The following is a 72,089-nucleotide window of genomic DNA, read 5'->3' as shown; positions in this document are numbered from 1 at the left end:
TTTATACAGCTTTTCCTTCTCGTTCTATTGCATAAGCTAAGCAAAATGTCCCTTATAATTGTTATAAAATATTTACATTTTCAATCATAGTATACATTTTGAGAAAAGGTCAGTCAGAGAAATGCAGAAATGGCAGTAGGAAGATACATATGAAGTTGAACCAGACCTTGGCCATCTATTTTAGGAGAAACCAGGAATAATATCACCAGTCTCTGAACTTTTCCCTTCAGAGTTCTCTCTTAAAAAAAATATATTATAACACGATATGACAAATACATAACATACAACATATAAATATATCCTCTTTTTTAAACAATGTTTCCTGGTGGTCTTCTTTCCATTTTGTATCTTTCCCCTCGCATCTCTCTTATTATTTCTTTTTCTTCATTGTCCCTTTTTCTTTGGTTAGATTGCATTTTCTAACACTAATAGCCTTATTTTTATACATTTCTATATATTTATTATATACATGTTTTACATTTTTAGATGTTCCCTGGTATTTATTATTCTCTATTTCTAGTCCCAAGCCATTCATACCATTTATTCCAAATTATATAATAGTCTTCAGAGTTCTCATACTTCAAGTTTTATAATACCTACACCACATGACCAAAAGATTAGGCCAAAAGCCATGATGGCAAGGGTAAAACGATCAGAAGCCCAAGGAGTTTGGCTGCCTTTTAGTTACAGAGGATTAGAAAAGGACTCTTCCTATCTAAGGATGCCAAGAATGGAAGCTGAGATCCCTACATACAAAGCAAAAATTCTGTCTCTGAGTTAATGCCTCTCATTCCCTTTCTTGCTCTTAATAAAAACGTAGGAGAATCATATCTGGCTTACTCCCTGCATGTGTACTTCCAGCTGAAATAGGAAACCTACAGAGTTCAGGGACCTCAATTCTTTCCCCTGATTAGCCTAAGAGCTACAAGAAGCTTTCTAGTAAAATGGTAATCACACCAGAAGAGCAAAACCCAAAGGAGAAAGAGAGATATATTTTTCCCCCTGATTTTTAAGGGTGGGAGACGAAACTAAGATTTTGGACCTTAGGAGGTCAACTACCTCTAATTTCTTGCTTTTTTTTTTTTCAATTGCCACAGCTCAGAATGCTTCAATTGAGTGCTTTGAGCTATTTCGGGTGTAGAGCAGTAGTGGGTTCCTCTTAGCTTCGCTACCGGTTTGGAACCGGGAGTGTGTGTGTGTGTGCGTTTGCTTTGCTTGCATGTGGCACTTCTGCACATGCACAGAGCATCCGTGATGATGTCCGGGCAGAGCCTCCCGCCGCTGCCACTACTGGTTCGCCCAAACTAGGGCGAACTGGTAGAAACCCACCACTGGTGTAGAGGTAGGGATTTCAAGGGTGCAAGTCAGGGGTGAAATGCTCCCGGTTCGGACCGGATCGCCCGATCCGGTAGCGATGGCGGTGGGTGGCTCAGAGAACCGGTAGCAAAAATCCCTGCGGCCCCCCCCGCCATGCCCAGCTGAGCCGCGCGATCATCAGAGGCTGTTTTTTTAACTTTTAAAAGCATTTTTTCTACAACCTCTTCGGCGGAAAAAATGCTTTTAAAAGTTTTTTTTTAAAAAGCCTCTGATGATCGCGCGGCTCAGCTGGGATCGTCAGAGGCTTTTCAAAGCATGTTTTTCTGCAACCCTTTTGGCCGAAGAGGTTGTAGGGAAACAAATGCCTTTAAAAGCCTCTGGCGATCCCAGCCGACTTGCCTGATCGTCAGAGGCTTCTAAAAGCATTTTTTTCTGCAACCTCTTAAGGTTGTAGAAAAAATGCTTTTAAAAGTAAAAAAAAAAAGTTGGCCACGCCCACGCAGTCACATTACCACCACCTCCCACCAAGCCACGCCCACAGAACTGGTAGTAACAAATTTTAGATTTCACCCCTGGTGCAAGTGGTGTTGTATAGCGAAGCAGGTTTAACGTTAATCCTCTTCCCAACCTTATTTTTCAGGGGGGGGGGAATCTTGCCTCCAAATGGACATTTTACCATCAAATTTCTTGTCAAATTGGAGGAACATTTGAATCTTGGAGCATTGGGGGAGCAGAAATAAAGCACTGGGGCTTGCATGAAGCTCACCCATTCCTTACTTAGAGCAAAATAATTACTTTGCCATTTTTAAATTCATTGGTCAAACTCATATGCCACTCAATCATAATCAGTTCACACTGGTGTACTAAATAAAATATACAGTAGTATACAATGCATACATCACCTAATAAAATCCAGCTTTAGAACAGGCCGTCTATTAAAGGAAGGTTGTTCCAAAGTAGGGAAATGAAAGGTGGGCTTTGAAGAAGCAGGCTAAAAAGAGTATTGACACTTCTGAACTTGGGTAATGGAGAAGACATCTGAGGATACCATGGACAGCCAAGAAAACAAACATATGGTTCATCAAAACAAATCAACCAAGCATTCTCATTCAAGACATAAATGACCAGGGTCCAATTTTCCTGTTTTAGATACATTGTATAAAGATTCAGCTCTCTGGAAAAGACTCTAATGCTGGGGAAAGTGGAAAAAATAAAGAGAAGAAGATGACCAGCAGCAAAACAGTTGGACTCAGTTACAGTGACAATGGATACACCACCAGAAAAGAGCAAGTTAGAGACAGAGCATCATAGATTTATATGGTCACTAAGAGTTGGGACCCATTTCAATCAGTTATACAGAATTGGAAAAAGAGTATAACTTGGCTTCAGAATATGCATGCACCCTTGCCCCATCCCCTTATGAAATGGCAACTTCTCCTGATAGGATCTTCTTAGCAGGTTGACTCTAGTGGAGTAAGTGGTCCTGAAAATAAACAGGCATCAAGAGTTTGTTGTTGTTGTTTTTTAAAGTCAAAACCAGAATTACATTTGGAAATCAATTGGTAGCCAATGCATAGCTTCAAGATAGGTGTAATATAATCATAGAAACTAGTGCCAGTCAGAAGAAAGGCTGCTGTGTTTTGGACTATTTGCAATTTCAAATGGTTTTCTTCGATGTGCATGCAAGCTAAATACAAAGGATCCTTCCAAGTGTAAGTGCTAAGTTGTTTCAATTAGCTGCAATTATTCCCTCTCACAAGAGATTCCATTACCTCCACAGAACAATTCCAAGAAGTGCAAGATCGGAAGATGGGGAGAGACCTGGCCCATAGAATCGCCAAGAATCAGACACAACTAAATAAATATCATCATAATCATCATCCTTATCAGGGGTGAAATACAGCAGGTTCTGACAGGTTCTGGAGAACTGGTAGCGGAAATTTTGAGCAGTTCAGAGAACTGGCAAATACCACCTCCGGCTGGCCCCAGGAGTGGGGAGGGAATGGGGATTTTGCAGTACCCTTCCCCTGGAGTGGGGTGGCCACGCCCACCAAGCCACACCACGCCCACCAAGCCATGCCCACAGAACCAGTAGTAAAAAAATTTGGATTTCACCACTGATCCTTATCATCAAAGTTGGTTGGTTAAGTACATCACAATAAATATATGTTTGTTTCAGTCCTAACTCCAGAAGCAATGGTCCAGGAAAAATGAGCCAGGTCTACTCTGCAGAATGGAAGCCATAAAAATATTTCAGGAACAGATGTCTGTTCTGCCTAATATATTTTTAGCATCTGAGCTATAATAAGTGTATACTTGGAGTGCAACATGGTTCCAGGGTTAGTCCTCTTAAAAACAAGACATGGATGTGGGACGAGGAAGAATCTTCTGTTACATTGCTTGGGCAATGTTTTACCCAGCAACCGGGGAGTTTTCTGGGAAGCATTAACAGTGATGGTGGACCTTTTGGGTTCAATGTGTCAAAAATTCAGAAAATGCCAAACTTGATACTTCTGGAGCATCACAGCCCCCCCCCATCCCCACCCTGGACAAGTATAAGTAACACTATAAGAAACTGAGGTAAAGTGAGGCTGAAAGGAAAGATATAGCTGAAAGTGGCTTGAGTGTCTTTCATGTCACTACCTGGTTTAAAGTAGTGCCAGGTCAAGTGATGTGGATATCACTTTCAATTAAACATTTCAAAGGGCAATGGTTTGTTGAGAGTTTGGAAAAGGCAGCAAAGGGAATATATTTCTAATGCATTCATTATTATTTGAAATAATCACTTCCAAAGTATTCATTACCGTTTGCAATGGTACAGTACTATACTTTGTGAAATAAACATTCTGCCCTCTCAGAAAAACAATGTCTACTCAAGGCACCTCCAGGTCACACGAGGCCTTCACTCTGGAAACTTCAGAGAGTGTTCTTGTGTAGCCTTGCAGCGTCCAAAAAGAGCGGGAAAACATGTCCTGGTTCCCGTGCATTTTTTGGAGGGCCCAGAGGTCATGCAAAAGCAAAGCCTTCCCTCATGATTTCCAGAGGATCTGGCCATATGAGAGAACCCCACATTCTCATGTGACCTCTGAAGACTGCATGAGAACTTTCCATGCTTTTTGGAGGCTGCAAAGGCCACATAAGAATGTGGTGTTCTCTCACGAGGCCTCTAGAAGTTGTGTGAGAAGGCCCTGTTCTTGTGTAGCCTCTGAAAAATCACACAAGAACATTCTTGTGCAACTTCTAGAGAGTCTGGAGGCCTGGCTTGTCATTACAAACGACATGGCCTATCACCTCTAATATGCATATCATAGATTCTCCATCACCACATTTAGACTAACAATCAAATTCATATGATGGGGGCAGGCAAGATTTGTAGCTTTAGAGCAGAGTATGGCATTATATAGTCGTTGTTTTTAAACAATGCTAAGTGCAATTTGCAATTTGCACTGGAGTCACCCTGGGTTCCATGCTAACAAAGTTTAGCAACAGAGGCAGAACATGGAGCTCAGGTGACCCATTTGTAGTTTTATGCCGACATTCCACAGCTCAACCCACACAAACCACAATCACACCTTTCCTCCACCTTCTGCCCCTCTTCCACTACCATCCCAGCCTCTGTTGGTGTAACACAAATCTGACTTCAGACAAACACGGTTGGGGAGAAGGAGACTTCAGTGGGAATTAATAGGCAAGCTTGCTTCAATGCCAGGCCACAAGCTTAGAAAGCGGGAGGAGGCCTCCCTTCTGTAAGAGGTAGTCGGGGGCGGGGGAGGCTGAGAGAAAGCATGCTTAACACTAGCCATTGGTTATTGGGCCTATGCCCCAGACTTTGCCCTGTGTGATCCTGGCAGCAGGAGACTGAAATAGACACTCTCGCTGTGCACCTTGGCTCCAGTCACACCATAAGCTCAGCAGAGGCTGCCTTGGCAACGGCTCCAGCCTCCACCCACTTGGCAAAGCACCCATTGGGTATTTGCATTCTCTGCATTACGAAACAGTGGGCACCCTCCTCTTAACCTCTCCTCCTGTGTGCTCATGTTCACCGGCGAAAGCTCAAGTTAAAGATAATTGTCTACTGCACATGCCAGTGTATTTTTCTCCCCAGTAAGGAAAGTGGGAAGTGGAAGAATCTGACAAATCTCACCTATCTACTGTTGGTTCTGCCTTAGGTGAGCTTGTCTGGTGCCCAGGTTAAATCAATACATTTTACCAAACTTCTCGTTTTGGCAGAGAAGTTTGACATTTCACATCTCTCTCCCTCTCTCCTCCCCCTCCCCACTTATCTATTTTTTTTTCTTTGTAAAAGATGTAAAATGGATAGAAACATTCACACACATATTTTGCAACATGTGTGAAAAGTATCCTGAGATGCGTACATTTAACAACTTTAGCACCATTTCAGAATAACAGAACAGAATAACAGGGTTGGAAGGGACCATGGAGGTCTTCTAGTCCAACCCCCTGCTCAGGCAGGAATCCTGATACCATTTGAGACAAGTGGTTGTTCAATCTCTTCTTAAAAGCTTCCAGTGTTGGAGCATCTACAACCTCTGGAGGCAAGTTGTCCAACTGATTAATTGTTCTAACTATCAGGAAATTTCTCCTCAGTTCTTGGTTGCTTCTCTCCTTGATTAGTTTCCACTCATTGCTTCTTGTCCTGCCCTCGGGTACTTTGGAGCATAGCTTGACTCCCTCTTCTTTGTGGCAACCCCTGAGATATTGGAACACTACTATCATGTTGCCCATTTCAGCTTCCTTCTGGATGTATCAGCTGCACAGTGCTGAATTTTCAATCTCCCAAAGTTTTCTGACCTGCAGCATACCAAGTTCCCTCTCTGTTTTACACATGGGCGCACAGAGAGAGATAACCAGCATTCACTTCTTAAAGAAACCAATTGCATTAGGCAGCCATCATCTCCCATCCTAATAGCTTCCACTAAAGAAGCTCTATGTAAGAGATGTTGAAGTCTCCAGCTGCCTTTTAGATTAGGAAAGACAGGACAGAAACTGAAAGGATATGGTGCCACCAATCACTTAGAAGAATATCAGGATTGTCAAGTTCCACTAGAAGTAGCCTTGGTTTAGTGACTGCCTCATTTACAGCAGTGATGAAAAAGTAACTTTACAACCAATCCTTAAATGTATGACCTTTGCAAAAGAAAATAAGGTCATAAGCACAGCTTTGGTTTCAGTTAGTGACTGCTTTGCTAATTTGCCGGACTCAACTGTGGTTGTTAAATGAGGACTTAGCATATGAAAGTCTTGAGACTCCAGAAAACAGCTGTTGAAATGGTAAAATTGAATTGTATGAATAAGCCACGCTTTCAACAGGAAGGAAGGCAGGTCAAAGTTTAGAGCTATGAGCTGAGTGGAGTCCTCCTCTCTTTAGTTTATCATTGCCTGTAAAAAAACCTTATATTTAATTTCATTAACTGGCTTATCAAATCAATAAAATCCAGTCTCAGTACCTTTTAAAAGTACCTTAAAACCTAATACAAAAACTACAATTGCCAACTCATGGCTAATCAGGAGAACAAAATAATCAACATTATAACAGGACCAGAAAATTACAATTAGTACGGCAATAGTATGAATCAGTAACAAACTACATCTATGAGCCTGCTCCATAAATAGCACAATGATATGAGTTACATTTTCATTCAATTCATTCAATTCCTAGCCCATATCTCTTCTAATGGAAGAGCTCCAGATGGCGTCTATAGGATTCTCTTTCTCCATTTTTTTCTCCATAACAACATTATAAGGTAGGCTGGGTTGGACTCGGAGATAATAATCAAATCAAAGTCTCCCAGTAACTTTCTGAGTGAAGATGGACTTGATTTTTAACTGCTACACCCTTGATATGCAAAACTAAGAAAATCTCCATGTCGAACTTGATTTTCAAAAAGACAGGCGTCCCTGTCTCTCTCTTTGCTTCTAGTTATTTATATGGGTAAATATATATTGAATGTCCCAAAAGTGCTTTTTTCAAGAGGCAACTGGACTTTCTGGTTTTTCTTTGAAGATGTTTCGCTTTTCATCCAAGAAGCTTCTTCAGCTCTGACTGGATGGTGGGGAATGGAAGGATTTATACTCCTTGCAGACAGCTGGTCATTTGCATTCTTTTAGAGAGTGTTTGAGACCACCAAACAGCCCTCTCTCAGCAGAGGGGGAGGGATACAATATCATCTATCTCCAGTCTGCAACAGTCCTTTCAACAGAAGGCTCCACACCCATTTGCACTACTCAGGTGAACCTGATGACACAGATGAACCTCCAGGTGGCCTCAACGACTCTCTAAAAGAATGCAAATGACCAGCTGTCTGCAAGGAATATAAATCCTTCCATTCCCCACCATCCAGTCAGAGCTGAAGAAGCTTCTTGGATGAGAAGCAAAATGTCTTCAAAAAAAATCAGAAAGTCCAGTTGCCTCTTGAAAAAGCACCTTTGGGACAACCAGGACCTGGATGACTGAGAATCTCCATAGACATTTATATTGAATGTATTCTTTTGGCAAAACAGGAATGAACTTTTCCACTCGTCTTTTTCTTTCATTATTTTAGCTCAACACTTTTGCAAAACCTGAAGTTGAACCAGTGGGATGGTTGACCAAAAATGACTTCCATCTGTTGGCCAAAAAAGGCTTCAGAATTCCAAAGACATGGTCTTCCATAATCTTCATTTAATAATAATCCACAGATACATCACGCAGTCCTAAACGCTTGGGAAGTTTTCAACTAGTGATTTGGGCTACGAAATCCAGCATGGTCATCTCGTTTGTTGTGTATACTGTCATATAAAATAATAATAATAATAATAATAATAATAATAATGAATTTTACTAAAATGTATTCATGAAATGATGGACCTTCGTGTTAATCCATGGGAAAACATTTAGATAGTTTGAATTATTTTTAAGCCACCCAGGAAAATTGATTGCCAACAAACATTTTGGAGGTGTGGTAAAAATAACCTGAATCATATGGAGAATTCCTTCAAAGCCACATGACTTGTGTCCCAACAACATGCTTAATTGGGTCGGTGGGGGTAATTAGTGCATTGTGGGAACATGTAAGGAGGGCCAATTAACACCATCAACTAATCCCAAGGGAATTAGATTTAGCCCAATTCAGACAACATGATTAAATTAATTCCACCCATCAGCCATGCTGTGAGAACACCAAGACTGTCTATCATCCTGATTTATTTCCCAGTCCTCCAAGAAAAAGAACTGGAGAGAAAGAAGGATTGGAAAATGCCAGTTTCTCCTTTTTGGCCGTCATTGGTAAAAGTGGAGCAGAGCAGCACAGAATACAACTCTGAAACCCTGCCTGATCTACAAAGCCTCACTTACTGTCAGTCACGGCCTACGATGAAATTGCTAATGATGCAGTACTTGCTAATACTCTTCTGTGGCAAAGGCTCATGGGATATCAAGCACTTCCTGGGAAAAAGGCTCAGGAAATCCCCCAAATTAGGATTTTTACACTGCTAGTATGATCGATAACGAAGACGGCGTTACAGACGGAGTGCAAACAGGGCCACATTTTCTAGTGTCATTCTCATAAACATCTGCCGGGAGAAGTGGAACTGAAGTGGGGAGCATATGATTGATTGTGTCATCACACAAACACTGTCAAACTATTTACTAAGTCTGCACTATTATTAATCTTCTCATCTTCTCATTGTTCCCATCACCCATCTCCTCCCACTTATGACTATATGACTGTAACCTTGTTGCTGGTATCCTTACGATTTATTGATATTGTTTTCTGATTGCTTATTTGTAACCTATGACTATCATTAAGTGTTGTACCTTATGATTCTTGATGAACGTATCTTTTATTTTATGTACACTGAGAGCATACGCACCAAAGACAAATTCCTTGTGTATCCAATCACACTTGGCCAATAAAGAATTCTATTCTATTCTATTCTGTTGGAATTTATGCACTTGTGTCTACACACAAATATGTCCAGGCAGCATTTGCAGAAGGAGCTATCCCACGATTGTGATTCTGGCATCACTGTGGTTCACTGCAGAGGCTCCTGATCCTTCTTTCAATCATACCCAATACAGAGATTTCTAAAAGGTAATGCCAAACATTGGCTATGCTACATTGAGATGGGAGTAAGCCAGTGGTGGGTTGCACCCGGTTCAGACTGGTTCTATAGAATCAGTAGTAAAACTGGTAGGAGGTTTTGCTCACTGAGCCTGATGTCATTAGAAGTGATTTGCGTATGCACAGAAGCTTCTGAGCATACGCATAAGTAAGGCATGTGTGTGAGCAAAGCGAGCGCGTGCAGGCAATCCCATTGCGAACCAGTAGTAAAGGTAAGTAGAACCCATCCCTGGAGTAAGCCCTTTCTCTCCGTCTTCCCCAAATGTGTAGTATGGACTAAAATGTTTTTATATTGCCTTTGAAAAAGAGTAACCACTGCCTTTTTAAAAAATCAGGAACAGAAGTGTTTACCTCCTTGCTAAATAGGTATCCTGTGCTTTTTTCCTCTCCATTACTCTTGGGAGACTTTTTAAGAATATCCCTTGGCTCAGGGTAGAAAAACAATGGAAGGTGATAATCGGGATTTGAGGGGGAATGGATGCCCTCAACAAACTCACACCTGGATTAGAGGCATTAACACAACCTGTGATTTCCAGGACTTCTTCCTCATGGCCTGTAGCATGGGCAGATGCTAGGCTGATCTTAGGAAGACAACATCCTGAAGCCAGCAAAGAAATCCCTCTCCAGACTGCAACTCAAACCAGTTTTTTTTTTAAAAATGGAAGAAACAAGAAGGATTATTCAGAAAGCATGCATGCCGAAGTTGAACTCTATGATCTCTGAGAGCATGCTGCCCTTCCTGTTTCTATGCCACACTCATGCCAGCTTGACCCTAGTTTAAGAACCTGAGGGCTTATTTGCTCTACCCAATTGCCTTGTTGCCAAAACAAACTAATTTTTTTTTCTGGAAGGCAGAAACAAATGATTCTGCCCTCTATTAATCCCCCATTCTCCTTCAAAGCAACCTTTGGGTGCATTTTTTTCCCCCTTCCTTCAGTTCCCCAAAACACTTTTCCTCAAATGCTTCTGTCAGCTTGGGAGAAAGCATTTCAATCTCTTGCAGGCTAATCTGAGCAAAGTATTTGCTACTTTTGCAGAGGCACAAATGCCCCTTTGACTGGGTCAGCACTCACCCAATTTTCTCATACCTGTTAAAGATGTCTTTTTATTTTAAGTGCCATTGTAGCTCCAAGGTTGAATTTTTGTCTCACAAAAAAAAGTGTTGGTGAATCAAAATCCTGCAGAATTTGTAATCATTGTTTCTTTCTGTGAGCTCCCCAGTTTTCCAGGTGCTTTAAACAACAACAATACATCTCCAGTCCATCTCATATGTTTTCCAGATAGGTTATTATTAGGGTTGTAGGAAGTTAGCACCCACCCATCTCCTAGAAGGATGAAATATTCTAGGAAATATTAAAAAGGCAGAATATTATATTTCCCTGGATGAGAAATGGAGAACGGAAATGGTTGTTTTTTTTTCGGCAGGAAGCAGATTCACTCTTAATAGCCTCCTCAATAGCCCACAGCAGATGTCAGCACTTAAGAGATAAAGAGATAGCTAGGTCTATTCATAAGCAAATACCCTCACCCAAGATCCAGCAAAGATAGGATTAGCCCTCAGTCATAATAGGAATTGCCCAAAGCCCTTTCCTTACATCACCCAGCACAATTCAACCAAGCTTGATTCAGAAAACCTACAAGGTTAGCTATGATCCCTAAGCACAGTGGTGGGTTTCAAAATTTCATACTACCGGTTCTGTGGGTGTGGCTGGGTGGGTGTGGCATGGCTGGGTGGGTGTGGCAGGGGAAGGATACTATAAAATCTTCATTCCCACCCCACTCCAGGGGAAGGATACTGTAAAATCTCCCTTCCCACCCCACTCCAGGGGAAGGTTACTGCAAAATTCCCATTTCCTCCCAATCAGCTGGGACTTGGGAGGCAGAGAATAGATGGGGGCGGGGCCAGTCAGAATTTTTACTACCAGTTCTCTGAACTACTCAAAATTTCTGCTACCAGTTCTCCAGAAGTGTCAGAGCCTGCTGACACCCACCTCTGCTACAGCAGCCAATAGCTTGCCACAGGAACAGGAAGCTAAAATTCAACGCCCAAGAGAGTGTATAAATCTCTCTCACACACACACACATCCATGTGCTCTTTTTGCCCAGGACCTCAAACCATGTGATCCTGTCCACCATTAAACCATCTTTCCAAGCAGTCTCCATGTTTCTAGTGTATTTCTTCCCACTTGGAACTGAACACAGATGGGCATTTCATCCAACAGGGTTATTTGAGAGCTAAGGGTAAACCCATCCAGTTAGGAAAAAAAACAACGAAATGGTACAACACTAGAGTTAAGAAAAAGAAGCACAGGGAAAAGTAGAAAAGCCAGAGAAAGAAAAATAGTAATTTAAAACCTCTTAAATTTCTGCTGGATTTTGAACAAGCGCACATTTATTTATAAGGAAAAAGTTACAATAATTGTACTATTGTACAGAACAGTAACTAGGCAGTGTGGATAAATGCTAAGACAGAATCACTAAAAGAAGCATCTTCAGCGGACTCGCAAATTAGCAAGAGGTCATCATCTCTGAACATTTTAAAACACATTCAAAGGAAAAAGTTTTGTGATTACCTATATTGTCTGAATAGGAAGAAGAGCAACAAACCATGGGAATGTCGGCTCCTCACGGCATTTCTTAGATTCATCCCAGTCACAGAGTTAAGGTGTGAATGGGAGGCATCAATTTAGGCTGGTTCAAAACCATCCAGTATGAGCTACAATGGAAGAGCAATAGGCCTTGTCCTATAGGGAAAGTGTTGCTGAGGCTGTGTTTATTTTTCATTTTACACTTAAGAATTCTCTTATATGAAGATGTTATTTCATCATCACTTGGGAGTATGAATTTCTATTTTCAGCAGGAAGAATTCACAGCATTATTTTGACACTCCCATGAAAACCAAATAAATGCCTTGTCAGGCTACTCCCTATGAAAACACGATTTGGGAAGAAGTTGTTTTTGATGGAGAAGATTCTAAAATAACTTTAGCATGACATCGTACATTTTAACTCACCATTTACTACATGTGGGTTTTTTGGAGATTGACTACAGTCGTTAAGCATGTTTCCAGAATAGGCCTGGGAAGAGCCTAGCTTTGTTTTCTCACTTTTGCTGGGGCACTTACATTAAGCTTTTGTAAATAGATGATCTACTTCAAGGAGGCATATTGTTCAGACTGAAGAAGCATGGGGAGTGGAGGACCTGACCTCTTGAGCATAGACAAAAGCCACTTTGGCTGAGCAAAGGGCCTGCCATTGCTATGCTCAGAATCAAGGGAATATGATGCTTCTCAAAGATGTTTCAAAAGGGTGTTTCCTTTGAAAGTTTGTCAAAGCACAGCATCCCTTTGAAGATGTGTGTAACCCAGATATGTATGAAGTCATCCCCAGCCACTATGCTAGAATTGAACACCCCTCCCTCAACAGAGAGGGAGGAATAAGACACCACCTATCTCCAGTTTACAACACAACCCTTGCAGTTCTAAGAAGATTCCACAACCAATTGCACCCCGAGGGCAAAGATAAACCCCTAAGTGGCCTCAAGAACTCTCAGGAAAAGTGCCAATGACCAGATGACTGCAAAGAAGTGCAATCCTTCCATCCCTTCCCTTCCACCATATCAGAGTCTATTCTTCCATCCCCCCCACCATCCGTCTCAATTGTCCGTACCTATCTTTCGATCCTCCCGCCATCAGAACTGATGAAGCTTCTTGGATGAGAAGCGAAACATTTTCTTCTTATTCCACAAGGAAGAAAAAGAAAGCACCTTTGAGATCCCTCTTTGAAATGATTTTGGGAAGCCCAAGATCTCTGCCTCTTAAAAAAAAAAAAAAAAAACCATCCAGGGCCTTCTGTTACTTCTTCCAGATAGCTGTGGTGTTCACAGGAGGCCTCTGAAGCAGCACAAAGTATCTTGTGATATAAGGCAACCATCAAAGGATGGTTGCCTTGTACAAGCCTACTTGATTTCTTTAGTGGCTAGGTGCCATCTCTGCTCTATGCCTTGCTTTCTTGACCATGTTTTGTTAAATAAGCCACAAGGGCAAGGGCCCAACTTAATGATGAGCCATAAACCCTAGTTTTCGGTCCACAGTGATTAGATTATAAAGGCAAAGGTAAAGGTTCCCCTCGCACATATGTGCTAGTCGTTCCCGACTCTAGGGGGTGTTGCTCATCTCCTGCTTCAAAGCCGAAGAGCCAGTGCTGTCCAAAGACGTCTCCGTGGTCATGTGGCCGGCATGACTAAACACCAAAGGCGCACGGAACGCTGTTACCTTCCCACCAAAGGTGGTCCCTATTTTTCTACTTGCATTTTTTACATGCTTTCAAACTGCTAGGTTGGCAGAAGCTGGGAGAAGTAATGGGAGCTCACCCCGTTAACGCAGCACTAGGGATTCGAACTGCTGAACTGCCGATCTTTCGATTGACAAGCTCAGCGTCTTAGCCACTGAGCGACCGCATCCCTTAGATTATGCAGCATGCTAAATTGAAACAAGGCAGACCACACTATGAGACGTGCCATACTAGCTAGTGTCTTCTGAACTCTGAAGATGGAATTTCCAAATTAACAGCAATTGCTAGGAAGGAGGGAAAATAGTGACAGACCAACTTGGAATATATGCCTTCTCAAATACAGTTTCTTTTCGCTGAGTTGAAAGAACCTTTTTAAAGTGCATGGTTTCTTATGGTAGCTTGCCTGCATCATCATTCTGTTCAGCACAGAAGGCCCACCTGTACAAACTGCAAAGGTAAGAGATCGCTCTTGCATTCCAGACTACCCCGTATAATGGAATGCAGTGAGTGGTTTCCATGGTAGCCAAACATCTAAAGCTTTGCAGATGACTCCAAGGTACTTAACACAGGGGGGGAAAGATTGTTGACTCACAATTGATTTGTTCACTCCCAAATTTGCATCCAGTTAACAAGCCCTATTATTTATTAATGCATTAATCAGCACTTGAGGATATGTCTGTATTTTCCACTCCTATTCACGTCTGGCAGTTTGCACATATTCTTTATTTCATATTTAACACAAGTAGTTTCCCTCTCAAAGCAGTTTGCCTTAGTTCCAGGATAGAGTTCTACTGTGGGAAATCCAGGGTTTAAGAATGTATCTCTGCATTGTATAATTATGTCAAATTCAAAATTGGTTTAATGGTTGAAATTGGCTTAATGAACACTATAATTTTCTGAAGAGGCTGGAGTTCTACTAAAAACCTGGAGCCTGTTGCTTCGAAAATTACAGCATGATCCTCTGCGTATTTAGTCAGAAGTAAATAATAGTAAGTACAATGGGATTTAGTCAAAGGAGAGCTCATTTTGGGTTGCAGTTTCCCAGATCAGCTTCCCAGGTTGTAAGTCAGACAACCAGAGTTTGTACATGGTGCTAAACCAGCTATGAGTAACCCATAGCTCACATATCAAATGGAACTTCCCAGATCCATGTTTTCGATCACCAGCATCCCCCATCCCCATTCAGCTGACATTTAATGGCAAATCATCCATTCCTATTATTTTTCTTGCTGAGCAAGAAATTCTAATAGAGATGTGTTATCCATTCCTATTTGTTGAAACAGTACCTTAGATTTGTTGTCATCATTGTCATAGATTTGTTACAGATCAGGGGTGAAATCCAGCAGGTTCTTACAGGTTCTGGAGAACCGGTAGCGGAAATTTTGAGCAGTTCCGAAAACTGGCAAATACCACCTCTGGCTGGCCCCAGAGTGGGGTGGGAATGGAGATTTTGCAATATCCTTCCCCCAGAAGTGGGGAGGGAATGGGGGTTTTGCAGTATCCTTCCCCTGGAGTGGGGTGGGAATGGAGATTTTGCAGTATCCTTCCCCTGGAGTGGGGTGGAAATGGAGATTTTGCAGTATCCTTACCTGCCACGCCCACCAACCATGCCCACCAAGCCACACCATGCCCACCAAACCACACCCACAGAACCGGTAGTAAAAAAATGTGGATTTCACCACTGTTACAGATGTCTCAGTTTTACATGTGCAGGAGAAATGGAGAAAGACAAAAACGAATGAAAGGGAAAGGACAATCAGAAATTGTGAATTGTTCTGAAAGGACAATCAGGAAAAAAAAAAGTTGTGAATCCTTGGCTTTCTGACCTGAACAATACACCAGTGTGATGTGTGAACATCTTTTCTTGAGGTTCGCACCGGCGAGACCAGTTTGACCCTTTAAAAGAAGCAAGATAGAAACCCCGCAGCAGCCCTAATTAAGAAGAGGTGTACTAAGTGATGCTTCAACCTTGGTTTGTACACTCCCAACGTGCTGAAATGAAAGGACAGAGTTGCAACTGGACAGCTGTTGGAAGTGCCCTGCCCTTTTTTTTGAGCCCTAAAGAAGCCCTCTGAATTAAAGTGGGAAAATTACAGGGGGAAAGGCATCCCACTGAGGTGTAATTATCACGTAATGAGTCACTCTCCCTAAAGGAAAGGCACAGCTGATTTTCCTCATGACCTTAAAGGAAGTAAAAGAATTTGCAGATCTCATCTCCTTGTGAAATCTCTGAGGGTACAGTGTATTTCTACCAAAAACAAAAAACTCCTCAAACCTCCTAAATCCTAAATTATCTGGTGTTACAAGATTTGGGGCATCACTATTAGCGCTCTCCTGGCTGCACCAGATTTACTTTGGCATTTCAACCAACAAGCAAGTACTAGTGTGTCTCTTTTTCCTTGCCTTTTGGCAGGAGACAAACACAGCGGAAGAACTGAAGCATGAAATTGAGTTAAAGGAGGACCTCAAGGCAGAATTGAGGGCCTCGAAACTGAAGGACCTCTAAAATGGCCCCCTGGAAGGAGTGCTTGGGGATAGGACAGCAAACAAGCAGTCCAAATTATCAATACAGATAGTCCTTGACTCACGACCACAATTGAGCCCAACATTTCTGTTGCTAAATGAGACATTTGTTAAGTGAATTTTGCCCCATTTTATGATCTTTCTTGCCACAGTTCCTAGGTGGATCATAGCAGTTCTCAAGTTAGTGGTACAGGTGCTAACTGAACATGTTAAGTTGTTAAGTGAAAGTGGTTTTCCCATTGATTTTCCTTGTCAGATGGTCGCAAAAGGGGATGACATGATCCCAGGATGCTGCAACTGTCAGCAATATAAGTCAGTTGCCAAGCGTCTGAATTTTGATCACATGACCATAAGGTCGTCATGCAATGGTCGCCAGTGTGAAAAATGGTCATGTCACTTTTTTTTAGTGCTATTGTAACTTTGAACGGTCACTAAATGAACCGTTATAAGTCCACTTCTGCTCGGTTCATCAGATTTTCTTTAAATATATCAATATTATCATTTTCTGCAACAAACTTACTCCCAAATCAGAGACCCTCCCTGCTACCCCCCCCCCCCAAGATGACTCTGTCCAGACTGTAAAATGACCTAGCTGTTCCACTGGGGAGGGGTTCATCCAATACATCATATGACAAATTGGAAGGATTTTAATTGGATGGGTCAAATCCAATGCATGGGGGGGGGAGAGAGAGAGAGAGAGAGAGAGAGAGAGAGAGAGAGAGAGAGAGAGAGAGAGAGAGAGAGAGAGAGAGAGAGCGCAGCAAGCCAGAGCAGAAATCCTTTGAATTGCAGAGGAATGCAGTTACTTCCCCCCTCCCCCGTCCCCACATCAGTGGTGGGTTGCCCCCGGTTCGGACCAGTTTGCAAGAACAGGTTATTATTATTATTACTATTATTATTATTATTATTATTATTATTATTATTATTATTATTATTATTTTATTTTATTTCTATACCGCCCTTCTCCCGAAGGACTCAGGGCGGTGGACAGCCTATTTAAAAACACAAGACAAAACAACAATTAAAAATTAAAATGATTAAATAGATTTGGCTCAATTAAAAACCCCAGAAATTTAAAATACCCCAATTTAAAATTATTATGTTGATAGGCCAGCCTGGCGGAACAACAGGGTCTTCAGTGCGCAGCGGAACACCCGGAGGTCGGAGATCTTACGTATTTCCGGGGGCAGTTCATTCCACAGGGCTGGGGCTCCCACAGAGAAGGCCCTCCCCCTGGGTGTCGCCAGCCTGAGGAGACCCTCTCTGTGGGAGCGGACTGGTCGGTGGGAGGCTATTGGTGGCAGAAGACGGTCTCGAAGGTACCCGGGTCCTATGCCAAGCTATTAATAAAAACAGCGGGAGGCTCCACCCACCAACCGGATGTTGTCAGGAAGCTTCTGTGCATGCGCAGAAATGGGTGGTCCCGTTGTAAACTGGCAGTAAAGGTAAGTAGAACCCACCCCTGCCCCACATCACAATGCTGCAAATCTGATAAATATAGTATCTGGTGTGTTCAGTGGAAATTCCAGCTGTGGGACTCCCTTTGTGTTTAGTTACCACTGGTACCGAACCTTTTACAATTTTCACCTCAGGTCAGGATGTAGCACGTCATCCAGATTTTTCATGAGCTACGCCTGTTTATTATTATTCTGAATGGTTAAAGGTTTGACATTATTAAATATTTCATCCCATTTTGGAGAGTTTATTATGTTATGATTCAGTAGTGAAATCCAATTTTTTTTACTACCGGTTCTGTTGGTGTGGCTTGGTGGGCGTGGCTTGGTGGGCATGGCAGGGGAAGGATACTGCAAAATCTCCATTCCCATCCCACTCCAGGGGAAAGATACTGCAAAATCCCCATTCCCTCCCCACTCCTGGGAGAAGGATATTGCAAAATCTCCATTCCCATCCCATTTTGGGACCAGCCAGAGGTGGTATTTGCTGGTTCTCCGAACTGCTCAAAATTTCCGCTACCGGTTCTCCAGAACCTGTCAGAACCTGCTGGATTTCAGCCCTGTTATGATTGCAAAAAAGTAGATTAAATTTTAGTTTTTTTAAAAGAAAAAGAATAGGTAAATAAACAGTTCCAGGATCCCCTTCCTTTTCATATCTCAGCTAATTCGTTCATTAATGAGGTTGTTCAAAAAAAATCATATCCACCTGGAATATCAGTCTACTGTCCACATTTTCTTCACTGTTTTGAGAAAGCGAGCAACTTGAGAGCTTCCTGATGTTTCTGATCTTTCCCCCTCAGCTTCTCTGAACATTGGGCATGCTACCTGAAGCTGCTGGCAGTTGCACTTCAGGGAAGCCACAGGTTGATAACCCAGATTGATAGGAACGTGAAGTTCATGTAAACTATATGCAAGAGAAGGTCCAGGATGAGTTAAATCTTATCTAGATAAAAGCAGATGATTGTTTATGAGCTGACCCATAATTTACAAGCTGGAAAATAGTGACATCAGCCTATTTCACAGGGTGGTTATAAAAAAAAAAGAATAAAATGTTGTATATGAGAAGCTATTAAATATTAAGGAAGGAGTATATAAATAGATAATACATTTAGGAAACACTCTTGAAATGTATGTGTGCCTTTATAAAAGCTAGGCACTTGAATGTGATAATGGAAAATGTCAAATTCCTAAACAGCCACACCAGTTTCTACAAGACTGCTGCAACATTTCTGATGTACTCATGATTTATATTCTGCATTTCTTTTCTTCTTTTTTTTAAAGAATAGATTTAAAAAATAAAGGTTTTTGAAGTCACTTTTTGGTGGTTATTCTCTTTGGAAAGGTTATCTAGATCCGCTCCAGTCCGGCTTCAGGCCTGGGCACAGCAAGGAAACGGCATTGGTCGCGTTGGTGGATGATCTCTGGAGGGCTCGGGGTAGGGGTTGCTCCTCTATCCTGGTCCTGTTAGATCTCTCAGCGGCTTTTGATACCATCAACCATGGTATCATGTTGCGCCGGATGGAGGGGTGGGGGGTGGGGGGCACTGTTTTGCGGTGGTTCTCCTCCTATCTCTCTGACCAGTCGCAATCTGTGTTGGCAGGGGGCCAGCGGTCGACCCCGAGGCGCCTCGTTTGTGGGGTGCCGCAGGGGTTGGTCCTCTCGCCCCTCCTGTTCAACATTTATGTGAAGCCGCTGGTTGAGATCATCCGTGGCTTTGGGGTGGAGTTCCATCAGTACGCTGATAACACTCAGCTGTACATCTCCACCCCAGGCCACCCCAATGATGCCCTTGAAGTGATGCCCCGGTGCCTGGAGGCCGTGCGGGCCTGGATGGGGAGAAACAGGCTCCGAATCAACCCTTCCAAGACCGAGTGGCTGTGGCTTCTGGCATCCCGATATAGCCAGCTGGTGCTATCGCTGGTTATTGGGGGCGAGTCATTGTCCCCCATGGAGAGGGCTCGCAACTTGGGCATCCTCCTGGATGCACGGCTGTCTTTAGAAGAGCATATGACGGCCATGGCCAGGGGGGCTTTTTACCAGGTTCTCCTGTGTCCCTTTCTGGATCGGGACTCCTTATGCACAGTCACTCAAGCACTCGTCACTTCCCGCCAGGACTACTGCAATGCTCTCTACATGGGGCTCCCCTTGGGGTGCACCCGGAGGCTCCAACTGGTCCAATGCGGCCGCGCGGGGGATTATGGGAGCGACAGGGTGCTCCCTTGTGACACCCCTCCTGTGCGAGCTGCACTGGCATCTGGTGGTCTTCCGGGTGCGCTTCAAGGTGTTGGTGACTACCTTTAAAGCGCTCCATGGCTTAGGGCCTGAGTATCTACGAGACCGCCTTCTGCCGCTAATAGCCTCCCACCGGCCAGTACGCTCGCACAGAGAGGGCCTCCTCAGGGTGCCGTTGGCCAGACAATGTCGGCTGGTGACCCCCAGGGGGAGAGCCTTCTCTGTGGCGGCATCCACCCTGTGGAATGACCTACCCCCAGAGATACGTATGATCCCGGATATCTGGACTTTTCATCAGGCCCTTAAAACTCACTTATTTCATCTAGCCGGGCTGGCTTGATCCCATCTTTCGGTTTTAATTCATAATTGATTTTATTGGGGTGTTTTTAAATTGTGGGCTGAAACTATTTAATATCTTTTAAATTGTTTTAAATTTTGTATACTATGTTTTGTCTTGGCTGTTCACCGCCCTAAGTCCTGCTGGAGAAGGGCGGTATAAAATAAATAAATAAATAAAATATTACCAGTATGTATATTTGAAAGGTTATTACCAGTATATTTAAAGGCAACATTTCAAAAATCATTGGTCCATGAAAATCATCAAATCAAATTTTTATTGCACTCATAGACATAACCTTTTCAATATTATCATCAGGGTTGGGCTTCAAAAATTTCAGCAACGGGTTATCTGCCCTGTTGGTGGGTGGGCATGGCCATGGTGGGCATGGCCTAGTCAGCCTCCTACACCATGATTGGTGGAGGGGATTTGCCTTCCCCAGGCTCCGGAGGCTTTTCTTGAGTCTCTGGGAGGGTGAAAACTGCCTCCACCGGGCTCTGGAGGCCCTCCGGAGCTTCCAGGAAGCCCTTTTTTCCCCCTCTCCGAGCCTCCGCGTGGGTCCTGCACTTACCTTGCATCCAAACCGGGCCACATGGAGACTCCTGGGAGGGGAGGGGTGGGGTGGGGATGGGTGGAGTGGGCCAGCCAGGGGTGGGATTTGGAGGTTCTCCAAACTGGCCATAACATTAGCTACAGGTTCTCCCGAACCCGGGCAAACCTATAGCACCCACCGTTGATTATCATACAAAAAAGACATCCCTAAAAAAATGTCAAAAGGCCTTTTTTTCATTTTGAAGGTAGCAAAAATTGTAAAAGATTATTGGTCCAAGACAATTTTTTTTCAAGTGATTTATTCTTCTTCAGTTCCAAAAGTGTCTGCTAGCACAAGCTGACTCCCACAGAGCAAAGTCTGTGCTATACACCTAAGATATATTAACAATTTCTTCTCCAGTTGAAACCTTTTGCATTCTTAAAGGGATATTTCCACTTTGTTTGCTGCTGCTTATTTCTCGGATTCATTGTTGTATGGAAGATGCTTCTTTCTCCTCAGCCCCTGTCTTACACTTGCATATGGCCTCACAGAATCCGGGAAAGCTAAGGACTAGCCACATTTATATGGAAAGTACAATCTGTGAAATAATCCACTCTGTACAGTAATGCTGGGATCCCGAGAATTTGCCTTAGCTGCCAATGAAATCATACTGGGGGTGGGGGAGACTTTTAGAATATAATTGTCACGCTTGTGTTTTCTGGCTTATGCAATGGCAGCCTTTATTTGCACAGGGTTTTAGATAAGACCTGCTGGGTTGCATCCAAAATTAGTCATACTCAGGAAAAGTGAATCATTGCTAAGTTATATTCGTTTCACTGGAACTTACCTGCACGCTGTTGCGTGATTTTCCTACATGACTTCTGCTGCACCTTTATTCCACACAGTTATTGTCTCCCAAAGCAGATCACATCATAGAGAGAAAGAAAGGCCCTTCCTTGGATTTGCAAGGGACAAGAGGTGAGAACCATAGAAGCCATAGTCACATAAATGTCTAGATCGGTCTTCATTAATAACCTGCTTGAATGGGAAGCAAGGGTTCTTGGATATCTGACCGATGAACAGGTCAAGGATGAGTCTTCAGTCTTCCAATCCTGAAGACAAATCTTCTCCCTGGCAGGGAGAGGTCAAAGGTCACTAATTTTACTCAAGGCACAATATTCGGCCTTCCATCCTTTTGGGGTCAATAAAATGAGGGCCCAGATTGTTAGTGGCAATATGCTGACTGTACAAACTGCTTAGAGAGGGTTGTAAAGCACTATGAAGCGGTATATAAGTCTAAGTGCTATTGCTATTGCAATTCTTCCTAGATGGCTTCGTATTAGCATTGTCTTGGGCTGAGAAATTGTACATTTAATTTGAAGCCAAACCATAATATTTTAAGCATTTTAAAGATTTTTTTCCCCTATGTTGTGCAACCTTATGCTATAAAAATGGCGGGGTGCAAAGATAACAAATTCTCAACCTAATCACACAAACTGTATGTCAATGAAATCCCTTCTACTTCTGGGTGATCCCCTACTCCTAAGTGGAAAGTTAACAATAGTGGTTCTAATTACAGTACTTTAGCCAGCACGGTATGGTCAGATGCAACCTATCTTCCCAAAGGACTAACACACAGCCATTCAGACAGACAGATCCAGAAAAAGGGGCCCAGCCCAACAGGGTAGGTCATTGGTGTCCACTTGGACCAGATGTGCTATACTAAGAAGAAGCACTGGGTGCTTCTAATGGAATTATATGACGGGGAAAAAAATGACTTGGACCTATTGTCACCCACACTGAGAGGTAAATGTTGTGACCCAGGCCCAAGTAAGTAGTAGGAAAATCAGTCAGTGAAAAAACAAACAAACTTTATTCAAACAGCTGAGAATTACTTCATTCCCAGCATCATTCAACTAAATTAAAGCAAATTCCTCCCAACAAAAATTCCTCAGTCCTATCTCAAACTTTAGTCCAATTAGGCAAACTGCCGAAAGACTTTCTTGGCAAATGTTCAGAAGTCACAGATACAAAAATAAATTCAAGACGTAGACGAAGAAGAAGACGAAGCTACCAACGTTGTTTTCCATCAAAGCCCAAACGCTGTTGCTGGTCTGTTTTAAGCCTTATGGGAGGGGCCAATCATCTCTTGGCCCTGCTTCCGAGTTGTCCTCTTTGCTTGAGCTGCTCTTGCCTTCTGGCAGTTCTTCTCATGCGTGCATTAGGAACAGGCTCCTCCTGTTCCTCTGCCTCACTCTGGAGTCTGCACCTCACTCCCCGATGGCCCTGGCCCCATCTCTGCCTCTGACACAGAGCCCTCATCCGGGCCTTCCCCAGCCTCCAGGACTGGCCCATGTTCTTCCTCAGCCTCATCACTGTCTGACTCCGCTGCCAGCTCCGCGGACCACAACAGTAAAATTGATTATTACATTAAACTAAGGTCTTTCTCAAACACAGATTCCAGTTGTCCTCAAAGTCTTGGAATTTCATATCAAAATGCAGGCAACTTGGTTCTTCAATGGAAGAACCTTGGGCCAACATGGTCAATAATGAGAAGTGCTGGGAACTGTAGTCAAACAACACCTGCACAGAGCCCAGATTTCCCACGCTTGATGTAGCAGATCTTCAGGGAATGGCAGCCATTACACAGAAACGTTTGGCTAATAGTCCTGTCAAATGTAGCAATTGCTGTAAGGGGTTTTCATCCTCAGGGCAAAAGACCTTGAGTAGGTGCAGTGGTGGGTTTCAACCGGTGTTACCACTAGTTCACTTCACTTCATTTCACTTCATGCGTGCATGCTCGCTTCACTCGCACACATGCCAAACTTGCGCTCTGCACAAGCACAAGGTATTAAGGAACAGCTGAGACACGGCAATCCCCTCTGCAGCGCCTTTCAGCTGGGCTAAAAACAACCAAATATAAGGTACGTATAATGCAGGGGCAGGTGGGAGGCCAAACTAATCATCAGAGAGAACTGGTTCACTCTCACCACACCAACTCCACTACCGGCTCACACGAACCGGGGAGAACCGGTAGCAACCCACCACTGAGTAGGTAGTACAAAACCTCTAAGTGAAAATTCCCCTTTGCCTGCAAATGCAATCACCTTTTGTTACAATCTTAGCTTTGGGTCTGTTTAAATGGGGATGGTTACATGACCTGTTGTAGGAATACACAAATTAATATGCAGCCATTTCTATGTAATTGGAGCCTTCGAGCAGTCAAAAAATATGACCACATTCCAAATACACGATGACTGAATATTGCAGGACTGTTAGAAGGAAGACATAAATTTGCTTGAAATGCACATCCTTCTATTTATTGCTGTCATTGATTCCTGTTGTTTTGTTTTGTTTTTTTAAAGGGCTGCAGTAATTTATTTGGAAAGCTCGCATATGACACAAACTTCGAGGCCTTAAAATAATCATCAAAATTTTATGCACATCTCCTTGAAGCAAATTGTGGCCTGGAAATGCCTGTTGCTTTCTTACTCAAATCGTTTTGCAAATACCTTTTCAATGACAAGAATCGGCACTCAGTCTCCATCAGATAAAGGCAGGGAAACTATTTTGCTGCGCTAGGTGGCTGGGTTTTGTATGCGTAGCTACGGGAGATGATGGACTGTTGTCTTTGTACATTTCTCCACCCTTCTACCTCTGGCTTTACTGCCCCAGGAGGTCACTGAGTGCAGCAGTATGACAGCCAAAATTAGATCCTGCCTGAAATGGCCTTTTAGACTCAATCCAGCTTCTGCAAGTACAAGGGGGGAAAAAAGAAAAGAAAAAATAGAAAGATGATGCGTTCATTTGTCTGTTTGAAATGTTTCCTAGGTTGTGCGGTTATAAGAGATATGTAAAACAGATCTGATGCGCCTTTTTGGCAGTGTTACAGAAGCACAGTAAGTTGGAAACAATGCAAAAATAATTTGGAGAGGAGACAGAGAATAAAATATTGGTGGGGGGGGGGTTAAAGAAATGTTTGGACTGTTATTGCTGATCATTGTATCTGAGGGGTCCTTGGTGCTCTCTGAGCTTGCTTGTTTTCTTCAAGATATTTCATTACCCAAACTAGATAACATCATCAATGCAGGCCAGAACTGATGAAGGTACCGAGTTTGAGTAATGAAACGTCTGCAAGAAAACAAGCAAGCTCAGAGAGCAGCAAGGACCCTTCATTTCAACTCTGAGCTATAAATTTTCTCCTGTATTGGATCCTTTGTATTTGCAAAGCATCCAACATTATCCTTCTACTGGTGTAGACTTTTAACCAGTACATACAGGAAATCTTTGTTTCATTTCTGTACAAGTATCGCCTCAAAAAATTGGATTCTGCTTACGCAAAGCAGACTAAAAGTTCTTCTGCATTAGTTGTCCCATTGTTGTTATAACACAGCAACAACGCAGCACCACGAAGGGAACAATGTTCCCTTTGCCCCACTCACGAAGTTGACATCTCTGCCCTGAAAACTGCCAGTTTGATTCTAGGGGCAATTAAAGATGTTATTTATCATCTTTAAAGCCCATCATGGCTATGGACCTGAGCCTCTGTAGGACTACCTTCTCCCAATGACTTCCCCCAATCTGTCAAAATCTGAAAGAGAAGCTCCCTTGGGTCCCAACCATAGAATAGGATAGGATAGGATAGGATAGGATAGGATAGGATAGGATAGGATAGGATAGGATAGGATAGGATAGGATAGGACAGGACAGGACAGGACAGGACAGGACAGGACAGGACAGGACAGGACAGGACAGGACAGGACAGGACAGAACAGAACAGAACAGAACAGAACAGAATAGAATAGAATAGAATAGACCTGAGCCTCTGTAGGACTACCTTCTCCCAATGACTTCTCCCCATCTGTCGAAATCTGAAAGAGAAGCTCCCTTGAGTCCCAACTCTAGAATAGAATAGAATAGAATAGAGTAGAGTAGAGTAGAGTAGAGTAGAGTAGAGTAGAACAGAACAGAACAGAACAGAACAGAACAGAACAGAATAGAATAGAATAGAATAGAATAGAATAGAATAGAATAGAATAGAATAGAATAGAATAGACCAGACCTGAGCCTCTGTAGGACTACCTTCTCCCAATGACTTTTCCCCATCTGTCGAAATCTGAAAGAGAAGCTCCCTTGGGTCCCAACTCTAGAATAGAATAGAGTAGAGTAGAGTAGAGTAGAGTAGAGTAGAGTAGAGTAGAGTAGAGTAGAGTAGAGTAGAGTAGAATAGAATAGAATAGAATAGAATAGAATAGAATAGAATAGAATAGAATAGAATAGAATAGAATAGAATAGGAATTATTTATTGGCCAAGTGTGAGTGGACACACAAGGAATTGTCTTTGGTGCATATGCTCTCAGTGTACATAAAAGACAAGATACGTTTGTCAAGATGTCATGGTTGAGAGTTGGCCAACTATGCGGGAAAAGGTGTCATGGGTGCCATGAAATCCAATATCCTGAAGTAGTCCTAACATATTGCTCTCAGCCAAAGTAGTTCTATTTTTGTGTTTTGTTGGACTGGAGCAATGTGCTTCAGTGCTTCTATCATATAGATATGCTTGAATGAGTACCCATAACATTGCCAGCACCTCAAAATAACCATACCACAATTTGTGTATTAGGGTTAAATACTCCTGACAGTGAGTCTTGCAATTCACTCTAGACAGGGCTGAATCTTTAATGGTTTCAAGTGAGACACTATAATCATTCCACTTTAATTCAGCAGTAGCTGTCCCAGAGGTCAAGGGAAGCTCTTAGAAGTGATTGCTCATCAGCTTACAAGGAGGAGAGAAAAAAATTGACCACAAGCCAAACCAAACAGCCCATAAACAGTTTCTTTTTTCTTAAGCATTATTTTGAAAGTTGAACAAGTTTGCTCTTTTTGGTGCTTATAGCATAACAAATGCTCAGCTAAATAGGAATACCTGGACAACTTTGCCTGATCTTGCAAAGTTAAGCAGGATTGGACCTGGTTAGCAGTTGGATGGGAGACCACCAGATATGCCAAGAATGGTTGAGGAAACATCCTGGATGAAGGCAGTGGCAAACCACTTCCATATCATTGCGAAGACAATTACTTAGATGGGTCTGCGTGGCCAGTAGAACCAAAGGTAAAAGAGAAGTTACCTTTATCATTTTTATAGACTTTACCATAGATGTTACCTTTATCTTTATAAAGTGTTTTTATTTGTTTATTGTCCAGAGCTAAAAGCAAAGCAGTTTGAAGACTGCTCTGGCTGCTTGTTTAGAATGGAAGGAAAGGTGGACAACTAGGGAAGACTGCAGTGGGTGAAGGGAAAGCTGCTGTGAATATCCATCAACCTTCTGTCCAGTATTGCAAAAAATAGCAATAGCACTTAGACTTATATACTGCTTCACAGTGCTTTACAGCCCTCTCTAAGCAGTTTACAGAGTCAGCCTATTGCCCCCAACAATCTGGGTCCTCATTTTACCTACCTTGGAAGGATGGAAGGCTGAGTCAACCTTGAGCGGGTGAGAATTGAACTCCTGGAGTGAGCAGTGAGTTAGCCTACAGTACTGCATTCTAACCACCATAGTGATACAATGAGATGCACGACCAGCGATTGCTTTGTTGCTTGATTGTAACTTGTCACTATCACTCACCTCTCTCACAACAACCTGAAGAGTGTCAGGAGTCCTGTTGCTTCAAGGGAATGGGGTTGGTTTCAGATCTACCTATGTCATGCTTCTTGGAGTAATGCATCACTTACTCCTTAGCATAATGCTCTTTAGAACTTTCAAATGTGGGGTGAGAAAAAACAGAGCAGACCAATATGGGAAAAAACAGGGAAGAGCTTTTTAGTTAAAGTGGGCTTAAGACAAAAGAATGGGTCAGAACAGACACAGAAGAGATTTGGGAGAAGACTGCAATAGATGATTGATTTCCAAATGACTACCACTCCCCCTATCTTTATCATGAGAACAGAAGCCTGAAAAGTATCCATTTGATACCTAAAATGAGGACCCATATTGTTGGGGGCAATATGCTGACTCTGTAAACTGCTTAGAGAAGGCTGTAAAGCACTGTGAAGTGGTATATAAGTCTAAGTGCTATTGCTATTTCACAGAACTTTCTAGGAGAAATGGGGGGGAGGGGTAGAAGATAGCGGAAGAACACTGAAATATTGTTTTCCTTTATATGTTTGCTTTAAGAGAGAGTAAATTCTACGCTGCACAGAAATCAGTTTTGATTGAAGGAGTGTACAAGTCAATAAATAAATAAAATGTAAAAGGATGCTAGGATGTGTTGAACTCCTGTTTCCATCAACCCAAATGCTGGTCCTGGGTGAAAGGGTTATTTTCCAACATTTTTGCCTGCCATCAAGTTGAAGAGAGAATAAAAGTAAGCCATGTGCCATTTTTCCAACTAGAAAGGGGGGGGGGTGATCTATCACCTGGTTCAGATTAACCCTGAACACAAATTATGCCAAAAATGGACAAAATCCATTAAGAAATTATTTTTAAACATTCGCTCAACAAAAGTAGACAATTAAATCAGATATAGTCATACCTACTAGGGATGTAAGAAGGATCAAGGAATACTATACAGTCCTGAGATGAGTAAAATGTCCACCTAAATCTTTAAGAGAGTCTGGGTCAGTTGTACAGCCAGTGACCAGTTCAGTTTGACCCACAGAGGTCTCTTCAGTGGCCCAATCCAATTTTATTTTATTTTTTTGCATGGCTTCTCCATCCAGCACATTTTTTGAGAGAAAACATCAGGACAATATCAGATTTTCTTATATCCCTTTATAGACATCAAGAAATGAAGAACTAAAGCCTGCTGTAATTGCATTTCACTTGATTCAGCTATATTTTTAAGTAGGTCTCTCTCAAACCCAGCAGTAGGTTTAGGAAAAATTACCTGACTCACTTTCATATGATTGATTCATGCAAATGATGATGCAGAGAAACCAAGTAGGAAAGACTGTTCATATGTGAAACCAGGAGTCTCATATACTGGCAATGGCCTGGTTTACTCCTGATGCCGCATTCTCAGCAAAATTATACTAGTTTCCCCAGTAACACACCTGGATCTACCCAGGGAGCTCATAAAGGGAAGCAACAAATAACACCAGTCCTGAACATGAACACAGGGTTGGATGGTCAGAAGGAGTTCCTGAAACTAAGTGAGAAAAATACAGAATACAGAATAGCAGAGATGGAAGGAACCTTGGAGGTCTTCTAGTCCAACTCCTTGCCTAAACAGAAGACCTTATACTATTTCAAACAAATGATTGTCCAATCTCTTATTTTTTTAAAAAACCCTCCAGTGTTCAAGCACCCACAACTTCTTCAGGCAAGTTGTTCCACTGATTAATTGTTCTGACTGTCAGGAAATTTCTCTTTACTTCTAGGTTGCTTCTCTCCTTGATTATTTTCCATCCATTGCTTCTTGTCCTGCCCTCAGGTGCTTTGGAGAATAGACTGCCCTATTATTCCTATTCTAATCTGAAAGAGTATCTGATTCAGAAGGGGTTCCTGATATCCAATATCAACCAGACCAAGAATCAGAATTAAGAAGATCCCAAAGATCTAAAGAAGTATGAATGTAAAGGGGTACAGGGACTGCCAGCAGAAATGGATGGAGAATGCTCAGGGAGAATGGGATCCTTCAGAAAAGGAAACAGGAATTCTGACAGAACAACCAAACTAAGAAAGCCTTATAAGATCTAAGTGGGTTTTCAAAACACAGCATGATGTCCATGGAAATGTGCAATCCCATAAAGCAAGATTAGTAGCAAATTAGTAGGTTACAGTGAAGATTATGATGAAGTTGTTGAGCCAGTGGTTATACATGCAAGCATCACAATTGTACTAAGTATAGCAGCATTTAGAGAATTGTGTGTGGGCCCATAGGTATCACTACAGCCTTTCTGCATGGTATTCTGAAAGAGGAGATTTAGATGCACCAACTCATCATGTTCAGAAGCATTAAGGAGGGAAAAACTGCTGTGTCCATTTTGAAAAACTCACATATGAACTAAAACCAGCAGCCAAAGCAGAGTTGATGAATCAAGCTCAGCTGATAATAAGTGCTCCTAAATCATGAAAGCCATGTGGGGCTCCAGTAAACAATGATGGATCCAAGGATTTATAGATTGCACACCCCTTCTTTCATGGGGAGTGCAATTCTGCCCAGACCAGGCAATTCCCCTAATTTTCAATTCCAGGAACTACTGAGTCCCTGAACTTTTCTCCTTTTCAGGATTTTTTTTCAACGTATAGATCTTCATTCAGATCTTCATTCTGTTCACTACTGTACTCCAGCACTGATTAAATTCCCCAGGGCCTCTTCTGTTTCTCATCTTACAGAACTAAATATTGACAGCCTGTTGGTGACACCTCACCCCAAATCTCCTGGTTACCATACTCAAGGGCTTTTAGATAGTTAACAAATAGCACTGAATGTGATACTACGGCAAGACTGGCCGCCATTTCCAAACGTTTTCAGGAACCTATTCCACAAATAGGAGCAGAACTATTACACGATGGTGCCCCCATCAATCTTTTCAGATGATTCAAAAAATGATATCACAGACAACTATATTGATAACAATTGCAGAAATGTACTTCATCAGGGCACCAAAACCAGCTTTATCTCTCGACCAGAATCCACCATCAAAGACACCTATAACCTTTCAGGAACGCCCTACCCTCCACACTGTGGCTGACAGAACCCAGATTGAATGGGATCAGGTAGCTCACCATGCTCAAATATTCTACTGCTACAAGTGTCTTGTACACATTTCAGGGCCCCAAAAGCTGTAATTGTGCCACAGAACTGAACAAGGCAGTGTGAGGGACTATTTACAATGGTCCTCGTCTTACAACCACCATTGAACCCAAAATTTCTGTGGTTAAGCGAGACATTTGTTAAGTGAGTTTTGCCCCATTTTACAACCTTGCTTGCTACCGTTGTTAAGTGAATCACTGCAGTTGTTAAATTAGTAACTCGGTTGTTAAGTGAATCTGGCTTCCCCATTGACTTTGCTTGTCAGAAGGTTGCAAAACGGGATCACATGACCCCAGGACACTGCAACTGTCATAAATAGGAATCAGTGGCCAACATCTGAATTTTGATCATGTGACCATTGGGATGCTGCAATGGTTGTACATGTGAAAAATGATCATAAGTCACTTTTTTCCAGTGCAAAGTTATAACTTCGAACAGTCACTAAATGAACTGTTGTAAGTGAAGGACTACCTGTATTTGAAACTTTAACTGTTGCAGCATTTACATAATTCCAAATGACAGTAGACCTCAAAAAATGATTCCCACTGCCTCATACCAGGCAGGATTATGAACCCTAACACATGTTCAGTTAGCTTCACATTGGAGATTTGGTCATTGGCCCATCTGCTTCCCTGTTCAACCTTCTCTAGTGAGCTCAATAGCAACTTGTACTTCACAATGTCAGAGTAGACACTCAAGAGTGATTGTATCAATGGCCAAACACATTTAATCATTCCATAGTGAGTCCAAACTAAGTTCTGCCTTTCACACTGTTAATGTATATTTCCCCCCCAGGCATTGTAGCTATTATATCTAGTGGATTTTTTTCCCATTGTATAAATAACCTTGAATATGTCTCAGAAAGATGTACCACTGGTGCACCTCTTGGCCAGTTCTTTCCATCCTATGTCACGTTCTTCCTCATCTGCTTTGAAGCATATGGAAGGCCCAGGGACTTAAGGGCCTGGGCCTGGATCCAAATGGGGGTAAGAGATGCAACAGTAGTCCCTCTCCTGATGCCTCTGGATCATTAAAAACAGAAGCATCCTCTCCAGATTGCAACCCAGAGGGCTTGTTAATATTCAAGACACAAGGCCTCTACTGATTCTGCTAATCTGGTTGCACAGTCCATGAGTACTTCCAATCCTACAAGTACTAATAAAGACAGATTTTTTTTTTAAAAAAAAAAACAGAAATATAAACCTTTTGCTTCAGGGTACCAGAGAGAGTTTTTAAATTACTGATTAATATTTCCTTTTATCTCTTACTTCTTCATCAGATCAACTCCAGACTTTGCCTTATTGAATAACCATAGATTTTCTTATCTGCTGCCTAGAGATAATTAGTCCCCTAGGGCTTTTTCCCCCCCCCCTCTGTTTTTGCTGAGTTCCCCCTCCCCCCCATTAAAACCAGGAGAATAGTTGAGAATCAAATGAATTGATTTTCTCTACGAAGGTTTTCTCTCGACAAATATATGTTGGGAATCCCAAGAGTCTGGTATATTATATCTAAAGGCAAAGACACAAATCCATCAAACCTCTGGGATAAAGTTTCAAAGACAGTGCTGTCAATGGGTGACTTGATATTGTTTCATATTCTTGCGGAGTAATCAATGTGAATCAAACGCTTCCATCATATTGAACTACATTCCCTTCCTTATAATAAGATACTGAGATAAATGTTGTGACTCATGAGGCATATTCAGAATGAAAAATCCATTAATTTAATTATTAACAACATAACACCATTTTTCTTAACTTTTGATTCGTATCTATTTTTTCCTCAGCCATCATATCCAGAAGTATCTGAAATCACACCTGGAGCATCTCACTCGCATCAGAAGGGCTGGGGTACAGACAGTACCCTTGAACTCTGATAACACAACCACTAGGACAGTGTTTCCCAAAGTGTGGTACGCGTACCCCCAGGGGTACGGGAAGAGTTTGGTGGGGGTACGCGTTGCACCGGAGTTTGGTGGGGATCACGTGGGAATATCCACTGCACCGTGCTTAGCTGCGCCCACAGAACAAGGAAAGAAATAGGCGCATATCACAGTTTTTACACGGGAACTGGGGCCATCGTACATTGTATCGCAACTCATTATGGCGGGAACTTCTGCGCATCCTTCGCGCAGCTTGGGTTCGGCCATTTTTAAACTGCGGGAACATTAACAGTTGACGTTGAGCCGCGGAGCTGTTTAAACGCCGGAGAATTGCAGTGTTATCTACAGTTAGACAGTCTTGTGAGGCGTGACACGGCATGAATATACTGCACTTCATTACAGAGACAACTTACTTCTTTAATAGTTAGTTCCGGGCGCCTGTTATCATGCTTTAGTAACAATTTCAACCTTCTCATTGAATCAAATAAATGTTCTTTATAATATAACTTTCGTTTATTTTGTGTATGTACCAAAAAAATAAAAAATAAATATATTTTGATTTTTATTAAAGCATATGTTTTTTATGAGGGGTACTCAGCATTACGAAAATTATAGAAGGGGTACACATATGTCAAAAGTTTGGGAAACACTGCACTAGGATAAGCCTCGTGTTTGTGAATATAGTGGCACTGCTCACTGCGATGTGTGAATCGATGGCGTTTTAATATGAGTTATTGCCCTCAACTATTTGCTGCCATGCTTGATGTATCATCTCCACTCACTAGAGTTGGGAAAAATCTGTTTATATAAACACTGAAAACAAGCTAGTCTTGCGGAGAAGAAGGCTTTGATGAACCATGGATGCTAAGCTGTAATGCTCAAGACCATCATTCTCCCTCCGGATCCCTTTGAATTCTAGCTCCTAACCCCTTCCTTGGTAAAAGATGGAGAAGATAAATCCATTTATCTGGAGCACATCAGGTCGAAGAAAACTTACACTGAGTTCCTCTGCAGTAGCATTTAGAGGAATGTAAGCAATATGCTACGGGGGTATTTGGATGTTGTGTGTGTGTATAAATAAATAATATGGTGGGTACGGCAATAGCACTTAGATTTATATACCGCTTCATAGTGCTTTACAGTTCTCGCTAAGCAATTTATAGAGTCAGTATTCCCAACAATCTGGGTCTGCATTTTATCAACCTCGGAAGGATGGAAGGCTGAGGCAACCCTGAGCCTGTCACGATTGAACTTCTGGCAGTGAGCTGAATTAGCCTGCAACACTGCATTCTAACCACTGGGCCACCACGGCTCTAACCAGTCATAGAATCCCAGTTTACTCAGTCCAGTGCCCCTGCAAGACTGCTCTCTCAAAGTTTACGTAGTCCTCTTTTTCTAAATAAGTGGACAGTTTTGAATGCAAATCATTGGGCTATAACCCAATTGACCTCACCCCATTCCTAAAATGTCTGTAAGGGGCGTGCATAAGTGCACCTACATGCCTACCATCGCTGTCCTACTGTCCCCATTTATTTATATCCATTTCCTGTATTCATAATCATGTTTATACTTATATATGTTATCTTATACATGCTTGACAAATAAATAAATAAAAATAAAATAAACCCTTCCTTCCTTCCTTCCTTCCTTCCTTCCTTCCTTCCTTCCTTCCTTCCTTCCTTCCTTCCTAACTCCATATATGATCCAGGGCTAGTCAGCTTACAAGGGACAGAATGAATTCCCTCCTCCCAAAAAATAATAAACCATACAATCCTGAAACCAAAACAATGCACCATAATAGCAGTAAAGTACCATCCACTGTTTCCTGTTTCTAAGAATGCCTACAGACCTTAGATGATGGTTCTTTGCATTGCGGAATGCTATACCGTTTGTTCTTGTCACTGAAATGATCTTTAAAGAATTTTTTTTAGAAATCTGACAGGCAGGAAACCTAGTAGGGACCAAGAGAACAGTCTACTGACCCTTTGGTGTTCAATGGCACCATGATGAGGAACCCAGCACTAAAATAACTAATGCTCAAGAGGGCTGGGCTTTGCAATGTTTCCAAATCTACCTAAACACCCAAAGGAAAAAAGCTGGATGTTTCATTAATTTGCAAGTCAAAGGGGAGTGGGGAGGGCACCTTGCTAATATGAATCCTGACAAGTGAAACAAAGCTCTCTTTTCACAGAAGGATCAGCTGAGGCATGCTTCTGCTTCCTTTTGAAAGGAGCATCAAAGAACAGAATGCCTGGCAGATTAAAGGCAAGTGCTTGCCTGTAGATGACAAAGAGAGACTGAATGTTAATAAGTGGTTTGAGGAAAGAATGTTCATACACATGTATGCATAGCCATGGACACACACACACACACACACACACACACACACACACACACTTTCTCCTTGAAGTCAACAGTGCAAATCCACCTCTCTCTTCTCAGTTTTCACAAACATCTGTGCAAAAAAGTTGCATCTGCCACAGAGTAACAGTGTCAGATGAGATCTTGGAGCAGTGGTGAAATCTAATTTTTTTTTTACTACCGGTTCTGTGGGCGTGACTTGGTGGGCATGGCAGGGGAAGGATACTGCAAAATCTCCATTCCCACCCCACTCTAGGGGAAGGATACTGCAAAATCCCCATTCCCTCCCTACTCCTGGGAGAAGGATATTGCAAAATCCCCATTCCCACCCCATTCTGGGGCCAGCCAGAGGTGGTATTTGCTGGTTCTCCGAACTACTCAAAATTTCTGCTACCAGTTCTCCAGAACCTGTCAGAACCTGCTGGATTTCACCCCTGCCTTGAAGGACTTCTAGTCCAACCGCCTGCTCAGACAAGAGACCTTATACCATTTCAGACAAACGACTGTCCAGTCTCTTCTTAAAAATCTCCAGTGATGGAGCACCCACAACTTCTGGAGGCAAGCCCTTTCACTGGTTGATTGTTTTCACGGACAGGAAATTTCTCCTTAATTCTTCAGGATCTGTGTTGAAGCCCCAGAGTCTTGCCTACAAGCATCGTGGCCAGGATCAATGTTTTACCAATATTCAAAAAGGAAAGCTGTACCAGAGGTGCTGCTGATCCTCTGGCAGCTGCTACAAATGTGAGAACTGAGGTCACTGCAACCTGTTAGAAAATGAAAATGTTCAGGACTCCAGGTTTTGTCAGGCAATATTGTTTGTCTAACTAAATAGCAGCCCCATCCTTTTTTAAAAAGCAAACAAGACCGTCTCACCCCACTGAGATTGGCCCGTACCAGTTGTGCTGGCAGAGGAGGCATGCTATTGGCCCCATCAGTCTGATTATTCCAGCTGAGGGGATCCAGGAGCAGGATCTTCTCTGCTGTTGCTCCTGCTCTTTGGGACATCTTGTCCCCTGATGTGAGGTTGGCCCCAACCAACCTCACAAATCTTTTCGGAAGGACCTAAAGTCGTGGCTTTGCCGGTTGGCTCAAGGCCCCAATGGGGGAACCACGCAGTGGAGGTGGTTGATTAATAACAGGTCCCTCCCTCCCCACACCACCTCTGCCCTCCTCATGTGTCCTTGCTTTTAATGTCTGATTTTAACTTTTTATGTTTTAACAGTATATGTGTAACTTATTGAGTTTCTTTAGACATTGTTTTAGCCATAAGCATATTTTTATCCCTTTTGGTTGTTATGTGATGGACCTCACCAGAGTTATGGTTATGTAAATAATATACATTTTCTAAGAAAATAAATACAAGTGATTCTGGATCCAATTGTTTTTAATAGAAATTCCAAATTGCTTTCATTTTAGTTCCTATTTCCTGTTTGTCTTCCCCTGTGCCTTGTTTGGGAGATTACACACCTTTCTCCAGTTACTGAAAATACCTCCTTCATCCTGCCCATCCCACTGCCAAACTCTAATGGAATTTTATCAAAAGCACTCTTTGGTTGTTGTTGTTTAAACCCAAAAACAATGTTTTATAAAAAGAATCCATTGCTACATGGAGATTTATCATCTGTCATTTCCATAAATATACAAAGTAGGTAACTTCATAAGGAGCTTTTTTCAAGCAGTGTATCTCGTTGGCTCAAGGCAGCGTGCAACATGTTTATTATCTCTTATTTTACTTGGTTAGAAGAGGGGAAAAATTACATTGTGCCATGATTATAGTGCACAGACAAGGACCAGACAGATTAAGGAGATTAGTTCAGATCTCAGCGTAGCAACCTAATTCACTGAGTCACTGGACCAGCCACACGTCCTTACCTTAACCAATCAGTCTGTGGTGAGGAAAAAAGTGGAGAAGACAAATATAAACTCTGTCTGGTGTATAATTTCTTGCAGAGCATGAAAAAAGTTAAGTAGCTTTCTTTTCACGTGCATACTTCTCACATACTATCTCTCCAAACAAACAAATAAACAAAATAATTTCCAATAGCCCAGTCTTGCTCAGAAACCTGATGATTTAAAAAAAACTGATTTTAGATATGTTATTGTTATTAACCCCACAAGATTAACTAACCAGCACTGGCCCAGAGTCCCTTGGAGCCGCCCAGAGTCCCTTGGGAGTTGGGGAGCATAGAAATGCGACTAAATAAATAAATAAATAAATAAATAAATAAATACATGTGTGCTTGCCCAATATACACACATGCTTTCAACATTTATTCCTCATTTAAAACCTTTAGCAAAGAGGAACGATAAATATGTGCATGAGCTTTACCTGGTGGACCTTGGCACATTTTCTTGGTTTAGGAGTCTGCAAATATCATAATTAAAAGTTTTGTGATGGAAACTGCAAAAGTTCCAACTTTGGCTACTCTACACGTAGAAACAAATTGTCTTCTCTGGGAGGCTCCAGGGCAAAACTCATCAGCAATGCAAGGATGAGAACAGTGGCAATCCAGGCAGAACTCAGGCCAGCTGCTTGTGAATAGCATCAAGGAAGCCTTTCCAAAACTGTAAAGATATTATTTTTACAATACAGTTGCAATGCAATGCTGTTGTTGCTATGATCGGTGGTTGTAATGAAGTCAACCCAGGATAATTGTCTTTTGTCAATAGCAGGGTGGATAAAAATCAATGATTTTTTTAAAAAAAAATAAAAAAAAATCAGATTTTTTTGATTTAAAAAGGATTTTTTTAATTTAAATCGGATTTTTTTGATTTTTATCGAATTTATTTTAATAAAAAACTTTTGGGGTAAAAATCTATCGTAAGATAGTTTTCTATTTAAGATACATAAATAATTTAGTTTATTCAGCATGAAATGGAGCTTAGTTATGTAGCATGAGGCTGTATATTCTGCAACACTGGGACTATCGGTGAGTCAACAGTGGGTCAAAGGAGTAGCAGAGACGACAGTTGCTCTTTAAAAATTATGATTTAAATCGAGTTGATTTAAATCAAGCCTTTTTACTAGTGATTTAAATCAAGATTTAAATTGTGATTTAAATCAACTCAATTTAAATCAAATCCACCCTGGTCAATAGACATCCTTTTTCTGTAGATGCATCCTTAGGAACTACTGATAGAAATAGGCATTCTTTCTTCTCTGAGAGCTTAGTGTTTTTATTTTGTTGACATGTCAACTGCAGGGATCCCAAGGAACCATTTTCTAGGGCAAATACACACCCTTATTGCCATTATTTTACAGAACAATTTATCATTAAGGAATGTTAAAGAAAAAATGCCTGACTCGGGTGTCATGATGTACATGTTTTGGACTATGACTTATACAGATCTGATAAGAAGTGGTGTCCAAAACAACTGGAGGACTTCAGGCTTCCTATTTCCATTCTGGCAAGATCAGTAAACAATCTCAGATATTTTAGGCATTAACAAGTTTTAGCCTTTGGCTGGGAATGGTTGCTACAGCAAACAGACTCTGACAGCAAAGGTGGATGTGTGTAAAAGAATGAAAAAAACCCCACCCCTAATTCAGAAAACTACTTCTTAAGCTGATGATGTTCAACATCGTAGTTTGGGTACCATTTTCCCATACTCATTTTCATAGCTGTGGTTAACATGCGACAGACTAATGCTTACTTGTGAAAAAACCACAACTGGTCTTTAAATTGAGCAACTTATTAAACCAATAAGTGCTAAGATAGACTAAAGAGAATAGATGGATTTTGCAACTTTTAAATATCTAAACCTTATGTCCCCTATTATTTTTTTCTGGCTTTAGCTTTGCACATTTTACTATGAATTGTGACAGTCGGCTATGAGTACAGGATGACCAAAAAAAAAAAAAAAAATCACAGTAGCAAAGCAAGGGGACAACCAACAAAGAGGCAAACAGCACCAAATGTTAATGGCAGTAATCAAGCCAGCTTTCTCCTGAACTTCATGTTCTTTGAAATAATAACATCTAGTATGGTGGTTGACCACACAAATATAGCCATTTTGCTCCTTGTCTTAGAGCAATGACTGGGATGGGGGCAGATTTTTTAGCAGACTTGACAGTAAGCTTCATAAAATCACTCCAAAGAGAAAAGCTAAATTCTGTGTATGAGCAAATGAAACAGAAAATTTCAACCTTAGAAATGCTACTCTTAACATCTTTGTTTCAAACAGAAATGCTATCCAATCACTATCGATGCGCATAGCCCCTGTACAGATCTAAATGAACGAGTGAACGAATGTTGGGTAAGAATTGGAGGAAAAAAGGTTATGAAATTGCTGCGAAAAGGTAGAGTAAAACATCTGGAATTATTCTGTAGTTATTTCATAAGTTTTTTGCAAGCAAAAAAAAAACAAAAAAAACCCTGAAAACTTCACAGAAAAGTCCAGTAATTTGAAGTGGGAAAATTGCACACGAACATATACCCAAAACAAAATCCTCATGTGAAAGGACCCCAAGTCTCATTTTTTAAAGTTTTGCCCCATACAGTGGAGTTATCTCACTTCAATTTCTCATCAAATACTTAAAAAGATAATTTCAGACTAGAAATGGACAATCAGACCACCTCTTACAGAAGAATGCTACCAGGCTAGTCCTACTGTACTGCAATATAGAATTTTGTTTATTACTCATCACCACACAAGCCCCCATCCAGAAAGTTAGTAATTACATAGCTCCTAGAGCAAAGTTTTCCCAGGGCAGAAGATGAGCTGTTTTTGCACAGGTCTTCATTCCTACTCAAGAGTTCATACCATCCCTTAGAAACATTCAAACTGACCAGTAAGTCTCCCTCATAATAGACCACATCTTCCCTCACACTAGAAATAAGTCTCAGCGAATTGTCTGTCTTTAACAGGGAGCTGATTTCAGAGTATGACTAAGGTAGGATAAGCGTGTGCTCATTTTGACCAATATTCTGCCCTTTATATCTATGGAGATTCTCCATCATCCAGGTCACGGTTGTCCCAAAGGTGCTTTTCCACAAGGCAACTGAGAAATTTCTCAGTTTATTTATTTATTTTCCCTTTGAAAACATTTCACTTCTCATTCAAGAAGTTTCTTCAGTAGAACCTTTTGGAAAGGCAACTTTGGGACAATATTCTATCTTGTTTTTTAATGCCCAGATTGCATATTTTTCAAATAGTTCTAAATGCTTCTTAATCAATCCATCTTGAGACAGCCCAGAAGGAAGCCATTGCTTTTTCCACTAAATGGAAGCATGCACATTTTTAGATGCATTTAAGTCAACCAAGGTAATCAGGAACAAGCAAGCAAGGATCCTTGTATTCTAAGTCCCCCCACCTCTTTCCCAAATAACCTTGCAATTCAAAACATGTGAAATAAAAGTCAAGTAGAAAATGAGTAGAAAAACGTTTTTCAGGCAAATGACATGAGACAAATTTATTTTGATCGACTGCCTTTTTATTGCATGTGTATGGTTGTGGAATACAAAACAAAACAAAAATCAGCAATTGATTTTACTTTTTAGTTTCAAGATTCTATTTTCAAGCTTGACCATTAAAAAAAAAAACACATGAGTTTTATTCTTTGCCTGAAAAAGAAAAGTGTTTCCTATGTCTGAGAAAGTCAATGATCATATTTTCCATACATAAAAAGGACACGTCACTTAAAACTTCACCATATAGTTTCTTGGTACTTAAGAAGCTGACAGCCTGTTTTCACTCACTGAAGCTTGTAACCCATCAAGGGTCTTTCCAGCATGAAGAGATAAGAAAGGCACCAACTGTGCAGTGGGCAGCAACTCACAATTATGCTCCTTCTGAAATATTTACTCCAGTTTAGCATTACATTTTTCCTCACAGTGCACTAGTGTAGCCCCCATCCTTTTATCTAAACTTTGCTAGAAGCAGAAAAATATATTGCAAACCAAAAAAATGATGAAACAAAGAGCCTAAATTGGATGCAAGTGTTTTCTTATAAACCCAAAACCTCTACAAAACATTGCGGTATAGATTATTCACATCCATATCCTCCTCCTGTGCATTATAGAAATAATACGTCTATGCTTCTTTATTCTAAACAGAAATTTGCCTGCTAGGAGAGATCATCGTCTTTTCCAAACACGGCGAACACGTTTAAATACTGGTTCAGAAGTGCCAACATTCATTGATTTGGTCCCAGTGATACAAAACCGAGCCATCACCTCCCGACATTAAATTTGGGACACCACAACAGTGATGAAGGCACACAATCCATTCTTACCTCCCTCTTCTACACAGAATAATTTCTGAAGATCTTTGAACTTCAAAATCTCTTAAATGTTCTTGGCTGGACCGAGATAAAAGTCATCACCCATGTACATATTCCCCTAGGCCCTGCATGCCAAAAAGGTGCGCTCCCTGAATTCCTACTGCAAACACCAATCTAATAGGATTCTAATCCCTGGGATTTGGCAGAAACAGGAATCCTTATTAGCCTTGGCGTGCTTTATCCTGTAAGTTGCAGGCCACACCTGGCATTCTAGGTATTATGCGAGAGAAGTTTCAAGGTGGCAGTGTTGAGAAGCCATTATAAAAAACTCAGTGCAGAAGAGGTAGAAAAAAAGTACTGGTCCCGACGCTAGGACTTGGTGTGGGGGTTTTGTGCAGCGAGCAGCAGAGATATTGCAGTAAGATCAAAAGAAGAGGAAAAGGGTGAACGTCTTAAATATCTACTTCCCTAGGAGTTGCTTCAGAATTTGAAGCATCGGTGATACACCATTTCTCCCACTGAGCTCTAGTGGAATCATACTTCTGTTAGAGAACTCCACCTCTCTGGTCAGATCTGTAACTTTTCAGGTGGACTTCCCACGCTATTGGCTTATTCATTCAGGGAGTTAGCATTAATGGCCGAAATGGGGAAAATAACTGCCGAAAGCCACACCATTGTCTTTAAAAAGATTATTTTCTAAAATGTGGCTAGCCAATTTTGCTTGGGGGGGTTGGGGGTTAATCTCTGACAACACACATATTGTACCATACGAATTCCTCGGTGCGTTCGTAAGACATCAAGACTATATATATATATACAGCTGATTCCTTATCTCCCCCTAGGAGTCCTTAGACAAGATAGGAAGTCCCACTTTACAGGTAATCTTTTGTGCAAGAAAGCAGGTAAGGTTTTTATTAATCCCGATTGACTTTGGAGAAATTATAGTTCCCAATGGCAAGGAGGCAGAGCCTTAGATTCAGTCTTATGGCTTTTAGTTTTCCCCCCTTTTAAATTGCAGCGAGAACTCATGATGTCCAGGAATAAGAAAACGGTCTTTAGTTTTCGCTCAGTGTATTCATGCATAGAATTCTTCTTGCTTGTGTGGTTTTTGATAGCCTCCATTTGATTGTTTTGGCTCATCCAATGAATAACTCCCTTCATCTTTTTTCTTCATTCTATATAGCATGAATGCAACTAGGAATCCAGCAAATAGTAAGCCTACGAGTCCACCAGCGATGACTCCTGTGGGAAAAAGAAAAGGATAACGTTTACATTTTCAAGATAGGACCAAAGTGGAGAGAGAGGTTGTTCTAACCTCTGAGGGAGATTACTGGCAAATGATATCATGAAGGAAATTGTGTATACTGAATTTGAACAGATAAAGCAATCTAAACAGCATTTTTTCCCCATATCCTCAAAAGCAACCTCTGTTTATGGTAAAAGTATTTTCAATCGACTTTTGTGCACATCTTTACGATCCTTAAAATAATTCTAGGATCTTTAACATATGAACATTTGCTTCAGAAGCTACTAGTTTCTCTGCCTCAGCTGACTTCTGTGGTTCATGATTTGCCAGGCTCCAGGTATTAGAGAAGGTATAAACATTGTTATGAGAAAGTTCACATCAGACCCACGATACTCTTCATGACACATTCTTAGAAGTCATTGCTAGGGAAGGGAAGGGAAGGGAAGGGAAGGGAAGGGAAGGGAAGGGAAGGGAAGGGAAGGGAAGGGAAGGGAAGGAAAGGAAAGGAAAGGAAAGGAAAGGAAAGGAAAGGAAAGGAAAGGAAAGGAAAGGAAAGGAAAGGAAAGGAAAGGAAAGGAAAGGAAAGGAAAGGACACCCACAACATTAGAGTTATATTTTAATTAATTGGCTCTACAAATAATCTAGCTGCATAAAGGTATGTGATTTCCTTTTGAATACACCTTTATCTGAGCCAGATAAAGATTTTATCTAGCTAGATTTTGGCTTTAAAATCCATGACCAAGACCAACAAGTTGAGAGCATCTTTAAGCTCTGTTGTAATGCCCTGCAGTAACTGTCACATTCTGTCAGAAATAATGTCCATTATAGAGATTGATAGAAAACGATTAATATTATACAGAAACAGTGTGGGCTGTTCAGCCATGAATGTAAACCAATGTATTGAACATACATAAGTTTATACGGAAGGTTGGTGCATTTCAATATATAGAAATACATACACCCCATTCAGATACATACATATACATTCGTATATACATAAATACCAGACCTATGCAATATTTGAGTTTCAGTTCCCAAAAGGTGTTTCAGTACTTGCAGGAGCATGAATTTAGTAGATCTACAGATATTTAAAACAATGGTGTCTTCTCTCGGGGTTATATAGCAGGTTTGAGAGGGTAGGGCCAACTACCTGACCTTGGAAAAACAACAGCTTTAAAGAATTGTAGATAGGTGGCATATTTGATTCTCCATGCATTGCTCCAAATATATTTTTGGAACTAAATCTGAAGGTGCTGCACAGTCCTAATACACCCCAAAACAAACACAGGCCTACCTCCTAGTACTTCTTTCCTGTCCATTAATCCTTCAGATTTTGCATCCTTGGCTTCTGTATCGGCCATCCTATTTTCTGTTTCAACGTCCTTTGCATTCATTTGATTTTCCTCATGTGTTGAAAATATAAAATCTCCCTGTTTGGAACAAAGAGGCATAAATGATGTTATGTTTCAAAGCACCTATGTTTTAAATACACACCCATGTATCCCAAGGGACCCAGGACTGTGTCCACGTTTCAAAGCCCACATCTAAAACAGTTAAAATTATAATATGTATCAGGAGTAACTGATAACTAAGAAGTGACAAAAGGACTAGCAAAAGTATTCTGAAGCACTTGTATTCCAACATACTGCAGTCAATAATTTAGCTTATTCTTACCAGATCACCAGAACCATTTTCTTGGAAGATACCATTTTCAGGTAGAGGAGAGTTATCGATTAGAGCAGTAGAAGACACTATAGTGGGTACGGCACTATTCAAATTTCTCTCACTTTCTGGCACAATGCCAAGCGAGTGTGTTTCGTCGATATTAGATTCATCTTGAATATCAATGAATTTGACTGTGCTGGCAGCACGAGAAGTCGTAATTCTGGCTGTGGAAACGTGATGCGCTACTGGGATGCTTGTTGTCAACACAGCAGGTTTTGTTGTGTCTGGCTCCATAATTGAGTCAAAGTCTTCGAGAGTTACTGGTGGCTCCTTGGATACAAGAGCAATATCTGGAAACCCAGGTATGCTTGCTGTAGAGACAGGTGCTGTTGAATAATCTTCTGTAGGGCTATCTGTTACTTGAACCTTCGTTTGAGTATCTCTCAAGCTGGTAGAAACTTCAGGCATCAGAGAAGTATTTGTGCTTTCTTGTAATGGAACATTGTAGGCAATCACTTCATCCTCTATCGGCGAACCTAACATCAAAATTAATTTTAATCAGGATTTGAAAATAAAGTATAATGCTACAATAAGAGAAACTTTGGCCAAATAGTCTGAAGAATTCCACCCCACATTTTTAATAATCCCACTTGATGTCATCCTAATGTTCCTTACCAATGCTGCAAAAACACTTCTGTTCCTCTGTATTTTAAGACGTTACAAGCCTTGGCAACATTTATTTGCTAAAATGAGACCTGCCAGATTAAACAAAGCCTACCTAGCCCACTCTTTTGTGTTACAATGTCCTCCCAGATGCCTCCAAAAGGCTTACAAAAAGAATATGAGGATGAGAGTCCTTTGTCACTACTCCTTCCTAAGCAGTTCCATTTTAAGGAATACTTTCTTTGATTTATGGACTCTACAAGGTGGGCCTGACTAAGAAACAAATGTCATGTAGGTCAGCACTACTTTTACTTTAAGAGTTATAGTAGCAGAATCTTGTGAGTCTGAATGTGCTCTTCCCCTTCCCTCATTTTATCTTTGTGTGAACTAGGGAGGGGCTTGTCTGAGATGTTTTCTCAAATTAGTTTCTCAGCCCAGGCTGAAGTCCCTCTTATCTGACCATTGCCTTGGCAGAGCTCTTTCCCCTCTTGTTTAATGCAATTCTCTTTGCCCTCTAAAACAGGGGTCCCCAACCTGTGGTCCGTGGCCTAGTAGTGTAATTGCCACTGGGCCGTGTGAGGGGCCAGCCAGTGCAGTGCCTCTGTGCGTGCATACGGCCCCACTTGCGCTCAAGTTGTTGTGGGTGCTCCCAGCCCCACTTGTGCTGTTGCTGCAAATGTCACGTGCGCTCATGTGCACACACACACGCGCATATGCACTTTTCCCTCCCACAAAATCATCCCTTTTCCCCCTCCCCCTACTCCGGGCTGCCAACCCGGAAAGGTTAGGGAATTCAGCTCTAAAAGGACAGACAGAAGTGTATCATCTTTTCTGAGCTGTGGGCAGTACTAAACCTCAATCTCCTTTCATATAACACTTAAATTATAGTGTTTATATTTATATTTTCTTCAACATTCTAGTTAATAGGCTTCCTTTATATCACATTTTTAAAATGCAGCTAGAGAGCGTCTATGGGGATTTCTAGGCGATGCATACTTTATTATGAGTCAGGAGCAAACATGGCCTCAGGTTGTACAATTCGGATTTATTATAAGGTAGCTTACAACCATAGAGAAATTCAGCAACTGGAAGCTTTATCCAGTATGAATTTATTTAATCCCCTTTCCAAATTTTCTGAAGCGGTAATCATTATTGCTCTCCTGGCAACAAATGTTAATTCCCTATGTTAACACTTAAGCAAGAGGGTTTTTTTGCAATAGAAGAACAAAGAACCAAGCATACCTACACCCGATGATAAACCAGAAAATGAATCATCGTCATCTCCAGATGAATCCTGGTCCTCAGGGGGTAGACTGATGTCCATTGGTTGCTTTAGAATAGAAAATCAATATATTATATATATTAGAATATATTTAGCTAACTGAACAGACCACATGACTAAATACTAATTAAAAGCTGATCATTATGCTGGCTAGGATGCAAGATTTTATATTGCCCCTCTCATGGACCTTGCACATAGCACACCTGTATTTTTTTCTGGAAAGACAGCCTACTATTCCTTACTGTATTGTGGATGCACATAATATAAACGCTTGGAGAAGAAAATAAGTCAAAGGCCATACTATGATGATTCAACATTAAAAAAAAATATCAACTCTACTCTTGCCTCAAACCATTCAAATTCCGCTTTGCATGCTATAGGCTATAAAGTGAAGGTTCATCCATGGCCACAGTGAAGAATAATTAAAATTATCCTACTTGAAATTCTATAGCACAGACATTTTTTGCATTTGATTTTCAATGATATATCTACAGTTAGTCTTTTACTTACAACCATTTGTTTAGTCACCATTTCAAGTTACAATAGCACTGAAAAAAAGTGACTTACAATTGGTTTTCACACTTACAACCGTTGCGGCATCCCCATGGTCATATGAACAAATTTTGGGTGCTTGTCCACTGGCATGTATTTATGACGGTTGCACTGTCCATGGGACATGCGATCACCATTTGCAACCTTCCCAGCCGGCTTCCAACACACAAAGTCAATGGAGGAAGCCAGGCTCGCTTAACAACCACAATTCACTTAACAACTGCAATGATTCATTTAACAACTGTGGCAAAAATGTCAAAAAATGGGGGCAAAACTCACTTAACAACTGCCTGGTTTAGCAACAGAAATTTTGTTAGCAACAGAAATACATAGAAGTCAGGCATTCATAGGATTCAGAACCATCCAGAACCATGCATATTTGTGTGTGTGTGTGTCAGTGGTGGGTTGGGACCGGTTCTATAGAACCGGTAGTAAAACCGGAGGGAGGCTCCGCCCACCCATCTCAACATCAAAACGCTTCTGCGCATGCGTAGAAGAGTACGTGCACGCGGCCCTGTTGTGAACCAGTAGTAAAGGTAAGTAGAACCCACTCCTGGTGTGTGTGTGTGTGTTTAACTGTGCATATGCACGAATGTGGGTATTCTGTAATGGTTTTCCTTTTGTTCCCTTTAGCCTGAGATGTTTTTAGATATCAGAGAAGCCCAAGAACAATCAATTGTCCTGGGTTTGTTTCTGGAGCAAGGATCTAAGCAATTAGCCCTTCTACATGTTGATGGATCTTACATTATGATGGAGATGGGCCTCTTACAACAGGGGCCTGAGATAACCCACAGAAAGCTGTTCCTATACTGCTACCATTAAATATCACACAAACTTTTGCCTACATTCAATCTATTTCCTTAAATAATTGTGTGGTGAACTTCTTTAACAGCATTAGCCCAACTATAGATGAAACATAAAGCCACAGAGCCTTACAAATCATACTCTGGTTCTTCCACACTAGAACAGCGTCATTACAATAAAGCTCTCATAAAATGACCAACATATCTCTTAAAATCTCTACTGAGGTCGACCACCTTCCAATATAGATCATAAGAAGAAAATATTAGGAAGAATGAAAACACCTTTTAGAAACATAAGCCATTGCAGGCTGGGGAATTCTGAGAGTTGAAGTCCACAAGTTGCTGAGGGGACCCCTGATCTAATCTAATCTAAAGAGCCACTTGTAGACCTTTAATATTACTTTCCTACAAATAAAGTAACATTACCCAATAACTTTGCTCCCCTCACACTGATAATATTAAGCCTAATACCCATCATATCTTCCCCTCATGTATTTTATACCAAAAGTTATTTTATACCTCCAGATCTCTCTGAATGGGTATGAAATGGTCTGCATGAATAACTTGAGATAACAGCCACAATGCAGCCACATTGACCAAAGTCATCTTTTGGGAAGATGGGCAGCATAAAAATTTAATTAGTAAAAATAAATACAACTTTGGCTAGCAACTGTGAAGCAGTAGCTCTATATTCCCTTTGGGCCTCTCCGTACAATGTTCTTCAGAGAACACACATGTGCAGAGCCATCTTATCTATATTGCTTGATTGTATATTTCCATTCTGCTTTAAGTTATGTCAGCAGGTCACTGAAATTGTTTTTCCACTTGTAAAAGAACAGCAGGATTAATAATTTCTTTCTCTCCACAGAGAAATCAAGTTAGCCATTAATAATTTACCTACCTGCCATTAAGAAAGAAAAGTTGGAGATGGAATGAAATGCAAGTATTCCTAGTAGCATGTTTGTGCTTTCTGCACTAAGCTATCTATACAGAAAATACCTCAGAAAGAATGCAGAGAAGAGCATTGAAGATGACAAGAGGCTAAACCATATGATCAGTGATGGGCTCCAAATTTTTTAACAACTGGTTCTCTGCCCTAATGACTGGCTGGGTGGGCGTGGCTGAGTGGGCATGGTTCATGTGATTGAGTGGGTGTGGCCAACTCTAGGTCACTTGTGTGGGTGGTACCTGGATGGGACAGACAGGGTTGGGGAGGGAATCCAGAGATCTCCAGTAGGCAGGGGCGAGGAAAGAAAGATGGAACCTCTCTGAGTATGTATGTGTGCACGTGTATGAGAGAGAGAGGGGGAGAGAGAGAAATGGCCGAAAAACAGCCAAAGGCCCAAAAACCGGGCGGGGTGGGGTCAGGCGGTGGTCCGATTTGCTGGTTCTCCGAACCGTGCACAATCGGAACAACCGGTTCAGGCGAACCAGTCCAAACCAGCAGCAGCCCACCTCTGCATATGATGAACAAATGAGGGAATTAGGTATGTCTAGTCTAACAAAGACAGCAGTCCTTCAGTACTTGAGGGGCTGTAATAGTCTGTCCACTATTTAGAAAAAAGAGTAAAGTAAAATAAGTAAAAAATTAATGGGACAATAACAGTAATAGTGAATAGTGACCAATAGATTGGTTATGAACACTAAGACTGAATGGAAGATTGAAAACTTCATCTTTGGCATAGAAGGACACTGGTACTAGCCTGGCCTCTGTGGTGGACTGGGGACTCCTGGGAGTTGAAGTCCACACATCTTCAAGTTGCCACAGTTGAGAAGCATTACTATAAATCATACCACTCTCAAACTTAAGAGGCCAACAGCTTGGCTGCGGTACCTCCTGCCAGCAGTTTTATTCAATAGCAGAATTTCCCCACCTGATATGGTCATTAATCAGGTTTACATCTTTTAAATGAAGCCAGTAGATTAATTTTCAGGCAATGTATCACGCATGGACATGATTTTTTTCTTTCATCCGAGAAACAAACCTACAGAATGAAGCTTTGAAAAAAAAAAAAAGCAGATTTGAATGAATTATTTGGAGCGCCACCAATTCCAATCCCAGCACAAAACGCACAGGAAACCATTTACTTTTGAATGACTCCTATCCTAATTAAAAGTAAGAAACTGCAAACACTATTCGATTTTAATTTTACTATCCACACAATGTGAAGTACATTCAGAATATTTTCTTGTATAAGCTTGTCCTACACAGGTGTGCAGTTAGTTAAAAGTAGCACCCACCTGAAGTATGGAAAACAGCTAGAGGGGAGACCTCTGGGTAGAGAAGGTAAGCTTACCCATCTTCTCATAAGTAGCCAGACATGCTTGTAACTTTATTTCGCCAAGCAATTTGAACATAGATGTGTGTCTTAAAAGGCAATAGTATGGATAATAAAAGAGCAGAGTCTAAATTTCAGCAATCTACAAGTTTATTTTTCAATCCTTGGCTCTTAAAGACTGGGTTTTATTGTGTGCCAAGATATTTTAATGTCAGTTGCTCACACACATATTAGCTATTAGATTTCAAACTGCAAGTTTCCCATATTTAGCCTCAAACTATGTTATAAGACAAATCGATATGAGGCCTAATTGTAAGAATGACTCCATGGAAATGTTAGCTTAGCTGTATTTGTCCTGTTAATTTGATCCCATCTTTATGGTGAAACTCACAAAAATTCTAGAGAAGCAATTAATAGAAGAAGGTCAAGTGACTCCAGCACCTTTCTTCTCATGTTGCATTCAATTGAGGAAAAAACACAGTAAAATTCTATTATTTTTTTCCAGTTCATAATTACTTATGTGGGAAGGGCAACTTCCCAGGAATATCTGAAACACAAATATAATAGGCTGCTATTTTGCCAACTATATTAAACAGAGTAAACCAAAAGCCACAGATACCTATCTTCAGTTTCTCAGGCAGGAAATCAGATACTCAATAAATATTTCGGGCCATTCATTCTACCAAAGACTATGGTAGAGGAGAAACCAAAATGTCTGATCTGCTCCATTTTAGAAACGAATGCTACACTGTAGGCACACCTACAGTTGGCAGAGACAACCAGTACTCAATTCAGGGCTTGCCCACCCCTGCAAGAGGGCAAAAGAGGAATCAGTAAAGGAGGAACCAGTGCCTGAGAGGTGGAGGCAAGAGTCAGCTTTAGCCTGTAGGGCAAGGGGAAGGGTGGGAAGGTTTGGGCTTTGCTTCACGTTGCAAGGTGTCTTAGGCTGGCACAGATTCCATTATTGCAAGAGAAGAATATGTTCTGCTCAACTCAAGTATAAACCTGTCACCTGGCAGCAACTATCGTAGGCAAGAATAACAAGGAGGTCAGTTTTTTTTCTGAGCTCCAATTAAGATGGCTGGATGTACATCATCAACTCCTATCAGCTCACTTTAGTTTCATTTGTCTTAATTGTGAAATCCAAAGAAAGAAAAGGATATTAAAAAAGCCTGCAAAGTTTTATTACTTCGGCTCAATGAGGCAGGAAGTTCTGCATTCTAATTACCTGAATGCAAAATCTTAATGAGCTGCACTAATAATTCATCCAACCATTGCCAATTGTATTTCAAACATTCTTCCCAACTGATTAGTTTAAAAAATTCCACAGTTCTTTAATTGGATTATATATACAGTCAAGTAGTGGCTTGCCTATTAAGTAAATAGGCATGAACTCTTGCCTGTTGGGGTTCTAACCTGAACATCTATGCTGTCTGTGAGCCCCAGTATGCCCACAAACACCTCCCTGGGCAATTACCAGGCTCCCTACTCCTGCTGACTTTCAAAATATTCGTTCAATTAAAACAAAATTCTGTGGGAAACTCCCATGCTGTTAAGTAGACTACTTGTGGCACTTTCATTGTTTCCATGCATTGCTCTGGCTTCAAAAGACATGCTTCAAAAATCAAAATGCCAGGTGACCACATCATGCTTTGTTTGGGAAATTGTCTATCTCCTCATCCCTTTCCAAGACAAATGCAGCATTGAGTAGGAAGCCACCTGGCAAATGGGTATTTTGAAACTGGCTACATTAACTGTGTTAATTTACAAATCACACAGCTGCCCCTGCCCCCCTTCCTCCTAGCAGCTATTTTTTAAGAGCTCTCATGGCATGTTCTTATCATTCCAAATCTCTTGGTGTCAGTTACCCAAAACATTGACTTCTTCTTAGTCTAGATCAGGGGTCTCCAACCTTGGCAACTTTAAGATTTGTGGACTTCAACTCCCAGAATTCCTCAGCCAGCAAAGTCCACAAGTCTTAAAGTTGCCAAGGTTGGAGACCCCTGGTCTAGATAGTCTAGTCTAGTCTAGATATAGTGTGAACCCCATTAAGGATATGGCTAACATTTTAAATAGTTAATGGACAAGTGTTTGAGAGGAACAGGTATGGATGAGGAACAGGTATAGTCAAGGTAGCACTGCCTCTAGTATGGTAGAAGACTTCAGAGCTGAATGCAGCATCTCAACGAGTTGGATCTGGAAAAAGAGCAAGTGTCTTTAACACTTGGCTTTCTATTCCAGCTTTTCCATTTTAGTTGTGTGTTTTGTTTTGTTTTGTAAACTCCTTGTAGTAACTCTCCTTATTCTGTTTCCAACACCCACACCTTTTGGCATGGGTCTGGTCAGACAGAACGCTGTCCTTGGAAGAGACAGGAAAGGCAGAATTTCCATGCTGAATCATCGTGTTGAGGTAGGATTCCCTCTTTCAGACATATCAAAGCAAGGCTGCATCCTTGATAGGAGAATGTCTGCTTGTAAACGGGAAATATTATGATAAATGTCTTATTAAGGAGACAGATTATAATGATCAGACAACACCAACGTATTAGGGTCAAGGCCTTTCCATGACATTTTAGCTAATTCCTATGGGAAGGCATAACCCCACTGATTAAGCCAGAAACAGTAGGAAGTCCCCAATCTACAAGAAAGGAACTCTGCCTTAGAAAAAAAGGAAAGTACGTTTTAAAAGAATATTTAATTGAATTGTCACAGGTTGTTAAAAACATGGTTTGATTCAACATAAAATGAATGACAAATGTATATATATAGATTACTTGAATCGTGCTAGAAAGCAGAACAATTGAGTAATACTGACCACTGCTGAGCTAACAAGACTGGCTGCACCAATACACTATAAAACTAGAACATGTGATGTGAAATGCAAGTTTTTTCTCTTCATGTATGATAAAAGTCAATAATTGTTCTGAAACTTATGGCCTACAGGAATATGTCTAAGGGCTGCTGAGTTCAGAGATACTAAACAAGTAATAAGGTATTTACCTTCCAAAAACCAAATAAGTACATGACAAACAGTTGCAATGGTGCCAATGGTCCTCATTTCCCAAACTCTACCAAACTGTTCCAAAATATTTTTATTTCAGTGACAAATCTGGACCAGGAGTAACCTCTCCTTGAGCTATCTCTTCTCAGAAAGGTTGCAGCAAGACAAAAGGGTCAAGAAAACAATGTTCTAAGAAGATTTACCCTTCCCATCAAAGTCAGAGATGGTGTTTCAGAGATGCCACAGAGAACTTACTATAACAATGTTAACAGTTTCAAGAGTTTGGTTCACAAAAACTCATACTGAATGAGTTGCATATGTCCTTCATATTTGAAGATTTCCCACCTTCTCTTAAACACCAGTTGTAGCCTATTGAATAACACAGTACATGCTGTCTTACCTGAAGTACAAATTGAGCAGAACTGCAAGTTCCCTTTTTTCTCTCTGAGCTTACCAAATAAGTGTAAACATGGCCATAAAATTGCAGTTTAGCATTTCAGCAGAAAATACAATATGAGGAACATGTCCTTCAGAACAGTGCAGTAGAATCTACTTAGCCATATCCGATTGCAGATTTATTTCTAAAATTCCCCCTGCACAACAACATTCTGATAGCAGAAGACTTGGGGTAGGCTCTGGGAATGTTTCGCTTTTTGGTATGCTGTTGCTAAGATTGTTTTTACACAGTACATTATTTAAAAAGTCTACTTTTGTACAGTCCGATTCAAAATACATAGTACATTCTATCAACTCCAGTTTCATGCCAAGGTTACTAGCCACCTGGCAAATGGGTATTATCACTGCATTTAAAACCAAAGTACTGAATCATATAACAAATAATTCACCATTATTTCCTCACACTTTTCCCCAACTCCCTATCCAAATGCTAACAGGATTCCTCTTCTTCCTGATCCTTGACAGATTGCAAACTTTAATTCCCATTCTCCATTGTTCAATTCTGTAATCTCCACATTTTGATACCAAGGTACATAACACCTGGACCCAAATCAATGCATATGCTAATAAAAAAGCCATTAGTAATATGCCTCATCAAATTATCCTCCATTACCTATCAGTTGAAGCAGAGGGCTATCATAAACCCAATAATTCAGAACTCCATTCCGTTTCCTTATATAAATGTTCTGCAATCCTCTAATAAGCATGTTTTTCTATCCTGGAAGTTAGGACATTATTATTCCTACATTTGATAGATAAAGCAAAGACAGAGAACATGACTACCACTATTGCATACACTTAGGTGGTTGGCCCACAGCTACAAAGAGTCCTGGATGAAGCGGATTATCTGGAACCTTTTAAGTCTGGGTTCACACTGGGACACAGGTCTGAAATGGCATTGGTTGCACTTGTCGATGACCTTTGGAGGATTCGGGACGGGGGTGTGGGACGTCATCCATTAGCATACGGTCTTGTATGCTGGTAATAGCCAGTTATATTTTTCCAGTGGACAGGTGATACTATGGCATTGCTGGTCAGGTGCCTGCAAGCTATACGGATGAGAAAGAATTGGCTTTGACATAACCCTGGCAAGATGGGAGTGGCTGTGGACTTTTTATTCCCAGGCCCAGAAATTTTATTTCTGACTCTGAACAGAATCACACTTCCCTAGTCTGATCTGGTGTGCAATCTGGGGCTTACAACTCCTGCTCAAGGTGATGTCGGTTGTGGCTGGTGCACAGGGGCCGTGCCCCAATTTGAGAGATCCTTGGTGTGTCTCTTAGCTTGATTATTTTCTTGCAAATGTTTCATTACCCAAACTAGGTAACATCAACAGTGCTAGTAGGGAGTGGGGTTTGCTCTCAGTTTATATTCTAGGGCAGAGGTCTTCAAACTTGGCAGCTTTAAGACTTGTGGACTTCAACCCCCAGAATTCTCCAGCCAGCTATGCTATGCTGGCTGGAGAATTCTGGGAGTTAAAGCTGCCAAGTTTGAAGACCTCTGTTCTAGTGGCTTGCCCTATCATTGTTTGTGGGAATGACCTTGGAGGTTTTTGATTTGGCTGCTTGCTGTTAGCTTGTTTGGCGGTTTGTTGAATGGGGTATAGTTTACTTCTTGATTGTTGGTGTCTGATGTTAATCTTGGACTAATTTGAACCTATTGGTCTGGTGCAACGGTTGAGCCCTTTCCTGGACTTCAGGTCCTTTTAATCCTGGCTAACTTTTTAATTGGTTGGTCAAAACTCATCAGGCAGAAAGCAGGGCACAGAGTCAAAACCAGAATTCTGCAGCCAATAGTTTGGAAAAGAAAGACAGGAGAGATTGTGCCATTTCTTCCAGGATCTCCTTCCCAGGCTTGCACAAGAAGCAGCTGCAAGGCAGAGCTAGAGAAATTGTGCGTGCGGATCTGCTGCTTGAGTAGGGGGTTGGACTAGACGACCTTCCAAGGTCTCTTCCAACTCAGTTGTTCTGTACTTATCTGTAAGACTGCCTTCCCTTAAGAGCATTTATCTATCCTGCCAGGTTAGATAGGATGGGACATGCTCCTAGTCCCTTCCCTTAAACATTACCAGCTTATGGGAGCTAAAAAGCTTGCCTTTTCTGGGGCAGCCTCCCTCCCTATGGGACATTCTTCCCCCTGAAGTTTGCCAGGCTTTTGCTCTCCTAGCCTTTTGTAAAGCATGGAAGAGGTGATTTCTCTCCCCCCCCCCCAAAGAACTGAGATGAGGTGGCTGCATGTTGGAAGCTTGACTTGGAGCCAAGTCTTTGTTTTTAATTTTAATAGTTTTCATATGGTTTTTATGTTATTTCAATTCTTGATTGGGAGCTGCCCAGAGTTGGGCATAAGATGGGCAGCTATATAAATGTTTTAAATGAATTGAATGAATAAATAAGCAATAGCCAAAGGTTTGTTTTAGCTATCCAAGCCTGGAAAAGAATCGCAAGCATTGTATCCAAAGTGTCCATTTTCTGTCAAGGGCCCTACAGACAGAATTGGCAGCTGATCACAGAGCTTCGTTTGTATCCAGAGAGCACACCAGGGTGGATAAAAATCAATGATTTTTTTAAAAAAATCAAAAAAATCAGATTTTTTTGATTTAAATCGGATTTTTTTGATTTTTATCGAATTTATTTTAATAAAAAACTTTGGGGTAAAAATCTATCGTAAGATAGTTTTCTATTTAAGATACATAAATAATTTAGTTTATTCAGCATGAAATGGAGCTTAGTTATGTAGCATGAGGCTGTATATTCTGCAACACTGGGACTATCGGTGAGTCAACAGTGGGTCAAAGGAGTAGCAGAGATGACAGTTGCTCTTTAAAAATTATGATTTAAATCGAGTTGATTTAAATCAAGCCTTTTTACTAGTGATTTAAATCATGATTTAAATCGTGATTTAAATCAACTCGATTTAAATCAAATCCACCCTAGAGCACACAGACGTCTTCTGTGCTTGCCTCACAAAAGGGGATGCCAACGCGCCTTGGGTATCACACCGAATTAGGGATCTTTCATCTCTGCAAGTGTACTGAGCTGTGAAGGTTATCTTCTGATGCCATAGATCTGAGCTCAGGGTGGCTGGGCTGTAAGACCTTGAACAGTCTAGTCAGCTTCTTGCTTTGGCCCAGACAGCAGTGGCTTCCTTGAAGGCTTCGTGCTATTTCCACGAGCCACTGTCAAGGTTTGCAATTAAAGCTAGCCAATTTCACAAGGATTATTGATAAACTCATGTGGGACTGTCACCTGCAAAAACAATTCTGATCTCGTCCATGTCTTCAGTTGCTTTTGAGAGTATATGCCAAGAATAAATAGAGGAATAAACCTCATTCTGCATTAAAATTATGTTGTGTCTTTCTCAAAATCTGCCCTTTCCTGAGATGTAAAGTTGATGATGAGAAATATCTACTCAGTTGGGCAGGTAAGTGAGATCCGTTAGAGCCACATAAAACAAGTTGTGGGTAGTGCATTGACTGTCAAGAAGCTTCCAAGTGCAACTCAAAACACTCCCATCTTCAGAGCTTATTAGCAGGGTACTTTTTCAGGAGTGTCTCCTTCAGGTGAAACAGTCTTCTGAGCATTCATACCACCTGGAGAAGCTTGAGGTACATATCATAAGATGAAAGATATATATATACATACACACACACATACCTTTGCAAGACAAGACCTGGAGGTTTGGATTGCATGCACAGTCATTGTTCAGGAAGAGTTTGGCCACAAACCTCTTTTATGGGGATTTAGAGTCTGACAATTTAGGCAGTTGTACAGTGCTATGATTTTTTTTTCCTTATCTTGCCTATCATACAGGTAGCCCTTGACTTTTGACCATAATTGAGAGTGGAAAAATTGTCATTTAGCATTGTGATGAAGTAAGTTATCACAACTTTGCACCTGGTTTTATGACTTTTTTTTTTGCTACAGTTGTTCAATCCAGCTTTCCAGTATACAAATACAGTGTGTGTAAATCCAGCCAATATGCAACAACTGCAGTTGATGGTTATTACAAGATTCTTTAAAAAAAAAAATAGCTACGGAACTCCCCTACACGCTGTTAAGATTATATATTTGGCTGCCCAATTCAAAAATTGAAACTCTGGGGACTAACACAGGATAAAACTCAATAAAGTACAATTCCAACACCATAAAAACAATGGGAAGACACAATCAGGGATAGTCTGAAACCATTCAATAATAACCATCACAGATTGGCTCATCTACCACCCTTATACTCAATGCCTGGGGGAAAAAAACCCAGGCTTACCAAGCTCGTAGTATGCTAGACTTCATCTTCTTCCATTTCAGTAGAATGAAGCATTGGAGAAATGTTAAATACAAGAAAAATTCTTCTCTTCCACTTCTGCCACACTATACAATCATAGTATCAAAGGGCTGGAAGGAACCTCAGAGGTCTTCTAATCCAACCACCTGCTCAAGACAAGAGACTCATACCATCCGAGTCAAATGGTTGTCCAGTCTATTTTTGAAAGCCGCCAGTGATGGAGCACCCACAATCCCAGGAGGCAAGCTGTTCTACCAATTAATTGCTCGCTCTGTCAGAAAAATCCCACCCATTACTTCTTGTCCTGCCGTCTGGTGTCCTAGATAAATCAACCCCTCTTCTCTGTGACAGCCCCTTAGATACTGGAAGATAGCTATAATGTCCCCCCAAATCCTTCTATTCAATAGGTTAGACATACCTAGCTCCCTCAAGACCCTTTATCATCTTTGTTATTCTTCTTCGCACACTTTCTAGGGGTCTCATCAACTTTTTTGTATTGTGGTAACCAGAAATGGATGCAGTATTTTTCACCAAGTTCCATTTCGCTCCAGATTACATGGTTACAAATATTAGTATATGTTCTCATCTCAAATCTAGTACAGACAGAACAAGTCATCAAATCCGGTGAAAACCCTATGACCGTGATGGTGAACCTATGGCATGCGTGCCACAGGTGGCACACAGAGCCATATCAGTGGGCACACGAGGGTTGTCCTAGCTCAACTAGGAGTACAAGTGTACATGTGCGCACCAGCCAACTGATTTTCGGGTCTTCCAGACCCACTGGAGCCTTTCTAGGAGCCTGGGGAGGGCGAAAACGGCCTTCCCCACCCCCACAGGCCCTCTGGAGACAGGAAATGGCCAGTTTGCTGACTTCAGAATGTGGGTGGGTGGGGAGGCGCATTGAATTATGGGTGTGGGGACATGCATGTGTGACCTCCCTCCCACGACCCCCCTGCTTTTGGCACGTGACGGCAAAAAGGTTAGTCATCACTGCCCTATGAGATCAAACCATAAAATCACTGCAATATTCAGGTGTAATGAATGTTATTTTTCAGAATAAAGGAAACAAAATCTGATTTGAATTCATTATTCTGTATGGAGATTTTACCTGCATAGTATCCTTAAAGTGAATAAAATATTCAGGTAGTCCTCGATTTACAACCACAATTGAGCCAAAAATTCCATTGCTAAACAAGACAGTTGTTAAGTGAGTTTTACTCCATTTTTACAACTTTTCTTGCCACTGTTGTTAAGCAAATCACTGCAATTGATACATTAGTATCACGGCTGTTAAGTGAATCTGGTTTCTCCATTGACTTTGTTAGGAGGTTGCAAAAAGTGATCACATAATCCTGGGACACCGCAACCGTCATAACCGCCAGTTGCCAAGTGTTGAATTTGGGAATGCTGCAATGGTTATAAGTGTGAAAAGTGGTTGTAAGTTACTTTTTTCAGTGCTGTTGTAACTTCAAATGGTCACTATGCAAGTGGTTGCAAGTTGAGGACTACCTGTATCATTTGAAGTTCATTTGGAAATTTACTAACCAATGTTTAGCAGCACATTTAAAATATTTTATTTACATCCAGTTTTCCTCTTCCATTATTACATTATCTGCCACTTCAATTGCCTCAATGTTGAATTTAGCCTTTTCTTGTGGTTGTGTCTGAAATTCCTAATTCCTCTTGTCTTAACCACCTCTAACATTAAAAATAAAAGCTTTATTATTTAAGTGCATATTGCATGTTTTGTACTAATTAGAAAACATATAAAGTGAATAGTAATTAACAGAGAACAAATTTACTCGCTTTCTTTAAAATAAAGCTCACATCTTAAAAATACCTATAATTTTTATTCCGATAGTTATAGGCTATCTTTAAACAAAAAAAGTCTTTAGAATTCTTACTATTAATTCAACAGAAAACCATATTGAATGCCTGACTGGCATTGTTTCAATTAAATTGGAGGCTAGGCAGAACAGAAGCTCTTTCACACAGCAAATCTGCCACTGCCCACAAAATAATACATTATCATGTGCCTTGTCAATTATAAACTAGTGGTGTTCCTTGATAGAAGTATTAATACAGAGGTCTCAAAGTTAAACTGTTGTGAGCATCATTTGAAGACTGGTTCCATTGATAGCAAAGCTCCAGAGAATAAAAACCAAAGAAAATGATCACAGCATGCTATTAAAAACAACAACTGCAAAACAAACCTACTTTTTTTAAATCTCCAACAATTCTTCACTAACAAGAACATCAATGTTTGATTTTATATCAGGAATATCAAATAAAGAGCTCTCTGAGGCATCTTCTGAAGCCCACAACACTCTCAGCAATTGTGTTCCACTCCTTGAACTGGGCAAGGAGTAATTTTTCTTTGGAGGATCTCCCTCTCCAGTCAAGGGACATCTGTGCCACTGGACTTTCTCTTTCCTAAATACTGTTGTGGACCACAGGAAATGACCTATAGCAGGGATCTCCAACCTTGGCAACTTTAAGCCTGGAGGACTCCAACTCCCAGAATTCTGAGAGTTGGAGTCCTCCAGGCTTAAAGTTGCCAAGGTTGGAGACCCCTGACCTATAGGGCCATAGGGAGACATTGAAGACAGACCTTAAGTCTTCTAGCTAATTTATCATACTCCAAGGCATGTTAGACACTGGTCTTTAAAGGGTAGCATTCAGGTTAGTAAAAGAAATCTATACAAGCAGTGAATTTACAATACTGAAATGTAAGATTGATTCATAGCATTCCCCTAATCTACAGTCAGTGCTACAATTATGAACCTTAATTGGATGCCAACCACACATCATCTAAACTTGGTAGATATTTTCAAAGGATAATAAGAACACAATGTTTATTGAGTAACACTTATTGAGCAAGACGTATGAATATTTATTGTGAAGAAAAGAGAAACAGCATCAGTGATCAAGAGTTGTACAACAACAAACACAATTTTTAATCTAGTAAACAAACTTCTTTAGGGATGAAAAGGAGAAGGCCAGGAAGACAGTTTTCAAAGAATATAATTGTCACTTCAAAGCTTCACCCTAATAAGAAGCCTTATAAGAAAACATCAGTTAAACATGGCTTTGAAACAGAGTCATTTTCATTTCTTAAATCACCTCCTCTATGTTTTTTATGAAACACTACAAATTATTCTCAAAAGCTAGTTCCACTGATTTCAACTGCACTTATTCCCAGATAAATAAACACGTACAGAGTAAGCAGCATAAGCTTTTTATGAGCAGAAGAATATGGCAGACTGCAAATAGTTTGCTGCAACTGACCATAGGATTAAACTGTATTATTTAGCATACAGTACATACTACAGGTAGTCCTCAACTTACAACCATTCAAATATATGAGAGTGGTGAAAAAGGAGATGCATGACCCTCCTTGAATTTACAACTGTTACAGCATCCCTGAGGTCATCTGATCATGGTTCAGATGTTTGATAACAGGCATGAATTTATAATGGTTGCAATATCCTGAGGTCACGTGTTCATCATTTGTGATCTTCCCAACTGGCTTCTGACAAGCAAAGTCGATGGGGGAAAGGAATCGGTTGCAGTCACATGAGCCTCTTAACAATTGCATCATGAAGGATTAGAGGACTGGAGGCTAACACATATGGAATTCGGCATGTCTAATTTAATGAAAGGAAGGACCAGGCATGATAGCAATATTCCAAAATTCCAATATATCAGAAGTTGCCACAAAGAAGAGGGAATCAAGCTGTTCTCCAAAGCACTTGAAGGCATGACAAGAAGCAATGGATGGAAACTATTCAAGGAGAAAACAACCTAGAACTAAGGAGAAGTTTTCTGACAGTAGGAATAATTAATCAGTGGAATGACTTGCCTCCAGAAGTTGTGAACGCTCCAACACTGGAAGTTTTTAAGACGGGATTGGACAACTATTTGCCTGAAACGGCATAGGGTTTCCTGCCTGAGCAGAGTGTTGGACTACAAGACCTCCAAGGTCCCTCCCAACTCTGTTATTCTGCTACTTAGCAATGAGAATTCCAATCCCAATTAAGTTGAGGACTACCTTTAGTACAATTGGTTTGCGCCTTAAATCAAATGCCAAGATACAACAAGGAAATCAAGAAGAAACATATTCCTTTGTGGCTTGCTTACACAGTGCCAATAGTGCCAATTTCTCATGTAGCACCTGTATAAACGCCCTATTTTTCACAACTTGTTTAATCAGGCAAGCATAAATTATAGCTGTTAATGTGTGGTATCGCCCACACAGTCACTTTGTAATACTGTTTGCTCAAACAACAGTTTATGTGACTCTTCTAAGTTAACCATCCTTCTTGCTTCAGTTACAATACATGCCAATAGTCTTCCTCTTGGAATAATTGTGAGGCTGCCATTTAAAAACTGAACAGGTAACGCTTGAATACTAGGCAGTTATTTCCAGAAGTATTTTTTTTCCCTTCCGATCATTTATTTCCTTCACAAGTGCTATTTCCACATGTCTAGATTTTAATCAAAATTACCATTTAGCATTTGAAGCTGAAAGAGCACATGGGAAGGGGTAAAAGCAAGAAAGGAACTTATTTACTTCGTAAAATGAATTTTCTCTCTTTGAACTGGCTGGAAATGTAAGGAATCTATATTTGACTTTGGCTTGTAGCAATGTACAGCCCAGTGTATCCATTGTCATGTAAAGACTTCAATCAGATAAAGACCTCAATAGTAATACTTCATTCTCCACAGAGAGGAAAGCCAGCTCCAAGCATAAATATGTAAGGATCTGCCTATATCGTTTAATAAGTAAGGAACACAGGTGAAGCTAGTCGAACTTCAATCTGCCTACAAAATCCAATTTTTATGGCAGTATAATTAAAATGACCTTTATGACAGCTGATTAAGCAGTTTTGTCCACCCCAAAGTGTCTGGAATAGGTAACAAGATTACAAAGATACAAAGCACCTATGAAAAGTCTATTTAAAAAGAGAATTTCCCTATGCCATAAAGCAGCTTTTCACAAAAATTGCTAGAAGACTCTGACAGTGCATCAGAAATTGTGCATTTACAATTGTCAATTAGCATATGACTCAAAAGATTGCAGATGTGTGAAGAACAACACATTAAGAACAGATGTAAAATGCAACAAACAGAGATCTTCATAGTCATTCTGTCTACTAGTAAATCAATTTATTATACATGTCTTTCATCAGCTTGTCATCTCCTACTGAATTGTTAAACGCCTCAATATACATTAACTCAAAGGTTTCTTAGATAGGCATGGAAGGCGCTTAGGTTTCAAATTTCAATAGGCCACAAAATAAGTAGTACTGCCTGCCAGCCAATGCTTAAGTCACCCACTATCAACCTAGACTGATATTGTACCAAACTAGACCAGGCGAATGTCAGAATGCCAAGCAATCCCAACAGCCTGAATTATGGAACTGACTCTCAGGGGAAAGTGGTGTTATCAAATTATTTAATTGGTTAGCATTAGTCACTGGCCAATTTTTAGACATATATAAAGCTAACATTCCATCGGAGCTTCTTGGCACTTCTGTCCTCCTCTTTCATTACTCTAAAAGCCTAAAGTTCTCCATTATGTTGACTCTCTAAACCACTTAGAGAGGGCTATAAAGTTCTGTGAAGTGATATATAAGTCTAAGTGCTATTATTAGTTGAAGAAACACTTTTAGAAACTTCAAATAAATATCATATGCAAAGGAGAACATCTTGATATTATAAAGTTCTACACCGATACTTTCTTTTCCCCAACTGTTAACTTTGCTCACTTGAAACTACTGATAGTAATGTTTGCTAACATTGCTATCTTTGGTATAAGACTCTGAATATAACAACAAAGGATTTCCTTGATATCTGGAAATGCTGAATTTATTAAATCTGAACACTCTAAAAAACTACCTGGGCTTGGAATTGACTATAGTCTTAGATACCACCTTAATAATACTTAGATCCTTGGATAGCATTTGAATTATTAAGTTTCCATCAGTCTTAGATTGTGAACCTAACTGTAGATTAACCACACATAATAGTGAAGTTATAAGAGTTACTATTGCTAACACTACTATTCCTTACATCTCCGGATTTGTGTTCAGATGTAGGAATGTCTAGCTTCATATGCATCTATTCCCAACTAAAATGAGAATACTTTTGCTTCTTGCCTTCATCTATATTTGGCATCATGTTTAGTTCTTTAATGTTTCCATCCTCATAATTAACTCTGTTCCTTTTCTGCTCAGATTTCCCCTTTGTCATTTACTGTAACCAAAGCCAACACACTTCTACAATTTATATCTACTTCATGGGGTTTTTTTCCCTCAAAAAAATTTCCGATGCTTTTTTTCCCCTGTCCCTGTATTGACCTTTGCCAACTAAGGTATCAACTATTAACCAGTCATCATTTTTAGCGTCTATGAAGATGGAAACATTACTCTGATGACTGGAGCTAGAATGCTTTTTTTCTTTTTAAAATTATATTTCAAATATACTTTACATTTTTCAGTATTCATATAACACTGAATGTGATGTTCTGTTCTACTTCAATTTCTGTTATGTTATCACTGAGAATTACATGGCAAATTAGAGAAGAATTTCTCCATAAATATGTTTCTAGTCCACATATTTATAAATATTAAGTTTCTAGTCCACAGGTTTTGAGCAGGCAGCATTTATACTAGCCTGTGTATATGTGTGCCCTCAAGTCAGTTTTTGAGTCTTGGTGATTGCCTGGACTAATTCTAGAGTTTTTGTGGCAAGATTTGGAAGTGCTTTGCCCTTGCCTACTTCCTAGGGTGGAGAGAGGAGGACTTGTCCATTAAAAAGTCTGCAATACTTAAGTAGTATTTATCATTCATACTTTATTCACCCATTCTCAGTTGCCCCTCCTTTTTCTTATAGTTATAGATAATGGGAACTGTAGCTTAACATACTTAGAAGACATCAAACTGGGAAATGCAACTCATAATTCTACAGTGTCCCTTGCTTTGCTAAAGGATTAATTTTCTAATAGTCTAATAATAGACTAAGAAGGATAAAACTGTATTTTATATTTCTTCCAGAAGTTCACCAAAATATTTCCTGAGAGTTACAGATGAAGTTTTACCCAAGTGAACAGCTATTTGTTTATCAATCAAATGTGTAAGGCTGCCTGACTCCACAGTGACAGTGATTGAGGTATAACATGACAAACAGATTAAGTAATGCCCAATAAAGGAAACAAATGCAGACTTGGAAAGAATTAAATAATGCAGCATGTTAGAAAAGGTGCTTCTCACAAGGGTCCAATACCCAAACCATTCCAAGGCCCGGGGGGGTGGGGGGGCGCAAGGCCAGGTTAGTAGGGGCAATATGAATCTGTTAATTTAAGTCAATTGATTTGTAAGACTTAACACTTCAGAATGACTCTGGACAGCATACAAGATTCAGAACTGATAAAGAAAATAAAACAGTAATTCATAAAAAGTTTAAGTGACCCAGAAGAATCAGTATGGCCCCACAATGGCAAAGAGCACTCCTAAGAACCCATATTAGCCCAAGAGCTGGGAAATGAATCAGGATTTGAGGACCTTTTTAAATGGGGCCAAGTGGAGACCATGCAAATCTCAGGGGGAATGCAATTCCAGGGAGTCAGAATAGAGACAGGGAAGATGAGCTTCCTAGGACCCAACAAATGACAATTCTGTCCAATTGCATGGGACAGGCAAATGTTATGGGACACAGAGAGTCCTTCAATTAACTACATACTATGCCATACTTTTAACTTCCCAGGCCACTTCATTCCGGAGGAGCACTAGCTTCCAAGTGACCTTCAGGGACATTTCAATAGTTTGCACCTGTGATAACTACTCTAGTATGAATGACAGTCCAAATGGCCTGCTGGCCTAGAAAAGCATGTAATTAGTATACAAAATGAATCTGTGTGAAGGCCCTCCTGTTTAACATAGTTGAGATTTGATGACATGCAAGTCATTGCAATTCCTAGCAATGCTTTCCTACTCGAATTTTCTAGTAATACTTGATTGAACAGATACTGCACTTAACACTACCAAGAAATCACTAGAAATCTCTAGTTTTCCTTCCCAGCTGAACCTCTAAGTTGCAAGTTGCCATAGATTCCTGCTGTGCAGTACACACAAAAATAATATTGACATTCTCAAAAAGTCTTAATTTTCTGTGGGATCAAACAATTTCAACTAAGTAACCATGATAATCATTATTAATGAAAACAGGAAGAGAACAGGCTCTACAACGGAGTTGCATTCCATTTGATATCTTATTTGAGTATAATGTTCAGGTGTATTGTACATCCACTTAGTTATCATGCTATCCAGCCCATACATAAGGAGCATTCCAATTAGAATATTATGGAATACTTTCTCAATTGGTTTCTGGAAATCAAGACATATTACATTTACAGCATTCCCACAATCTGCTAAATAACTTTTCTTATCTTCGATGAAGATTCTCAATCATGCAAGTAGAGTTAACTGAAGGTTTTCTGAAGTTTTAATCATTGCAACTGGCCTATTTTTTAGTTTGAGAGACATTTCGCTGCCCATCCAGGCAGCTTCATCAGTCAGAGCAAGGCAGTTTGGCAGAGAGTCATTAGAATGTACCAACTCCTGCCACACCAACCTTAGGTTTCCTCCCCAGAGTGTCCAGTTACAATGATTCAACTGTGTGTGGCAGGAGTTGGTACATCCCAACAACTCTCTGCCTAACTTGCTTTGAATGAGGAAACTGCCTGGATGGGCAGTGAAAAGTCTCTCAAAATAAAAATTAGTCCAGCTGTAATGATGCGACCTTCAGATAACTTCAGACAACCTTCAGACAACTTTTCTTATTAGTCTGCAAGATTTGCTTTCAACCAAGCCATGCTAATATCTGGCAGTTACAGGGTGGATAAAAATCAATGATTTTTTTAAAAAAATCAAAAAAATCAGATTTTTTTTATTTAAATCGGATTTCTTTGATTTTTATCGAATTTATTTTAATAAAAAACTTTTGGGGTAAAAATCTATCGTAAGATAGTTTTCTATTTAAGATACATAAATAATTTAGTTTATTCAGCATGAAATGGAGCTTAGTTATATAGCATGAGGCTGTATATTCTGCAACACTGGGACTATCGGTGAGTCAACAGTGGGTCAAAGGAGTAGCAGAGATGACAGTTGCTCTTTAAAAATTATGATTTAAATCAAGTTAATTTAAATCAAGCCTTTTTACTAGTGATTTAAATCATGATTTAAATCGTGATTTAAATCAACTCGATTTAAATCAAATCCACCCTGGGCAGTTATCATATAGTTTTCAAAGTACTTACAGAACAATATCTCTATGATGTTTTAAAATCTTTGCAGACACTGCCTTTACTTTTTCAATGCTCAATAAAGAGCCTCATATAGAAAGATCTGAAACACAGACTGGCAGCTTTTAAAGTAATATACTGCATTGCTTAATTAGCCTAACAGAGTAATTATACAAAGTTCAAATTCATAGTATGGAGGTCAGATCAAAGTCCAGAATTCTTTCTATTATACTTAATTCCGTTTTAAGACAAGTCATGAATTTGATTACAGTTATTTCCTTACCTATATAAATGAATATAACGTATTTGTTGGTCAACTAAAGTCTGTACTAATTAACAACTGGTCAGTAATATTTAAGTCATCTGGTTACTTGTAGTTAACCCTCTCTCCAGTTGCAAAGCCAAAAAACAGCTATTTTCAGCATAGATCTTTAAGAAGCTTCTTTTTAATCCAAATTTTCCATACAACAAATTTTCCTTGATAAAAGATTATACAATGTTATCACAGATGAAACTGGACAGCTTATTGAGACTTTAAAAATAGTCAAGTGTAGCTGTAAGCTTTTAAGTAACTAACACATGAAATTATTTTGAAATTTGTATTTTTAAAAAACACTTATAGTTACTAGTGTACAGAAATCCAACATGGATTGAATTACTAATACCTTTTTCTTAAGTTATTTTTATAATTACCATATTTTTCGGAGTATAAAATGCACTTCCCCCACCCCTAAAAGTGGGTGGAAATGTCTGTGCATCTTATAAAGCAAATGTTGCTGAAGCCCCGCCCACCACCCAGCCCCCACCCTTCGGCCATTTTCAGCTTCCATGCATCGCGTTTTTAGCCTCTGCCCCAGAGGTGGGTTTCAGCAGGTTCTGACCAGTTCTGGAGAACCAGTAGAGAAAATTTTGAGTAGTTCAGAGAACCGGTAGTAAAAATTCTGACTGGCCCCGCCCCCATCTATTCTCTGCCTCCCAAGTCCCAGTTGATCGGGAGGAAATGGGAATTTTGCAGTAACCTTCTCCTGGAGTGGGGTGGGAATGGAGATTTTACAGTATCCTTCCCATCACGCTCATCAAGCCACACCCACCAAGCCACACCCTCAGAACCAGTAGTAAAAATTTTTGAAACCCACCACTGCTCCGCATGCTCCATTTTAGACTCATTCCAGGCTGCAGGGATCACCACAGCACATCGCCGCCAATCGCTGCCTCCGTATGTCGCTTTTTCGGCTGGTTCCAGGCAGCGAGGAACAGACCAAAAACGTGACGTGCGGAGGCTAAAAAAACGACACACGGAGGCGGCAATCAGCGGCGATGTGCTGTGGCAATCCCGGAAACCTAGAACGGGTTTAAAATGGAACATGCAGAGGCCAAAAATGTGACACACAGAGGCCAAAAATGTGATGCGCAGAGGCGGCAATGGGCTGTGGCGATCACCGCAGCCTGATTGGTGGTATTCCGGGAGGCCGATCCAATCACCAATCAGCTGCTCGTGCTGAATCAGGCTGCGATAACCTGCTGAAGCTGACTAGGCTGTTTGCTGCAAGGACACTAGCCAGATGAATACCGATGGATGCTGGTAGGCAGAGGCAGATTTTTTTTTTCTTGTTTTCCTCCCCCAAAACTAATGTGCATCTTATACTCCACAGCGTCTTATACTCTGAAAAATACAGTACATTGAGAATTCAATCAGTTTCTCTAATCACAATATCTTGGGAAAAAACCTGAAATAATCTTTAATTTAGCCATTCACCTATCTCTCAGCTGTCTACTACCCATGCTTAGAAGTTGCAGTAAGTATTGTGATTGTTCTTTCTACCTTAACAGGTTTAAGGTATATATTATCATTTACATAAATGAGTGAACAATCTCTTCTTCTACTACAAACCCTCTAACTGGAAGGATCAGTTCCAACAATCTGTTCATAAAGGACCACCATTATTTCTTGGCTCCACTCCTTTCTTTTACCCACCCCTTTCCTGCCTGTAAATGTTGAGAAGCAAAAAAGTTAAAAGGCACATTTATGTGCCTCAAAAGCCGCCACCCAAATTGTGACTATCCAACTTCCTCCCATACATGTTCCACCTGAATCCCATTTTTACTTTTTAAAAAATACCGTCTGTACTATTTGCTTTTCCCCTGGTTAATAATGGAAGTGCAGAGTTGCAGTTTGAATAACAGCCAGCAATCAATAACAAGATGGGTAGAGCTACATACAGAAGCAGATGGGTCAGGCTACTTTCTGAGTTAAAGCTCCAGTACAGTACTAAATGGATTGGGCGGTCCTTTCATAGACTTAGCAAGAAGAGTCAGTTGCAGACTGTAGTATTGTTTGTAGCTGATTAATCCTTCAACAAGAGAGATTCATACTATAATGGAAGTTATAATGAGCTATTAGACCTAAATAAGAGTAATTAAATTATTTAAGCAATTTGTTAAGGCTGAGTCTCTGGGAGTAGGAGTTAGATAAACTATACATAGTTTGTTCAGTGGCGACATCTGGTGGTTCAGAAAAAAAAAAGAATTCAGATGATCGCTTTAAAATACTGAATGCACTCTAGCACATAGTAGACCAATATTAGCTTTTAAAGTTGCAACACGATGGAGTGGTTTAATAGTTTTAATAAATAACATATTTACTTTTATTAAAGTAATAAATTATATTAATGTTGTATTAGTTTTAACTAACATAGCACATTCCGTTTGCTAGGGAACTTTACATATTCATCTTTATTGAATTCCACAGCCAAGAAAGTCTAGGTAAAGTACAAAATCTCTTTTCTGATTTTAAATTGCTGTAATTCTGTAGTCTCTTGCTAGCAATAGGGAGGCATTACAGCAAAAAAAAAAAAATTCCCAGCCCTGAGGAACAAACACAGCAGAATGAGGTGAGCTTGTCTACAGGTATCCAGATGAAGTCCTATTTTTTTTATTAATCACATAAACAAAATATAATTACATCATATAGCATTTCATCCATTGAATCACACCAATATAGAAATGTCCTCATTGTGATAAGACTTCTTGGGGTCAAGTTAATCATTACACTGAATTATGAGGTCACTGGGAGGAAAGGGTGATGTTCAGAAACTTCAGTGCTGCATTCTAGTTTTCCACTGTCATTTTAACAGCTGTAGCTGAACTCCATTAAACAGCCTTGGAGAAGAAAGGGAACTACTTCTGCTTAAGAGACAAAAGACTCTTGCTAGGCAAGCAAAAAAAAGCAGGCTAAAACTGTATCAGAGGACTTAAGTGTTTTCTGCCTTCAAGGCTGGGTGTTGAACAGTTTCGCTGTTTCAGGCATTTATAAATGCTAGTTATTTGGACCTGATAAACAGCAACGTGTTTTATTCAAATTTTGTTTTAGGATCCATATATTTGGTAGTCTCTTTCCACCCTACCCTCATGATCCAAAAGCTTTACCTGCGAAAGCTTTATATAATCTGAACAGTATTTCAGATAACTCAGTATTTCAGAGTATTATTATTTTTTACTATTATTAAAATTGTTTTAACGCTTTGACTTGCTGATTTGTGACTGTAATAAAGACTGATTGTAATAAAGACTTGTTGCTTTATCTGTCAGGAGATAATATCGAAAGTAACTCAACTCATTACCTAACCTTCCTAATCTGGTTAGTTCTCATGACTGCTCCATTTGCAGCTCAATACACCCACATGATATATGACCAAACTACACAATCTCATAAATGAGGTATCTCAGGGAAGGTCATGTAGTGTAGTGGGAACTATATCTCCTCCTGATATTACATTGATTTCTAGAAATCACTTTTCTCTCACCACCACCTCAGCATCCAACTGAAATCAGTACTTTGTAGGAACCTATGATACCTCCATGTCTTACTGGGGTGGGGGTGGGGGGAATCCCTCCTCCCACACCAAAATTACCTAATGTGTGAAAGAGGAGTCACCTACCCTACCGGCAGCTTTCAGGTTAGACTACCCACAAGAGGACTGTGTATGTGTGTGTGTCTGTTTAAACTGGCACCATTACGAATGGATTTGGCACAGAATACCGCAGCAGAGATTAGCGAGGTCCCGGGAAGGAGGGCAGGGCCACCGAGGCAACGGGAGCCAGGCGCGCCACATCCTTAAAACTCGAGTTATAACTTGCCACGAAGAGTTAAAGGAAAAAGGGGAAAAAAAAAAAAGGAAAAAAAAGCAGCCAGCAGAAAAGGCGCACCGCCGCGCCGAAGTAGGCAAATATCCGGTTAGTTACAACAGGGAGGGAGCGGGAGGCTTTGAGGAGAGAAGAATTCCAGTCAGGTTATGAGGCTCTCCCTGGTCTGGTTTGAATTAAAGCTTTCGGGGGCAGCCAATAAATAAAGCCGGCCACATTCCCGGGGCTCACACAATAGACTCTCAATCCCCACAGCTTTTAGTCCTTCAGAACCTGTTGAGGAATTGGGGGGGGGGGGGGAGAGACGACACGAGTAGCAATGAGCCGGAGGGGGGGGTCAAGAAAGAAGAAGAAAGAAGAGCGAGGAAGGGGCAGAAATCGCTTCTCCTGAGCGGTGTGTCCCCAAAACATCAACGGGGACCGCTCCGCCAGCAAGGGCGAGGAGGGAGGAGAAGAAAGAAGACGCGGGGGGGGGGTCTTGGAAGGATCTTCTCTTCTTCTTCTTCCTCCTCCCTCCCCCCCCCGTCCCCGCGCCGCTTCTACTAAAAGGCATTAGAGCCCCAAGCTCAACCTGGCTTTTTTTTTTTTTCTTCCACGCCCGCTTCAAAAGAGGAAAGAAAGACGCGGCTTTCTTCTTCTCTCCAGGCTCCCTTCTCGGAGCTTGACCGACCACGTGCAAGCCGGGCTCCTTCCAGGACCCGTGGAGAAGCTTCCTTTCTCCCCCACCGCTCCCACCCACTGCGAGGGTTGGTTGCTACTCACCGCGAAGACCGCTTGGAAGCAAAAAACCAAGACGCTCAGCCCCGCTATCACGCTGACCCTCATTCTCGCCGTTCGTGAAAGCAGCCGCGTTGCAAAAGGAACCCCGGTGCAAGCCAAGCCTTGGCTTCTCTCCGCCGCCGCCTTCGCTTAGCTTCGCTGCACAAAATAAAAAGAACGAAAAAGGCGCTTTGGGGAGGAAGCGAGGCTAAAACTCTTGCCTTCTTCTAATATAAATCAAAGGCAAGAGCCTAACCTTCACCTACTGGCAGGGGTCCCACCCACCAGCAGGCAGCCCCGCCCAGACCTGCCACGCCCCCTCCTCCTCGCACCATAAGCGGCGTTTCCTGCTCTCGCCCGCTTGTATTTATTCCCCGTCCCGCGTAAATCCTTCCTCTGCTGAGGGACGGGGCTCCCGCTTGGGTTTCCTCTCGGGACTGGATTTCTTGATTAGCCAGCACCGCCAGTGATTTGGTTGATCGGTCGACCTCACTGGGTACCCTCCGCTTTGCCTAAAAGCTGTTGAAGCTTCACGTTTCTTGGTTTCTAACTTCCTCCTCCGAGGGGTTTTATGTACCACCTCCATAGTACGGACTGTACGGGAAGGGGGGGA

At 40.9% G+C, this 72,089-nt stretch overlaps 1 protein-coding gene across 1 annotated transcript; it reads right to left on the bottom strand.

Moving 5' to 3' along the window:
• Positions 1–40,224: 40,224 nt before the first annotated feature.
• Positions 40,225–71,788, bottom strand: SDC1 (syndecan 1). Its single transcript, XM_034432171.3, has 5 exons — positions 71,480–71,788; positions 45,853–45,940; positions 43,957–44,483; positions 43,577–43,712; positions 40,225–42,277 (listed from the first exon to the last, which is right to left on the bottom strand). Exons 1-5 carry the CDS (start codon positions 71,540–71,542, stop codon positions 42,111–42,113), a joined length of 981 nt encoding a protein of 326 aa, XP_034288062.1. The 5' UTR covers positions 71,543–71,788; the 3' UTR covers positions 40,225–42,110.
• Positions 71,789–72,089: the final 301 nt, after the last annotated feature.

This window comes from Pantherophis guttatus, chromosome 1, assembly GCF_059756535.1.
Source record: "Pantherophis guttatus breed Tessera chromosome 1, ASM5975653v1, whole genome shotgun sequence".
Taxonomy (NCBI): domain Eukaryota; kingdom Metazoa; phylum Chordata; class Lepidosauria; order Squamata; family Colubridae; genus Pantherophis; species Pantherophis guttatus.
Note: the sequence above shows the minus strand (reverse complement) of the source record. Positions and strands in the feature narration are given on the sequence as shown.

Bases quoted from the DNA above. Each gene is read 5' to 3' on its own strand.
- SDC1 (XM_034432171.3), bottom strand. From the start codon at position 71,542: ATGAGGGTCAGCGTGATAGCGGGGCTGAGCGTCTTGGTTTTTTGCTTC. The intron at 45,941-71,479 runs GTGAGTAGCAAC...TCTATTCTAAAG, and splicing joins GCTTCCAAGCGGTCTTCGCG to CAACCAATGGACATCAGTCT. The intron at 43,713-43,956 runs GTAAGAATAAGC...TGTTCCAAACAG, and splicing joins AAAATGGTTCTGGTGATCTG to GGAGATTTTATATTTTCAAC.